Genomic DNA, 68170 nt, shown 5'->3' with positions numbered 1-68170 from the left:
AAAAAATGAAATTGTGGTTAATTAGCTAACCTATAAATGTGAAACGAAAAGACCTGTGGGAAACTTGAGTTATCCAGTTTGGTCTCTACACACATTAACTGGGTACTGACACATTTTCACTTCACTTTCCTTTTTTCAGCATTAGAATTAACTCCATCTGGTCCTTCTTACTTTAGCTTCCCCCTCTTTCTAAAGAAAAGGGATATTTGCGGCTTCCCTCCTCCCTAACTGCTGTTGGTTGTATTTATAGTGTAATTCAGGCACTTACTGATCAGTATCATGTGTCCTTAAACTCTTTGAAAGGAGTCCTGGTTTTCTCATTCTCGTTTTATGTGACATGGTTTTGACATTTCTGCTTGGGCCTGCTCTTCAGTCGTAATGCCTGGAGCTCTGCACAAGTTGGGTGCGACCAAGGTACCGTGTCTGAGACTCTGCATTTCTGTTAATGCAGCTGGGATCAAAATAAGATTTTTGGACTGCCCCATCACAGCAGTGACTCATTACGCTTTTGGTCTACTGAGACTTCAGGTCCTTTTCTTGAAGGCTGCTATTAATAACTACTCATAGATCGGAAGGGGTTGTTGCTTGATGTCACATACTTGCAAATACATTGATGAAATTACAATGCCCCATTAATTCCTGGCATAGTCAGTAATTGCCTTTTATCCTGTAGTGCTACCAAATTCATGCTTTAAATTATAAAGACAAATCCATTTACAAATAGTTCATTGGTGTGTGATAGGATTTCATGCCCTGGTGGATCAGATTATTATGAACTGTTCCCAAACATTAGTCTTTTATGGCCTAAAAGGAAAACAGATAAAATCAGGTAGGTAGAACATTGCATTTATGTTTTTGATATTTTAAGAATGGATTTTTATGGAAATGTGTTGGGGAGAAAAGAAACAACTGTTTGTAGTTAGTGTTACAAAGGTCAGACCTGGGTGTTCTCTTGAGCAGCAAAGAGCGGTGTGCGTATTGTATATGTTCAGAGAGCTAACCTTCATCTTCAGTGCTTTTTTCCCCAAAACCCTGCTATGTGAGGGCCAGGTGGACTTGTTCCCCAGGTGTTTGAATCCTATGAAGTATAAGAGCAGAAGCACAGAAAAAAGATTATTCTAAAAAAAAACAAACAAAAAACCCCCTCAATACTCATTCTGTATTTATTCATCAGACATATTTTGGGTTCCAAGCTAGCCTTTCTATGATCATTTTGATAAATAGCTTCTTGAAATATGGTTAGATTCATTTAGTAATCCTCATCTATATTTTCTGTCTTCTCCATCTGAGCCCAGCCACATAGGCATGTATGCCAGTGACATGTGCATGGGGCCACCCAAAGCTGCCATCCGTCCAGGCTTTCGTAGGTAGGATTTTGAATCACCGTGTTAGCCTCAGTTGTTCATCTGTTGTGGAGTGTTTCCAAAGGCACCGATTTTGGTCACCTTCAGTTCTAGCATCAAACTCTGAAAACGGGGGTCCCTGGAGGTGGGAATTTATTTAGGTCCACAGCAGATCCCCGTGTAACTGTTTGATCCCAGTGGTCAGCTCCAAAAGGTTTAAGGCTGTCCACAGACTGGGGTTAGAGGGTGGGTGGGATGGTCTTCAGTGCCTAGCCGCCCAGGTAGTGCCCTTGCCAAGTTTCTGTTGCCCCTTCCTTGCAGAGTTTCCCCAGTACTTCCTGTCCTAAGATTGTGCTGGGTCCTAGAAGGAAAAGAACAAGCGATGACTTGCCTTCTTGGAATCTAGTGGAGAAGACTGAAATCTAACCACCAGAGGCAGTAATAGGAATAAATGCTTAATAGAGGTAGATGGATACTGCAGCCAGAGCACAAAAAAAGGGAATGGTCAGTTCTGTAGAAGGACTCTAGAAGAGATGATGGTTGAGCCACGCCTTGAAAAATGAGGAATTCATAAACAAGGACTGACAAATGTTGCAGGAAGGGAAAATATGCACAGTGCCTCAGAGGCATGACGCTATCTGGCACAGTTGGGCAACAACAAGTCGTGTGGTTATGACCAGGACAGCAGGACATGAGACTGAAAGGCAGAGGTCATATCTAGATGACCTTGGTATCCTAGGCCAAATAATTTGGACTGAAACCATTTTTGTCTTCATTTTTTTTTTTTTTTTTTTTTTTTTTTTTTTTTTTTAGTTTTGCTTCTTATTTGTGGAAGTTCTCTATTTTTGATGGGTACTAATCCTTTGTTGTGTATTGTGTTTTCCCCCCAGCCTATTGCTTATTGTTTAGCTTTGCTTATAGTGTCTGTACATTTTTGCATATTCAGATCTGTTACTTTGCTTTATAAAGCCCTTTCTCCAAAATTATAAAAATTAGGTATTAGGTAGTTAACAAAGTTATTTAAAATTGAAGCAAAATATGCTTGTGATAAAAAATGGATGTAGGGCACCTGGGTGGCTCCGTGGGTTAAGTGGCTGACTTCGGCTCAGGTCATGATTTTGCAGTTCGTGAGTTCGAGCCCAGCTCAGAGCCTGGAGCCTGCTTTGGATTCTGTGTGTGCCTCTCTCTCTGGCCCTCCCCAGCTCGCACTCTGTCTCTGTCTTCTCTCAAAAATAAACAAACATTGAAAAAAATGCATTCAAGACAGAAAGGTAAACTGTAAAATTGTCTTTTTCTCATCTCAGACCCTTAATCTCTCAGTGTAAGGGGTAACCATTGTTATGCCTTATTTATTGGCCCAGGAATTCCCTGGATAGATTATTATTTCCTGCGTTATGTTATCATATAAACGTATCCTTTTTTGCTTATGGTTGACGTAAATCAGCGCACAGCAGAAATACTACACTCTTTGCTGCACTGGACTATGTTTAACAAAGCTTTTCCTATCTGGACATAGAGACCTACCTAGTTCACCTTTCCCCTACTGATAGAAAAGTACTTTGTTTAAAAAAGTCTTTTGCTGTTCATGCTGAGCCAAGGTACATTACCATCTAAATCACAGTGCACCATGCAAATGAATGTATATAGGTGACATCTCTAAAAGCTGAGTCCAAGCAGATGAGCATTTAAAGTTTTAATTGTCCTCAGAAGAGTTGGAACAACAATGGTTGTAAGATTTTGTTTCCCCATATTTGCTAATGTCATGTCTTGTGAGAATTTTAAGCTTTGGCAAGTTAAATTAGGAATCTGCAAATGGCCAGATAGTAAATATTTTAGGCTTTGTGGGCCATACTGTCTCTGCCCTAGCTACCCAGTTCTGCCATTGTAGAGTAAGACCCGCCAGAAACCGTATGTAAACGAACATGGCTGTTTATAGACCCTGAAATTTGGGTTTCATATGATTTTCATATATCATGAAATAGTAATCTTATTTTTTTCAGCCATGCTATTTTGATTGAAAACAAAAATATTGTTAGCATGCTGGCTGCATAAAAATGGGCACAACGGACCAAACTTGACTCACTAGCCATAGTTTGCCAACCCCTTGATCCAAGCCAAAAATATCTAATTGTTTAAATTATTAATAAGTTATTAAACATTTTTTCATGTTTATTGACCAGTGATAATGTATTTTTTCTGTGAGCTGCTCTTTCTGTTTTTTGTTCCTGTTTTTGTTTCTTTTTCTCTTGGCGTGTGACTCTATATATAAAAAAGCTTGTTCTTGTTTTGGGAGCACCCGGGTGGCTCAGTCGGTTAAGTGTCCGACTTTGGCTCAGGTTATGATCTCATGGTTCGTTGATTCAAGCCCCGCATCAGGCTCTGTATTGACAGCTTAGAGCCAGGAGTCTGCTTCAGATTCTCTCTCTTTCTCTCTCTCTCTCTCTCTCTGCCCCTCCCCTGCTGAAGCTCTCTTTCTCTCAAAAATGAATAAATGGTTAAAATTTTTTGAAAAAAAAGCTTGTTCTTATTTTCATTTGTTACTTCCATAGTTTTATTTCTTAGGTTTCTATTTTTGTTGCCCTTAGAATTTACTTTTTTGTGATGTTTCAAATTAGGGATCTTTCTGAATTCTGTTCTCCAAAAAAAACACATTACCCTCAATATTGTTTATTCAGGTGATATATCCTTCTCTCGTTGCTTTGAAATGCCACCTTTACCTTGTACTGAATTTCCATATTTGAGACTGATTCTGTTTCTAGTATCTTTCATAGATTTACTTATCTCTGTCTCAGTGCCAAATTATATTCATCACTATAGATTTACATATATTTTGATACTTGGTAGTGCACGTCTGTCTTTGTTCTTCTTCAGATTTTCTTTGACATATTAATATATAATTTTTCCAGATAAATCTGGAATTAGCTTTTTTTAAAAAAGATTTTAGTTTTGAGTAATCTCTACACCCAACATGGGGTTCGAGCTCATGGCCTCATAATCAAGAGTCACATGCTCTTCTGACTGAGCCAGCCAGGTGCCCCTAGAATTACCTCTTTATTTTTAAAATTTACTTGGGATTTTTGGTATGATTGTACTAAATTATTGGTAAATTTTGGAGGAATTGAAAACTTTAAAATATTTATTCTTCAACCCAAGAACATTGCTTGTCCATTTAATTTTTTCCTTGAAGTTTAATTAGTATATAATATTCTATTAATTTCAGGTGTATATCATAGTGATGTGATATTTTTATACATTATGAAATGATCCTTGTAAGTAGTTATCATCTATCACCATACAAAGTTATTACCGTATTATTGACTATATTCCCTAGCTGTACATTACATCCCATGGCTTATTTTGTAATTGGAAGTTTGTATCACTGAATCTCCTTCACTTATTTCACCTCCCCCCCCCCCACCAGGACCCCACCCCTTCAGTAACTTCCAGTTTGTTTCCTGTATCTCAGTCTGTTTTTATTTATTTTTTTAAGATTTTTTTTTTTTAAGTTTTTTATTTTGAGAAAGAGAGAATGAGTGGGAGGAGGGGCAGAGAGAGCGGGACAGAGGATTTGAAGTGGGCTCTGTACTGACAGCAAAGAGCCTGTTGGGGGGCTCAAACTCATGGACCATGAGATCATGACCTGAACTGAAGTTGGATGCTTAACTGACTGAGCCACTCAGGTGCCCCAGTCTGGTTTGTTTGTTTGTTTTCCGATTAATTAATGTTTTTGAGAGAGAGTGCATGTGAGTGGGGAAGGGCAGAGGGAGAGTCAGAGAATCCCAAGCAGGCTACACACCCAGTGCAGAGCCCAAAGTGGGGCTCCATCTCACAAACTGTGAGATGATGACCTGAGCTGAAATCAAGAGTCGGGCGCTTAACCAACTGAGCCACGCAGGTGTCCCTGGTCTGTCTGTGTTTTGTTCTTTGTGGTTTTTAGGTTTCGCATACAAGTGAAATAGTGCGGTATTTGTCCTTCTCTGACTTCTTTTACTTAGCATAATATTCTCGTGGTCCATCCATGTTGCCACAAATGTCAAGTATCTCGTTTTTTATGGCTTAGTCTATTGTGTATATACACACACATACACACACACACACACACATACACACATCCCACATCTTCTTTATTAATTTCTCAATAGACACTTAAGTTGCTCCCATTAGCTATTGTAAATAATGCTGCCATGAAAATATGGGTGCATGTATCTCTTTAGATTGGTGTTTTTGTGTCAGTGCCCAGAAGTAGAATTGCAGGATCGTATTGTAGTTCTATTTTTAATGTTTTGAGGAACCTCTGTATTCTTTTTCACAGTGGCTGCAACCAATTTACATTCCCACCAGCAGTGCTCAAGAGTTTCCTTTTTCCCACGTCTTTGCCAACACTTGTTATTTTTTTGTTTTTGATACTAGCCATGTGTGTGTGAGATGGTGTGGGATATTTCATTGTGATTTTGATTTGCATTTCCTTGATGATTATTGATGTGGAGCATCTTTTCATGTGTCTGGCAGACATGTATGTATAACTTTGGAAAAATGTCAATGCAAGTTGTGCTCTTTTTTAATCGGGTTATTTGTTGTTTTGATATTAAGCTATGTAAGTTTTTTATATACTTTAGATATTAACACCTTAATCAGATACATGATTTTCAGATATCTTCCATCGTTAGGTTGCCATTTCATTTTGTTGGTTTCCTTCACTGTGCAAAAGCTTTTAAGTTTGATGTAATCCCATTTATTTGTTAGCTTTTGTTGCCCTTGCATAGGAAACTGGTCCAAAAAATATTGCTAACATTGATGTCAAAGAGCTTACTGCCTAGGTTTTCTTCTAGGAGTTGTGTGGTTTCAAGTATTGTGTTTGTCTTTAATCTATCTTGAATTTGTTTTTGTATATGGTACAAGATAGTAGTCTAGCTTTATCTTTTGCATGTGGCCGTCCAGTTTCCCCAGCACAGTTTTTTGAAGAATATGTCCTTTACTCATTGCTTGTTCTTGCCTCCTTTGTCATAGATTGACCATATATGTGTGGGCTTATTTCTGGCTTTCTGTTCCGTTCCATTGATTTATGTGTTTGTTTTGTGCCAGTACCATACTGTTTAGTTTACTATAGCTTTGTAGAATAGTTTGAAATCAGGGAACATGATGCCTTCAGATTTGTTCTTCTCTCTCAAGATTGCTTTGGCTGTTGAGGGTCTTTTGTCGTTTCATATAAATATTAGGATTCTTTGTTCTAGTTCTGTGAAAATGCATTTAACATTTTGATGGGGATTGCACTGAATCTGTAAGATTGCTTTGGGTAGTAAGGACATTTTAACAATGTAATTCTTCCAACCCATGAGCCCAGTATATTTTTTCATTTATATGTGTCATTTTCAGTTTCTTTCATCAATATCATACAGTTTTCAGAGTACAGGTCTTTCATCTCTTGGGTTTTATTCCTAGGTGCTTTGTTCTTTTTGATGCAGTGGTAAAGAGGGTTGTGTTTTGTTGTTGTTTTTAAATTTTTTTTAACATTTATTTTGAGAGAGAGAGAAAGCACAAGTGGGGAAGGGCAGAGAGAGAGCAAGACACAGAATCTGAAGCAGGCTCCAGGCTCTGAGCTGTCAGCACAGACCCTGATGTGGGGCTCGAGCCCACGAACCATGAGAGCATGACCTGAGCCAAAGTTGGACACTTAACCACAGGTGCCCCAGGGGTGTTGTTTTTTAAAGCTTCTTTCTGATAACTCATTATTAGCATATAAAAGTACAGTTGATTTTTGTGTGTTAACTTTGGATTCTGCAACTTTACTGAATTCATTTATTTGAATAGTTTTTTCATGGAGTCTTTAGGGTTTTCTATATATGTTATCATGTCATCTGCAAATAGTGATAATTTTGCTTCTATTTTTCCAACTTGGATGCCTGTATTTCTTTTTCTTATCTAATGGCTGTGACTAGTACTTCAGTACTATGTTGAATAAAAGTGGCAAGAGTGGGCATTCTTGTCTTGTTCCTTATCTTAGAGGAAGCTTTCAGCTTTTTGCCGTTGAACATGGTGTTAGCTGTGGGTTGTCATATATGGACCTTATATGTTGAGATACATTCCTTTTGTACCCACTTTATTGAGAATTTTTATCATGAATGGATGTTGAATTTTGTCACATGGTTTTTCTGATACCTATTGAGATGATCATATGATTTTTATCCTTTGTTTTATTAATGTGGTGTATCATGTTGATTGATTTGAAGATGTTGAACCATCCTTGCATTCCTGGCAAAACTCCCACTTGATCATGATGTGTGATCCTTTGTATTACTGAATTTGGTTTGCTGATATTTTTTTTTTATTTTTTTTTTCCAACGTTTATTTATTTTTGGGACAGAGAGAGACAGAGCATGAACGGGGGAGGGGCAGAGAGAGAGGGAGGCACAGAATCGGAAACAGGCTCCAGGCTCTGAGCCATCAGCCCAGAGCCTGACGCGGGGCTCGAACTCATGGACCGCGAGATCGTGACCTGGCCGAAGTCGGACGCTTAACCGACTGCGCCACCCAGGCGCCCTGGTTTGCTATTTTTTGAGGACTTATTTATCTTTGTTCATATGGGCTATTAGCCTACAAATTTCTTTTTTTGTAATGTTTTTGTCTCATTTAGGTAGTAAGTAATGCTAGCTTCATAAAATGAGTTTGGAAGTGTTCCTTCCTCTTTAGTGTTTTGGGATAATTTGATAAGGATAGTTACTAACTCCTCTTTAAATGTTTGGCAGTATTCATCTGTGAAGCTGTCTGGTCCTGGATTTTTGTTTTGGGTGGCTTTTTTAATTGTTTTGATTTCATTATTTGTAATTGATATATTCATATTTTCTCTTTATTCATTATCAGTCTTGGAAGGTTATGTGTTTCTGGTAATTCATTTTTTTCTAGGCTTTCCAGTGTGTTGGTGTATAATTGTAGCAGTCTTTTATCATCTTTTGTATTTCTTTAGTGTCAGTTGTAATTTCTCTTCCATTTCTGATTTTATTTAGTTGGTCCCTCTCTCATATTTTCTTGATGAATCTGGCTACAGGTTTATCGATTTTATCTTTTCAGAGAACCAGCTTTTGGTTTCATTGAGCCTTTCTTTTTTGTCTCTATTTCATTTATTTCCATTCTGATCTTTATCATTTCCCTCCTTTTACTAACTCTGGGCTTTATTATTGCTGATTTTGTTGTTCTTTCTCTAGTTCCTTTAGATGTAAAGTTAGTTATTTGAAATGTTTATTGCTCATTGCTATAAACTTTTCTTCTAGAACTGCTTTTACTGTGTCCCATAGATTTTGGAAAGTCTTGTTTCTATTTTCATTTGTCTCAAGATATTTTTTGATTTTCTCTTCGAGTTTTTTGTTGATCTATTGGTTGTTTAGTAGCATATTATTTAGTCTCCATGTGTTGTGTGGGTTTTTTTTTTTTTCAGTTTTACTTTTGTAATTGATTTCTAGTTTCATACTGTTGTACTTGGAAAAAATGCTTGATATGATTTCAGTCTTCTTAAATTTATTGAGACTTATTTTGTGGCCTAATGTGATCCTGGAGAATGTTCACTGTGCACTTGAAAAGGTGTATTCTGCATTTTGGGGATGAAATGCTCTGTATGTATCTAACAAGTCTATCTGGTTTGCTGTGTTGTTTAAGGCCCGTGTTTCCTTACTGATATTTTTGTCTCAATAATTTGTCCATTAAGGTAAGTGGGGTATTAAAGTTTCCTGTTATTACTGTATTATTGTCAGTTTTCTTCTTTATGTCTGTTAATATTTGTTTTATAAATTTAGGTACTTCTGTGTTGGGTATGCAAATATTTGCAGTGTTTTATCTTCTTCTTGGATTGACCCTTTTATCATTTTGTAATTTCTTTCTTTGTCTTTTGTTTCAGTATTTCTTTTAGAAGTCAGGGGGTTTTTTTGTTGTTTTTTTTTAATGCTTATTTATTTTGAGAGAGAGAGTGCACATGCACACACAAGCAAGGAAGGGGCAGGGAGAGAGAGAATCCCAACCAGGCTCCAAGCCATGAGTGCAGAGCCCGACACGGGGCTCAATCAATCTCACAAACCATGAGATCATGACCTGAGCTGAAATCAAGAGTTGGACACTTAACCGACTGAGCCACCCAGGCACCCCTAGAAGTCAGTTTTGTCTGATGAATATTGCTACTCTAGCTTTTTGTTTCCATTTGCGTGGAAAATGTTTTCCATCTCTCCACTTTCAGTCTGTGTGTGTCTTTAGATCTGAAATGAGTCTCTTGTAGGCAGCATATAGGTGGGTCTTGTTTTTTATCCATTCAGCCACCCTGTGTCTTTTGATTGCAGCATTTAGGCCATTTAATTTAAATATATTAAAGAAATTATTGATAGATGTGGACTTACTGCCATTTTGTTCATTGTTTTCTGGTTGTTAATTTAGTTTTTTTAATGTCTTCATATATTCCTTTAGTTCCTTGTATTTCTCTTAAGATTATTGTTGGATACTGTAGAGTTTTGATGAATGGTAACTTTTTTAAATTAGGTAACAATCTGAACAAAATGAATTGACACTACTATAAATGCCTCTGCTGATCCACTCAAGCATTACCTGCGTTAGGTTTTATTAGCTACCATTTATCTAGTCCTATGGCTTTATGTTAAAGTTAGAAATACTATGGGACGCCTGGGTGGCTCAGTCGGTTAAGTGTCCCAACTTCGGCTCAGGTCATGATCTCACAGTTTGTGAGTTCGAGCCCCACATCGGGGTCTGTGCTGACAGCTCAGAGCCTGGAGCCTGCTTTGGATTCTGTGTCTCCCTCTGTCTCTCTGCCCCTCTGCTGCTTGTAGTCTCTCTCTCTCTCTCTCTCTCTCTCTTTCTCTCTCTCTTTCTCTCAGAAAAAATAAACATTAAATTTTTTTTTTTTTTAAGTTAGAAATAACATACTTGGAGTTACTGACAAGATCAACATTGTTCTGGAGACGTTAGATAAAGCAGTAAAACTATGAGAAATAAATGAGGTCTAAATTAATAGTGGAAAAAGAAATTAAACATTTTAAATGGTTAATATATGTCTATCTAGAAAATCCAAGAGAAACAATTCAAAACATAATAAATTAATGAGAAAGTTCTATAAAGCAGCAAGAAAGAAGATAAACACTAAAATCCAGCAACTTTCTGTTAACAGTCATACTCTGCTCTCTCCCATACAATTGCTAATACTGAAGTCTAAGCCTCACCATCTTCTAGTAGAACTCTTTGTTTTCATGATTTGGCCCAACGATTCTTTCTCTTCTGCCAGGAGGCAGAAGTATATTTCAAGTATATTTAGATTCCTAGACTTAAAACCATTCGGTTCTCTCTCAACATTTAGATTTCTTTAGTCTCACGAACGTCCTTTTCTTTTTCTTAACACCCATAATAATTTGCCAATATACAGTTTTATGCATGCTTATTTAATGTGATCAGGACAAATGACCCTTTTGTCACCATCGTATATGCTACACTTTAGTACGTAATGGGCACTTAGTAAATATTTGCTGAAAATATAGACTGATCCAATCTTCTTTTTAAAAATGGACTTGGGGAGCCTGGGTGGCGCAGTCGGTTAAGCGTCCGACTTCAGCCAGGTCATGATCTCGCGGTCCGTGAGTTAGAGCCCCGCGTCAGGCTCTGGGCCGATGGCTCGGAGCCTGGAGCCTGTTTCCGATTCTGTGTCTCCCTCTCTCTCTGCCCCTCCCCTGTTCATGCTCTGTCTCTCTCTGTCCCAAAAATAAATAAAAACGTTGAAAAAAAAATTTAAAAAAAAATGGACTTGATTTTTTAGGACCATTTTGAGAAGATAGTACAGAGTTCCCATATACCCCACCCCCCATCCAGTTTTCCTTGTTATGTTAGCATGATACATTTGTTACAACTAATGAGTCAATGTTGGTACATTAATTAAAGTTCGTATTTTGTTCAGATTTTCTAAGTTTTTAAACTAATATTGCTTGTCTATTACAGAATCTCACCTAGGACCGCATGCTACATTTAGTTATCATGTCTTCTTATGCTCCTATGGCCTATGATTGTTTCAGATTTGTCTTGTTTTTGATGACTGTGATAGTTTTTTTTTTTTTAATTTTTTTTTTTCAACGTTTATTTTTTTGGGACAGAGGGAGACAGAGCAAGAACGGGGGAGGGGCAGAGAGAGAGGGAGACACAGAATTGGAAACAGGCTCCAGGCTCTGAGCCATCAGCCCAGAGCCTGACGCGGGGCTCGAACTCACGGACCGCGAGATCGTGACCGGGCTGAAGTCGGACGCTTAACCGACTGCGCCACCCAGGCGCCCCGACTGTGATAGTTTTGATCAAGTGTTTTATAGAATGCTCTTTTGTTAGAATTTGTCTAGTGTCTTCCTTACGGTTAGACTGGAGTTCTAAAATTTTAGGAGGAAGGCCACAGAGGTCAAGTGCCATTTTCATCACATCCTATGAAGGTCACATATATGGATATAGTATCATTGTTGATTTTGACTTTGATCATCTGGCTTGAGGTAGTATTGTCAGGCTTCTCCACTGTGAAGTTACTCCTTTTTTCCCCCTCCCCCTACTGTACTCTTTGAAAGGAAGTCACTATACATACTCTGTACTTAAGGATTGGGAGTTGTACTCTACCTCCTTGAGGGCAGAGTATCTACATAAATGACTTTGAATTCTGCTGTTTGGGAGATTTGTCTCTTCTCCCCTACTTAATTATTCACTTGTTTATATCAGTATGGACTCAGAGATATGTATTTCCCACTTTGGGTTATAATACAGTATTTCTTTATTAATTTTCTTTCTCAAATTGTTGCAGTTTTGGCCGTCGGGAGCTCTTTCATTTGGCTCCTGTGTCCCTTTGACGTAGCGCGTCAACATAGGCTTCTTTTGCTTGCTTGCTTTTGCTTTTGTTTTTTTAGAACTTTGTTCCTTTCTAGCACTGTAAGATCCTCCAGTATCATCTTGTGTATTTCATGCTCAGCACTAGAATCAACCATTTCTCCAGACTGGACAATGGTATCAGAAATCAAGATCTGGAGCTAGATATGCTTGCTGCTACTGGGGTGAAATCTTTTATTTGATTATATCTTTAATCTTTTTAATTTTTCATTTGTTATTTTTTCTAATTTCTTAAGCTAAATGCTCAAATTCAGCATATTTTCAGTGTTCCTAGTTTTATTTTGTTTTTTGTTTTTTTTTCATAAATGGATCCATTGTATACTTTTTTTCTCTGAGATCTGTTTTGGCTGAATTTTGCAAGTTTTAGAGGCATGTTGTTCATTTCTAAAGAGTGTTTTTTACTTTTCCTTTTTGAATCATTGTTTAGAACGATATTTTTAATAAGTGGATAAAATTTGGAGACATATACCCTTTTATTATTATAGTCTAGTTTTATTAAAATGTGGGAAAAATGTGGCTTATGTATTTCTTTATTTGGGAGATTGTAATTTTCTTTGCGACCTAATATAAGGTCAACTTTTTGTGAATGCTATATATATTCGAGAAGTGCATGAATTTTTTCCTTATTGGTTGAAGTATCTCTATATGGTATGTATATCAGATAAACTTTGTTTACTGTATTATCCAAATACTTATTTACTTATTTTAGGCTTCTAGATCTGTTGAGAAATAAGCCTCTTACTCTGACTCGGTTGTTTTTGTTTTTGTTTTTGTTTTTGTTTTTGTTTTTGTTTTGAGAGTGCACACCTGCATGTGTGAGTGGGGGAGGGGCAGAGGGAGAGCGAGAGCTAGAAGTTTAAGCAGGCTCCATGCCCAGCACAAGCCCAATGCAGGACTGATCTCACAATCGTGAGATCATGACCTGAGCTCAAGTCAAGAGTCAGACACTAGACTGACTGAGCCACCCAGGCGTGCTACTCTGATTGTTTTTATATCCGTTTCTTCTTTTATTTATGATAAATCTTGCTTCATATATTTATCTTGTTTTAAGTTTTATTTGGAAAAATTTCAAATCTACAGAAAAGTTTCACTAATATTCATAATTACTCATATAACCTCTACCTAATTTTAATTCACTTGTTAACATTAGGTACATTCTCTCTCACTCTATCTGTATCTATACATGTGCCTATATTTTATATATATAAACCATTCAGTTGTCTCAGCATTGAGTTTATTTAGTCTCTATAGTGTCCTTTTATATATGTAATGTAAAATATAAGCATAGATACAGTAATCCTCAACCAGATATTAGCAAATTGAATCCAACTGTGTATAAAAGGAATTACATATTATGACCAAGTGGAATTTATTCCAGATATACAGAGCCGATTCAGCATTTGAAAAGCAATTAATGTAATCCATCACATCAACAAGCTACAGAGCAAAAATCATATATATAACCAATGATGATAGCAATAGATGCAGGAAAAGCATTTGACAAAGTCTAAAACTCATTCCTGATAAAACTCAGCAAACTAGGAGTAGAAGACTTCCTCAGTTTGATAAAGAACATCTGTTTGATAAAGTAACATCGTACTTAATGGGAAGAAACTACATGTTTTCCCACTAAGATCAGGAACAAGACAGGGATGTTCACTCTTGCCTCACCTATTCAACATTTTACTGGAAGTCCTTGTAGTACAATAAGACAAGAAAATAAAATAAAAGATAAACTGGGAAGAAAGAAAGAAAACTTTGTTTGCAGATCACATGATTGTCTATGTAGAAAATCTCAAAGAATTAACAAAGAAACTCTTGGACTTAATGAATTGTAATAAAAGGTATTAGGTACAAAGTTAATACACAGAGTCATTTGCCTTCTTATATATGAGCAATGAACAATTTAAATTTGAAATTAAAATACAATACCATTTATATTGATGCTAAAGAAGAAATGCTTAGGAATAAATCTAACAAATATTTATAAGATCTATATTAGGAAAACTACAAAACACTGATGAAAGATGTCAAGATGACAATAAATAGAGATGGTCCATGCACTACAAGAAGAGAATATTGTCAAGGTGCCAGTTCTTTCCAACTTGGTCTAGATCCAGTCCAACACAACCAAAATCCCAGTAAATTATTCTATGGGATGTTGGCACCTGACTCTGGTTTATATGGAGAGGTAAGAGACCCAAAGTAGCCAACATAAAATTGAAGGAGAAGAACAAAGTTGGAGGACTGATGTTAACCTGACTTAAAACTTCTGTAAAGCTAGGGGCGCCTGGGTGGTGCAGTCGGTTAAGCGTCCGACTTCAGCCAGGTCACGATCTCACGGTCCATGAGTTCGAGCCCCGCGTCAGGCTCTGGGCTGATGGCTCAGAGCCTGGAGCCTGTTTCCGATTCTGTGTCTCCCTCTCTCTCTGCCCCTCCCCCGTTCATGCTCTGTCTCTCTCTGTCCCAAAAATAAATAAACGTTGAAAAAAAAATTAAAAAAAAAAAAAAAAAAAAAAACTTCTGTAAAGCTATAGTAATCAAGACACTGTGGTATAGGTGGAAGAATAGATACAGATCAATCGGACAGAATAGAAAGCCCAGAAATAAAGTCAACTGATCTTTGATGAACTAGCAAAGGCAGTTCAGTGGCGAAAGGATAGTTTCTTCCAAGAAATGGTGCTGGAACAACTGGAGATAAACATGCAAAAAATGGAAAGAAAATTTAGACATAGACCTAACAAACGTGAAATAGGTCACAGATATAAATGTAAAATATAAAACTATAAAACTCCCAAAGCTAACGAGAAAATCATAGGTGACCTAGGGTTTGGTGATGATTTGTTACATACATACAACACCAGAATTATAATCCATGAAAGAAAAAAAATGACAAGTTGCATTTCATTAAAATTAAAAATTTCTGCAGTACACAAGACACTGTTAAGAGAATGAAAAGATAAGCCAATGACTGGGAGGAAATATTTGCAAAAGACATAACCTGATAAAAGTCTGTTATCCAAAATATACAAAGAACTCTTAAAACTCAACAGTAAGAAGGGGCACCTGTGTGGCTCAGTTGGTTAGGCACCCAGCTCTTGGTTTCAGCTCAGGTCATGATCTCGCGGTTTCGTGAGTTCAAGCCCCACATCAGGCTCTGCTGGCAGTGATGAGCCTGCTTGGGATTCTCTCTCTCCATCTCTCTCTGCCTGCCTCTCTCTCTCTCTCTCTCTCTCTCTCTCTCTTTCAATAACAAAACAAAGGGGGCGCCTGGGTGGCTCAGTCGGTTGGGTGGCCGACTTCGGCTCAGGTCATGATCTCACGGTCCGTGGGTTCGAGCCCCGCGTCGGGCTCTGTGCTGACAGCTCAGAGCCTGGAGCCTGTTTCAGATTCTGTGTCTCCCTCTCTCTGACCCTCCCCCGTTCATGCTCTGTCTCTCTCTCTCTGTCTCAAAAATAAATAAATGTTAAAAAAAAAAAACAAAATAAATAATCCAGTGTTTAAATGTGTAGAAGATCTGAATGATACTTCATAAAAGGAGATACACAGCTGGAAAATAAACATATGAAAAGGTAGCCCACATCCTGTGTTGTCAGGGAACTGCAAATTAAAATGACATACTGCTGCACACTTACAAGAATGGCCAAAATCTAGAACAGACAACCTGCCAACACCAAGTGGTGGTGAGTATGTGGAGCAGCAGGAACTCTCATTCACTGCTGCTGGGAATGCAAAATGGTGCAGCCACCTTGGAAGTAGCCTGCTGCTTTTTTACAAAACGAAATATATTCCTACCAGGTAATCCAGTAATTATGCCTCTTGAATTTACGCAGATGAGGCGAGAACTGATGCCCACACAAAAGTATGCAATGAATGTTTCTGGCAGCTTTATTTATAATTGCTCATCCTTGAAAACGAGATGATCTTCAGTGGGTGAATGGATAAACTGTGATGCATATATACAATGAAATATTAGCTAGCAGTAAACAGACATGAGATAAGCTAAGAACAGACATGGAGGAAACTTAAATTTTGAAAGAAGGCAGTCGGAAAAGGCCACATACTGTATGATCCCAACTACATGACAATTCTGGAAAAGGAGCACAATGGAGACCATAAAAAGATTTGTGTTTGCCAGAGGTTTGGCGGGGCGAAGGGGCAGTGGAGAAGAATGACTAGGTGGAACATGGGATTTTTTTATGGCAGTGAAACTAATCTCTATGATACTGTCACGGTCGATATATGCCATTATGTATTTTGTCAAAACCCAGAGAATAGACAACACAAAGTGTGAAACCCTAGTATAAATGAAGGACTTAATGTACTCATGCTGGCTCATCAGTTACAGCAAATGTCCCTCACTAATGCAAAGTGTTAATAGGGAAAATTGGGGAGGGGCCCTTAAGGAGAGGTATATGGAAACTCTGTACTACCCAGTGAATTTTTCCATAAATCTAAAACTGCTAGAAAAACAAAAGTCTATAATTAAAAGAACAAATAGGCCTCAGAGTAGAAGTATAAAGTTTAAAAGTGTAAAGAAAACACACCAGTTAACTATATTAATTTTAATATCTATCAAGTGTAAAATCTTCCAGCAACACAAAATAATTTTTTAGCTTTGAGACACTAATTAAAACTGTACAAATAGATATAGCCATTACCATCATCATAAATTACTCTTCAGATTTTAACAGTTTTCAACAAGGTGAGCTGAATCTTCTATACAAAAATACCGTATTACTATTATTTATGATGTCTTTGGATAATGTCCACAAGATGATGCCAATTACATTAGCATTTGTTACAAAGTCAAAAAACACATAAAAATTACAGTTGATAACAGCATTATTCTTTAAAAAGAATATACAGTATTAATGTTCAGTCCATAAAATGGCAAATTTAAATACAGTCCCAAGTTCAAGATGTCTCTTTTAAGTACCAGTTTAGAAACAGAACTAAGAAAAAAAAAATTGTACTAAGTGAATCACTGCTATAGCAACTGAACTGCATTTGCTCTTGAGAGTAAATATCAAGGTCGGAGCCAGGTCAGCGATCTGCAGCGCAGCAAGAGTTTGCTTTGGGCGAAAGCTGGCGCACCTCATCTTTGTGTCTGGTAGGAACATGGAAACAAGGTATTTTGAAAGTGTGATGAGCAAACATCACAGTTTCAAGAACTCTCTTAATGATGTAAAGATGAGAACCTTGGTTGATCTGGGAGTCATTAAGCCATTGAGGTTGATAGTCACCACGAATTCACAGGAGTTGTGTTGGTCAAAGTCAAACAATAGACTCTTTCTCCACTAACATCGGGTGTCATAATTTTGAAATCTTTATGTTAAAGATAAATTTATTCCGAAGAAAGATGCCCTGCTCAAGAATTACCACTGCTTCCATAATTTCAGAGTAGAAAACCAGATGATAAATCAGCATGCTCTGCCATTGCCAAACTGGTAAGATAGAGCCTTAGCCAAATACGAGCTCTGATTGACAGACCACTGAGGTTGCCATTAAAAAAAAACAACAACCCAAAACCAAGCAAAACAAAAACACCTCTGAGGCCAATCAAAATATTAATTAATTTAGGCAAATAACAGATGAAAACGAAAACATTCTAAACACTTTCTGGAGGTCTTTTTAGAAAAGTGTCTTATACTTAGTAACTATTTATTGGTAGATCAAACACTTGATACTTTGGCAAATAGTTTATTCAATACTTTGTAAAGTCCTACCCGTACGCGTGTCAGCGCTGTGGGCAATTGATGCTAAGAAATTGGATTTCATTTGTAGGAAAGAAAGAAAATAGTAGAAGATGATTTTTGCTCTGCAGAGTACCCACTACTTCATATTGCTTCCAGAACTCAGTAGAAATAGACATCTGTACACATTTCCCAGGGTCTGGGGACTTGCATGGACTCTATGGAGATTGCTGTGGGGCTTTGCACCAGACTCCTACCGGTGGCCGCCATATTTGGCCACCCAGTCTGTCCTTCCGTGCACTGAGGGAACCGGCTGCACACGGTTCACAATGTTAAGATTCTTGGCCGTAGGATTGTAAGTAGGTCCTGAAAACTGCCCTCGACCAGGTTTTGTGTTCCAGGTGTATTCTGGAAGAAATCAGAATTGGAAGTTAGAACTTTATTCATTGGATTGTCAAATTGAAACTAAGGCAGTTTAAATCTTTTCATTTCATGGGGGAGTTTTGAATTTATCTTTAAAAGATTAGTTCAGTGGTCTCTAAGGGTTTTTTTTTTTTTTTTAATAGTAAAATGAAAAACTCTAGTGTGGTGTGATGTTGATACAGAATTCTCAGTAGCTCACTGGTTTACAGTTCTGACTACTGCTGCTGCTTTTGTGGGTTCACTCAAATGCCTGTCACACTTAGGTTGGCAACATGAATTAGGATGACCAAGAAAATTCTTGGTTCAGGTTGAACAGGCAATAACCCACAGTGTTATTAGTGACTTTGTAAAATCACACAGTGGTTACATCTGAATAATACTCGAGCGTAATACCCACTATGGAAACTTTATTTGTAATTGTGAATCCTATAAAGCTTGGGCTTCATGGAGCTCCACAGATGGGATCCCATAGTAGATTTCTTTTAACCGTGAAAATGTGGTTTTTAGAAGCAAGAGACTTCCTTTTTTTAATTGGGAAAATGAAGGGCGATAACAGAATTCCTTTAAAAGGTGAGCCAGTCCTAAGATCCCAAACCGTTCATCGTAGGGTCTGCTTTATTCATAAATTTGGCTGATTAAATATTTGTGAAATTTTGATTTGTTAAATATTTGTTATCTGAACAGCTTACAAGCTAGAATTGCTTAAACATCTCAAATGACAGAGCAGTAAATCATTTTGCAGAGAACTTTAATGACTGGACTCTTCTCCAGTCCTTCCTTCGCCTGCCCTCACTTCATATTTACGGCTGAGTATCATAGATGTTCTATCTGAAGAGGGATGTTTGATCCTTCAATTTGGGATTTAAGTATCGTTTCACACTCTATGGTGGCTGACACTCTTGGATTAAACTAAGTGTCAATTTTGAGACGAGTCGGACCATTTTGCACACTGAACACTACCCATACTGTATTCACTTGCATGGTTTCCCTGTTTTGTTTTGTTTTTCTTAAACTTTCTCTGTAAAACTGGCAGTGGAGGGGAAATTATGGGAGCACGTGGGTCTGCTGCTGACCTCAGCTTAATGGGAATAAAGCATTAAGTGAGGAACTGCCCTGGGGATAGTCACCTGGTCCTATCATCCTGCCCTGACCAGGTTTAAAATTCTCCAGGTTCAAGCCGATAGAAAGCGACCTGACAAGGTGGGTTAATAGCCAGTTAACCCTGAACTGTGAAGGAAGAACTGGTTAAACAGTTAACCAGGTTTTCCAGGAACAGCCCTTTTGTTCTATCCCACGGGAGTGTGGACACACACCAGTCTGTTGAATTTGTGAAGGCTGCAGACCTAATGGGCCTGTGGGTGGAGGAGAGAGCAGGTGAGAGGGAGGGAGTGGAGCGAGGAGGAGAGAGAGGCAGAGAGTCCCCTGGTGAGTGATTTCAGAGACGGGAGAGGGGACAGGAGAGGGGACGCAGTCTTCAGCTAACAGTTGGGCGAGCCTCTGGTGTTGCAACATGAGGGATTTGGGGAGTAACAGAACTTTTTTTCCCAGCTCATGACCTAGCTAGGTCAGGTCCTGAATGCATTTGAGGGAAACCATGTCCAGGAAAACGTTTTTAAAACTGCTGAAGAGGGAATCATTTTGCCAAGATTTCCTTTCTGAGAAATAATAATTTCAGGACTCAAGCACCCTTGGTGAAGAACTCAGCAGCTGCCAGAGGAGCTGAGATCCGGGGGGCAAGGCAAGAAACACTTTTGTGTCAGCCGGACCTTGCCCCACACCTCCTTAGAGTGGGGCAGGCAGCCCTCTCACGCTTGCTGTGCCCTCTTTTTAAAAACAGCACGTGTCCTATCAAGGGCATTTAACTTCCTGCAGAAAATGTTTGCCAAAGGAAAGATGTTTGCCTGTGATCTGTGCCCTGATTATGTAACCTTTAGCAAGAAGTAAAACCCGTGTAAAATGAAGACCGTAATAATAGTACCTTCTGGAGTAGAGCTAATGAACATAGCTCACTTAGAACAGGGCCCTCCCTGCCCTTGCAAAGGGCGGCCAGCCGTGGAGGGAAGAAGTCACTCCTCATAGTCCTTGTTACCACAAGGCAGGGAGTCGGGGAGGAGGTGTTGGGAAGTTTGGGGTGAGAGATTACATGGGGAAGCTGGAAGAAATTAATTCGATTTTTCTTCTCATTTAATCCTGGGGGCGAGGCTGGGGAAGAGCAGAGAGGAAGGCTATGAGAGAAGGGGAAATAGTCGAGGAAATACGGTAATGACCTGGTTTTATTCTTTTGTGGGAAACTCTCACACCAGCGGGAGTACTGAAAGACAAATCTCTTACAGAACAGTGTTTTCCTAAGGATTGGCATTGACCACTTGAGGACGATTAATATTTACTTCTTTTTTTTACCTTTCCTCCTATCACCATCTGTAGGAACATCTGATGAGCAGAGGAAATGAAGAGATGAAAAGTTACGAGAAAGCATTTACTTAAAAAAAAAAAGAAAACAGGAACATGCATGCTAATCTGACAGAATGCTTAATATACAAAGGCCTTCAATATCTTGCAAAAATCGTTTTTTAGAACGCCCACTTTCACTTTCTAAGAGCAGACACTTAGGTAACAAACCAGTTTGAAACATTCTGATTTTCTCCTCTTCTTCTAAAAATTGCTACTAAGCCATGGCTGCTGACTCATTGTCAGGCTGGCTTAAAATACCTGAGGCTTCAAAAAAAAAAAAATCTATCACTTGCTGTGTATAATGTGTTTACTTACATATTTTGTTTCAGCAGAAAGATAAGCGATGCTTTTCCCAGATAAGGTAACTAAGTACTGTTTGAGCAGTGCTACTGTGGTACGAAATCATAAATGACAGAAGTCCCGTGCTTCTCACAGTTTTAGCTCCAACAGTGTGAACTTTAGAGGTTGGACTTCAGAGAACTTTAGGGTGTGAACTCTAACCAGGAGTTTGAAGCTGGGAGGGAATTTATACAACTCCCCATCTTCCCAAACTTCTGACTGTCTGCCTTAATGTTTAAGTGCCTTCCTGAGGACTTCTATTTTAGAGTCGTTTTGAGAGCCTTCATAGTCAGACCTGGTCAAGCTCAAGTACAGAATCACCACCACGCCACCGCAGGGCACACAGCCTACTTGGTGATAACCGGAGGGCGGGAGAATAAGCCAAGCCTCCACCATCTACTACCGGTGCAAAGCCAGAGCCAGGGTGGGAAAGTTCTGCCACGGCTCCCTTCACTCTGCACAGGAACTGCCTGTGGAGTGATACACGAACAGCATCTCCGTGTTTATGAAGCCCCCACCCTGTGCCAGGTACCGACCAGGCGGGCAGCTCTGAAAAATGCACCTTCTTTACATCCCGTTGGGTCACACAGCATGTTCTCGGATTTCACAAACCGGCTCCTCTCCCAGCTCCACCACTTAGGAGCTGGGTGACCCTCGGTCCATTACTTGATGTCACTTTCCTCCTCTGTAAAAGGTCTACCTCATCCAGTCTTGTGCAGGTTCAATGGCATAATCCGTATGCCTTGCCAGTCACCACTTTGTTAAAGGCAGCTCTTACAAGAGACTCGCAGACCGCACCTTCAGAAGAAGGGGCATTTTGCCAAAAATCATTAGAACTGTGTTAACAAGGTGAGTGAGACTAATTTAAAAGTCTCCGCTTGGGCAAAGTGTATAAACTTAGAAAAAGCTCCTTTCTGGTCAGAAATCTTAAAAACTCTAAAGTTCTTACCTGTAGTTGTTGCACCGAGAGGTGCTAAGTGTATCCTCTGGCCAGCTGACCCCACTTCTTTTTTGAGAAAGGAAGGAATGTATCCTGACTGATTGTAAGTAGCATAACTTCCAAGACTTCCTAGTGATGTATCACAAAGTTTCATAGTCAGAAGGTGAAAAGTTTACAGCACCCGAGAGTAACTTGAATACTACACGCCTACTAATTCTAGATTCTATTTTTTGAGGACTGACTCTATTCCAAGCACTGTACTATGGCTTTAGAGACCATCCTATTCAGTCCGTATAACAACCCTTTGGGATGTATATTTTACCCACACCTTGTGGCTCTCAGAACTTGCTTAAGTTATCACGGTAAGTGACCAGGTCAGAATGAGAACCCAAGGCTGTTTGCCCTGAACACACCAGGTTTTTTTTTTATTTTTATGACTCCACTCTTACCCTGAGAGTATGTCTCCTGCCAGGAAGCCCCCATCCCTGCTCTGTGCTTTGTCTTCGTTCTGTAAAATCACTGTCATGACCGCACCTACTCTCATAGGGTTGTTGTAGGGATTGAATGAGATGTAGGCAAAGCACTTAGCATAGAATCCGGTGTTCAGTAAACGTCAGCTGTCATCATCGTCATCCTCATCGCTATTAGTGAATGATCAACCTGGGGGCAGTAGAGTGAGGGGCTGAAGGAGGGAAATGTAGAGGCAGGAGACAGGAGGTCATTGCTATAGCTGAAATGAGTAAGTATGAGGACCTGAATTCAGGGAGTCACAGAGGCAATGGAGAAGAGAACGGAGTGGGTATATGGGGTAGGAGGGGGAGGGAAAGAGGAATATAAACCCCTAAGTTTGTATCTTAGGTGACTAACAACAGCAGTACAGGAGAATCAGGTTTGTTGGAAAGACATGATGGCCATGGGATATTTGAGTTGTAGTGTTGAGCAGGCCTGGAGATTTGGAATGATCAAGCTATGGCAATTATGGGCTATGGGCTTGGAGGAGCCAGCTCAGAGGGACTGTGGATGTGCAAAGATCCAGAATGGAACCCCAGGGAGCTCCAGCATTGAGGGAAAGGACAGAAAAGGACCCCGTGGAGAAGAGGGAGTAGGGAGGGTAGGTGATGGGAGGAGCAGGGTCTGAACAGCCAAGAGGATACAGTGTGCAGAGAGAGGAGGGAGGCCAGAGAGGCAGAGGTCTGATGGGATTTGCACCACCCTTGGGATCTGGCCACTAGGATAATGTCAGGACCTGGCAGGAGCTGTTTCAGTGGCCTGAAGCCATCTGAGGACAAAGGACAGTGAGCTGAAGGGCAAACTGGAAATGAGGGAAGAAATGGATGTAATTTCTCCTTCGAGAGCCTAGCCGTGCAGGAGAGGAGACAGGTGTGTCAGCAGGGAGGTGAAACGAGGCTCAGATCATGGTGGTGGTTTCAAGAACTGCTTGCTTGGCAGCTATGACTGAAGCATTTTTCACAGTGTTACTTGTTCGCAAGTCTGGACTCTGAACTTCTCGTCCCTGAGTCTGTCACAGCGCTGTGCATAGTAGGCTCCCAGTAAGTGTCTGCTCTTGAACCAACAAACGTCAAACAGCAGCGTTGTCGCAGAAATAGGATTTTACACAGTGAGCACGTTATCAGCTTATACAGTTTTAACACTACTGAATATAAGCATGATCGGCTCCCTCGAGTGCCCATTCAGAATCAGCAGTCAGCCCTCTACTTTGAAAGATTTTTGAAAGAAAGTTCAAGGCAGTGATCACGTTCAGCAGCAGCTTCAGAACATTGCTCTTGGTTTCCTCCTTCTCACCAGAGCAGACACTTACTAAATGCTTACTGTGACAAAAATCCTAGGTATGGTTATATAATAATACATTTCCTCCATTATTATTAATAAATATTATTTATAAATATTATTTATAAATAAATATTATTTATAAATAAATATTATTTATAAATAAATATTATTTCCTCCATTTTGTAGGTGGGGAAACCGACGTAGGGAGCCTAAGGAACTTGTCCACAGTCACAAGGCCTACTGAGTGATAGTATGGGGATATGTCTGATTCTAAAAGTCGTGTGCCGAATAGTTAATAGGCTGCATCTTACTATTACAAGAAGAAGTTGCTACGGAAAAATGCACAGAAAAGGAAATTTTCTTAAATTACTTTGGCTACGTAGTTTCGAAGTGCCTTGTGAGCTGCAGATCTTTAGGCTGGAGTCAATAGCACTGTTGACACCAGCGACCTTGAACCCCTAGGAAATCTACCGCCTCTATTAATCTGGTTAGCTTTTAATGTTAAATGATTGCTAACACTTCAAAAATGAGTTTCAGAACTTAAAAAGAAGTTTTGCAGGAATACCGATTACGAAATAAGGAAATCTTTTAATTCTTTTCAGCAGATTTGCTTCACTTATATAAATTGTCATAATTAGTTTAAGAAGATGAGCATAGAACTTCCTGAGAGCATGTTAGTCTTAGAATTCCAACTACTGAAGACTGGTGTTTCTGATGATGTGGAATGCTTCTCTTTATCCTAGTCCTCGTCTGACTTCTCAAAGAAGGTGACCTTGGCCTTCATAGTGGCCTTGTATGGCAGGATGCAGAGCAAATGTGGAAAAGAAAAGTGGACAAGGTATTCAAAGAACAAGTTGTACTCATCTAGAATGCCCAGAAATTACCTTGTGGGTCCTCTAATTTTTCAGGAAAACTTTCATTACATGATAGTTTTTCAATTGGTTTAATTATGCTTTCCTCTGAAGAGAAGGCAGGTAGAAAGAAAGAATGAATAATAAGAATGTTTTAGGAAAAGCAGAGAAAAAAATGGATTGATTAGATGATTAATGAAAAGATCAGGAAGAACCCTTAGCATGAGAAAGCATTCTCATGTGTGGTCACAGCTTTCATCTGATGCCAGCCAAGTATAGATTCCCCCGAGACTCAAAGTTGTATTTAACCATAACTCATTTGTATTGGTTCGGTGGATATTATTTTAAAATACTGGCAAAAATAAGTGAATTACAGTGCTGCAGTGTTTGACGCTTAAAATGTCCACAGTGTTAAGATTAACGTCACATCAGAATATCCCAGTAGATGGGGCGCCTGGGTGGCTCAGTTGGCTGAGTGTCCGACTTCAGCTCAGGCCGTGATCTCATGGTCCGTGAGTTCGAGCCCCGTGTCGGGCTCTGTGCTGACAGCTGGGAGCCTGGAGCCTGCTTCGGATTCTGTGTCTCCCTCTCTGCCCCTCCCCTGCTCACGCTCTGTCTCTCTCTGTCTCAAAAATAAATAAAAGCATGGGGTGCCTGGGTGGCTCAGTCGGTTGAGCGTCTGACTTCAGCTCAGGTCATGATCTCACAGCTCGTGAGTTCGAGCCCCGCGTCAGGCTCTGTGCCGACAGCTCAGAGCCTGGAGCCTGCTTCGGATTCTGTGTCTCCCTCTCTCTCTGCCCCTAACCCACTCACATTGTGTCTCTGTCTCTCTCAAAAATAAATAAACATTAAAAAATAATAATAAATAAATAAAAACATTAAAAAAAAAAAAAAGAATATCCCAGTAGATTACCATCATGATCCTCAGGTGGTTTTTGGGTCCAATACCAGAAAACTATCTATTTTTAAAAAGAATGCTTTACTTCTTTACACATTTTCAAATGATATGTAAGATCCTTCATCATAAGTTTTATAGTTCCAAAAGTTGTCCTTTGTGGCATATTATAATTATTGACATTTAAAAATAAAACTATTCCATCTCTCCTTTAACTGTAACCAATGGAATCTAAGTACCATGGTGATTTAAGGAAATTTTTTTTTAATGTCTGTTTATTTTTGAGAGAGAGCATGTGCAAGTGGGGGAGGGGCAGAGAGCGAGGAAGACACAGAATCTGAAGCAGGCTCCCGGCTCTGAGCTGTCAGCATAGAGCCCAGTGTAGGGCTTCAACTCATGGATGGTGAGATCATGACCTGAGCCCAAGTCAGATGCTTAACCAGCTGAACCTCCCAGGTGCCCCAATACCGTGGTGATTTTATGCCCACCAATACTGACTTACAAAATACATGAACATATTCCTTTTTAACAGCTGGAAATTTCACATTAATCTCATTTCTCTCTAAAATTTTATTTTCATTCATGTCGAAGCCCAGATTTTATCCAAATATAATTTTAGGTTAAGAAAAACAAATATAAGTTTAGGCTTAAAAGTCTTTAAATTGACCACTCAAAAGTATGTATAAATTGAAACGTTTAAAAATTTTTTTATAACCATAAGTATGTTAAAATACTTTTTTCCTGGATTAGGTTAGTTATAATTATGACAATTCACTGTATGTAGTTAATCAAAAAAGCTGAATAGTATAAATTTTGATTACTAAACATTAAAAGGCATTATTTTGGGGGGAAATTCATCTCACTGAGAAAGACGGCAGCTTATTCAAGCTGTCCGCGTGTCCACAAATGAATGTTGCTTATTGCTAAAATCAGGTTTCAGGACCAATTCCGTTCCTTTTTTCTTGTTCCTTTTTGGAAATGTAAGCACTGAGAAACCTTGTTGAACATAAACAGATAGCTGGGAATGAAAGGTGTTTTATTACAGCTTTGTCACCACGTTCTGTGAATTCTATTCAGAGTTCTAGACCAAAACTCATACAGTGATTTTAAAAACGAGTTTTGATTATCTGTCAGCTAATAATTCAATTAGGCTCTTCAGTTTTGTGAAGGTTACCACAAAATTTGGAAACCACTTGACTTCAACAGGACTTGTTCCCCAGTTATCACAATTACTCGCTCCCTCAACATTGTTCCCAACTTATGAAACTGTCTCTTGGATTGGCACCCCAGGTATAGGTGATATTTTTACACTTTGGGGAAAAAGGAAACAACCATAGTAAACAGGCAGTTTGTCTTTTGTAAAGTAGGAGCATAGAGACACAGCTCAGGGAGATCCATTTTAGGGAAGAATCCACATGGAAGTCGAGATCTGGCACATGACTGCCTTAAAACCACCTGTGCTCGGGGCGCCTGGGTGGCGCAGTCGGTTAAGCCTCCGACTTCAGCCAGGTCACGATCTCGCGGTCCGTGAGTTCGAGCCCCGCGTCAGGCTCTGGGCTGATGGCTCAGAGCCTGGAGCCTGTTTCCGATTCTGTGTCTCCCTCTCTCTCTGCCCCTCCCCCGTTCATGCTCTGTCTCTCTCTGTCCCAAAAATAAATAAACGTTGAAAAAAAAAAATTTAAAACCACCTGTGCTCAAGTACCAGTTCGAAAACTTTGGTGTGCCCCCCAAGGTTATCTCAGTTGGAAGAAGGCAGCTGCAATACAGTTAGAAGTCAAAATCTGCAGAAGGAAAGCAATGTAAATTTATACTTTAAGTGTGTTTTTACTTTACCTGCGTTGCTCCTTTTGAAAGCAAGTTCTGCCCCCATGGGTCCCAATGACTTAGGAAATAACTGATTACTCCAAGTATATGGGTTTATATCCTTTCCACTGGCTACCAAGGACACATTCTTGGGATTTACACCTTAGAAGAACAAAATCAAAGTAGTCATTTGAAAATTTAGGGTGTGATCATTAACTGGACAGATAAATACATAATGCATTCAAATGAAGACTAGAAATAAGTTGGAGGCGAATGGAAATAAATTTATGTTACAATGTAGCTGTTCCTTCAATAATGTGGAATCCTCACAGTGTGTTTTGCAAACACAAGGTATTTTCTATAATACAAGTAATAATCATTGAACATTGGACATCTCTGGCTCAATGTCTTATAAAAATTGAGGTGGTACAAAAATTTTCTTCAAACTGATTTGTTTTAAGTACGTACTTAAAAATACATGGATATGCACCAGACCCTTGAGGAACACTTCGTGTAGCCAGGAGAATTGAGAGCTTGCATGTGGTGTGTGTGTAAAGATCTCCGAAACTTATTGCATATTAGACAATAATAAAATCTAAACTCTTTATGATTTTCTGAAATCTGTGAAATGTGGAGGCAACTTTAGACTTTGGTACTAATGGTCAAAGGGTGGTGTTTTAACTTATTCTTAAGAGATTTGAAAACTTCCTGAACTTGACTTTTCACTGATAATAAATTGGATGCAACTTACGAGAAGGTAAAGACATCACACAGTCTACGTCTCTGGGTCGTACATGTGTTTTCTTTAGCAAATACAAGAGAAATCCTCACCAAGGACTACCATTAACGTAGGAAGTTAGCACCTCTTTCCGGACAGGATGAGCTCTGGCTCTTCAGAGAGTGAACTCCTCAGCAAGGTTTCACATTTATGAGACATATAATAATATCCCTTGTTTTGAAGCCATAAAAAGGCCAGGCTACTCTGTACTGAGCCTCAAAGTTACCAGTCATCAGTACTCTAATGAAACACTCCTCCATGTAAATAATTTGCCTTTCTTATCGCATAGAGCTCCTTATGGATTTCGGATTCTGATAAAAGACCTACCAGTAGAACTATATATCATAGGCACTTGCCTGACAGTAAAGAAGATGCACTTACTAAAAAGGTAGCAATAACTCGTACGAAGAAGTCAACACAAGAAAATCCTTTACCCCCAAAGACAAGGCAAGGTAGGGGGGAAAAACTAATCTCCTTAAATGAGCAGTTTTCATAAATGTAGTTCAACAAAGAATGGGCCCTGAGTAGTTAAATTATTTTGTTAATCCAGTTAGCCTTCAGATATCCCTAGTTTTTTTTTTTTTTTAAGTAAATATATCCATTAGCAAAGACAATTGCTTTAATTTTGTCTTTTTGAACATTCCAGATTTCTTGGAAATTGACACAATCTAGAAGGTGAAGTCATTTACATATTAGTTTACAAGCTTTTACTGGGCACCTTCTATATACCAAACACTGATAGACAGAGGTAGAAATGAATATACCATCACCCCTTGCCTCAGAGGAAAGTAAATCAGTGAACACATACCTACTGAGCACCTATCACATGCCAGGCATTGTGTATGGCATTGGACAAAAAGTGGTGAGCAAAATAGTGTCTACCCTTTTGGGTCTTAACAATCTAAAGGAAGGGAAACATTAACAGTTACAAATAGGTAATTAATGGTATATAAATTGTTTAAAGGAATCTGGTGCTGAGAGGGCAGGCAAATAACAGAAGAAACTTTCTTTAAAAGTCCCACCAGTCTTTCTTTAAAAAAAAGTAATTTTAAGCTGAAATGTGAATCTGATTAGGACTTGGGAGGGGGTGGGAGCTGTGCTCCTGGGAGAGGCCACGGTGTAGGCTGGGGACCCAAGATGGGAAGGAACCCCGAGACATTCCATGGATGGAGAAAGAAGTGGGACTGGCACAAAATAAAGCTGGAGAAGGGGGCAGGGGTCAAATCAAGTAGGGATTTGTGTGCCAGGTTAAGAAATTTAAAATGCAGTGGGAAAGGCAAGTGTAGAAATAACACAGCACGTTGAATACACGGGGTGGAAGGAAGGACAGAGGCGATAGACGGACTTGAGAAGGAGCAGGGTTTCAAAAGTGCTGTGGAAAGAGCGGCCCTCCCCGCCTGCGAGGTGGCATCGGTTTGTGCCAGAGAGCCCAGTTCTGGGAGCAGGGAGTGAGACCAGAGGGGACCCCCAGAGATGGTTTTCACTTCCATCGCACACTCTGCGACTCCCTTATGCGATAATTAAGTACCTAAGGCTTACAGGGTGAGTGGAGAGGTGAGTGCAGTCCCACTGTAAGTAACAGAAAACAGTCTCAAAGTCTTGCTCCAGTAAACAGCTGGTCAGTAGCAGGTCAATAACTAGGACTCTTGCGTCCCTCTCCCTGCAGGCCAATGTCACAGATCTGCCAAGTCTTGTAGAATAATGCCATGCTGCCCTGAAAGTATATGGTACATTTCTAGAGCTCCCATGATCCTAAAGATTGACGCTTAAGAATCAATTGATGCTTTTATGCTTGGCTTTATGGTATTAAAAAAAAAAAAGCCCCCAAACATATTTTTTTTTTTAATTCCTAAAGATACTTAATTATAAAAATAACTATGGATCGTAAATGTCAAGCATCATTTCTTATTTCGGTTTCTATCCTCTGCAGTCATCGCTGGCTCATGACAGGAGCTCAGTAAATGTTTGTCTGAGTGACTGAACTGAGCTCAATTCTAGTTTCAAATCTCATCCGGCTCTAGAGGGGCATCTTCAAGGCAAAAAAAATGCCAACAGGGGAACAGGAAGACTCAAGTTTAGATTTCAAGCAGTTCTAATTTCAAGTCTATTTAGGGTCTCAATTATAGCCATGCTTCTGACCCACAGTAATTTGCAGGATCGGATAGATCTTTCTAGTTAAAAAGGAAATGACCAGACCAGTTTCAGGTATCCTGAAATATGTCCCAGAAAACCACATTAGGGAGCAGAACTATGAAAACAGAGTGCTTTGGATCCATTTATCCTGATAAAAACTTACAGTTGCCTTTCCCACCGCCAGAGGGCTCCCTTGTACAGATAAGAAAATATTGATTTGCTATAGGATTGATTTATGTTTAAACAGGGGAAAATATCCTCCATGAATCTGTGTTCTGGGAATTTTGTTACATCCCTGCTTTTGCAGCAGGATCGGAACTCCTCATGGTATCAACACCAAAATGTGACAGCGAAGCATCTCCAGAGTTGTCTACCTGTTCGGTCACTAACTTCTCACCTCTCATCACTTTGCAGCCCACTCCAGCCTCGTTCTCCCTCACCATTCCAGACTGAAACTGCTCACCAAGTTTCAGGTCCTTCAGGGACCTCCCCACTGTTCAGTTTAATCAGGCATTTCTGTCCCTTCTCATAACCGCTAAGCAGCAAACTCTTTCAGGGAAATGGTTCCTTCTCAGCTTCTGCAAACCCCCTGTTCATGGTTTTTCCCCCTCAGCTGCCTGGCTCCTTCCTTTCCTCTCTCTCGAGTTGTCCTCCTCCTCCTCCTCTACCGCTACCATCGTTCCCACTCACAGTCTATCTTTAGGTGATCCTGTTCAATGCATGGACTTAAATACTGTCTGGGCGTCGCCGTTCTCTGTAGCCCAGGTCCCTCCTCAGTGTTCCTGGCTCTTCCCTCCCCCCTCCTGCATGGCCTCTCCACACTGGAATGTTTCACAAGCATCTCGACTCTAACAGCCCGCATGCAAGCCTGACCACCTCTTTCCCGCCCATTCCTGTTCCCCGTCGGTCTTCCCCATCTCAGAGCATAGCACCACCATCCACCTAGGATTCAAGCCACAAACTGGCTTTTGTCTTTTTCTTTTCTACAACATCTATCAGCAAGACCATTTCCAAAATCTATCAGGAGCCCTGCTCCCTCTCAGTCATCATCCTCGTTTCCCTGGGGGGCCACAGTGGCTTCCAGCTGGCCTCCCTGCTTCTGGTCTTGCCCTGTGTGATCCACCCTTTACACAATCTTTTTAACACATGTGTCACATGTCACCACTCACCTCCCAAGGCTCCCCCCAAAGGCCTCCTTCGGAGCTGGAATAAACCCAAAATTCCTTCCCCTGCCCTCACGGCACTGTCTTACCGGAATACTGCTGGCTCTCCCACCTCACCCCTCCTCACTCTCTCCTAAGCTCTTGTAAAATCTAAATGTGCGGCCTGTTGTTCTACTCAGAGAAGCCAGTGTCTTTCCCTCCACCTAAAACTTCTTTTCTCAGCTCTTCATCTTTCCCTCTTTTTGGACTAAAGATAAATCTGTATAGATATATGGTCACTTAAAAATTGATTCCCTTTTAGGCTAGGTTGAATTTAAACTTTTCTTTTTAAAGTGGACTTTGAGGAGAAAATGCTACCTGCAGGCGTGACATAAACTACCCACCATCTGTCTAGATCTTTCTCCTAAGCTCTGGATTCATATATTGAGTCGTCTCCTAGATAGATCAACTCAGATGTTCACTAGACATCCCGACCCCAACTCCCGAGATTCCCTAGTTACTCACATCCGTCCCCTCCTGATCTCCCCCTTTCTCGGGTAAAGTCACCCCCCCCCCCCCAGGGGACAACACTGATTCCTCCGTTCTTTACCACCACCCGTGCCCATCTGTCAGCAAGTCCTGTCTTTCCACTACTCAAATACATGGAGATTTTACCCATTTCTGTGTCCACGTTCACCATTCTGGAACAAGCCATCACCCTCTCATTCCAGACACGTGCAGTGGCCTCTTGAGCCCCTAGTATGCTCTGCCCACAATGATCTTTCAAAAACACAATCCCGATCATTTAGGAAACAGTGTAAAATGCTACATTTTATAAAACGGTGTCGCGGGGGTGCAGAATTGTTTTAATAAAACTTAGTGCTTGCTAAAGGCATAGCTTTGGCGGGAGAGGGAAGTTTTTTTTTTTTTTTTTTGAAGGCTATTCTCATCTTTTTGGTTGCCAGGCACTTCTTGAGCCGACTTCCCCGAGGCAGGGGACCCAGAAAGTACTTGGGAACAAGCACTGACCAGGCTGAGCCGGCAGAGAGCGCTGTTTCAGTGGTGCCCTTTCTGCAAATATTCCAGGACGCTTAAGCCTGACCCCTCCCCTAGTTAGCATGAACGTTGTATGTTCTCTGCTCACCTGGAAGGTATCTGGATTGCTTCAAGTAGTACTGCTTAGCGGTGGAAGCAGTCGACAGTTCAGAATCCGATTTCTGGGAAACGGCAGCGGGTAAGCTCTTGTTTTCCCCTGCTGACTGGTGCGAGGCTGAGGGCACCGACTCTGGAAGCCTTGAAAGTCCACAGAAGGTGGCATCACTACTTGAAACATGAGACGACGGCCGCTACGGCGTCCCCCACCCGCCCCCTGCGCGTCTCTTCAAACCGGGCAAGGCCACCCCACTCAACACGGTTGCCGTCAGAGTCCTTTTGCTGACTCTCCCGACTTCTCCCCCGAAGGGTATCAGGCAGCCTCTGGAATCATTTCTGATACCAGCCATGATGTGACAGAAAGCCTTATCGCCGAGCAGCAAACTGCCTGCGTCTAATGTTTCTGGCTCCCCAGCCCCGGCTGCGGTGGTGGGTTTATCCCGTGGGAGGACCGTCGTGGCCACCGTCCCTGCCTACTCACGTAACGTCTGATCAGTAAGGCCGTCTGGGTCCCCCTCGGAGGCTGACGCTGGCCTGGCTGGCCCTCTGAGCTGCTGGCTGCCCCCGCCCGCTCAGCGGTAGTTCTAGACACAGGCAGGGGGCCCCTTTCATTCGAAACGGCCCCACCCGTTCCTGCCTCCTTTCCCTTTGGCTCAGCCCATTGCAGTCATGCCAGCCGCTGAGATTCGCCCCGCTTTCAAGACGGCTCATTCCAGAAAGCCTCCTCTCCTCGAAGTGCTCTGCTGCCCGTAAACAGGACTTTTGAGCTCTTTGCAGGCTCGTTCGTTAGCAGCACTCCGTGCACGCTCTGCTCTGATGTCATGCTGACTCGAAGGTCTTATTTCTGCCGCTGTACGTTTGATGGGCTGCAGACAGACCACATCCTGTTCCTGCCGTGGCTTAATACATCTCTGTATTTAGTAAACGTCTACCGAGCGTGCGCGCAAGTATAAACATCTTGCTTTTGTTGACTTTAAAAGAGACAACCTCATCAGTAAAAGTTGCACACTTTAGCATTGGGTCTTTTGTATTCTTTATGAGGAAGCCTAGGCCGCCAGAGGAACTGAGCAGACAATAGCAGGGTCCATTCAGTGCGCCGAGTGTTTGAGCTCTTACTGCTTAAGAAATAGTGTGGTGCAAAAAAAGAGACAGAGGTCTAGTTTGGGACTAGGCCTCGTCCGACTTTAGGCAACCTGTTCCTTCAACCTGTCTGACTCTCAGTAGTCTACTCTGCAGATAGTTGTACTGGAGTATGAAGATTACAAATTAAAATTTAGGTAGGCGCTTAATAAATGGAAGTATCTTAATCATTATTGTTATTATGTCTAAATCGTATAAAGCCATTTGAAGATACCAAAAAATAAAAAATGGAAGAAATACATTAAAAATTGATTGTCATACAGTTTTTCGAACGAATTTCAAGAGAAAAGGAATAATTGATGCTGAAATTTATCAATCATTTCCTTGCCAGAATTAAGTATGTGGACTACAAACTCGATCTATAGGTTTGGATTCAAATCTCTTCTACCCCTAAAAGTACGTGATAAAATTCAGCTGGAATTAGAACGTCATGGGTTAAAAAAAAAAGTTTTCAAGTCATCTACAGACTAGGCCAACGCAGACGCGAAGAATTATTTTTAAAAAAAGGAATTATATAGCTCTCTACACGTCTTTAGGATGTTGACATCTTTAAGCTGACATCTATAATTTCCCATCGTAAATTAAATCATTTTATTTCTTGTTTCTTGTTAACAATAGGTGGAAAACAGTAAATAATTTATAAAGTGAAATATTATGAGGATTGACTGTAATTGGAGCATTTCATGGTACGACTTGATAAAGTAAGTCTTAACTTATTCCCTTATTCCATACCCTTATTCCATAAACACTCTGAATCTTCAACAAATTATGTACAATGTATATAGTACATTGTATATAGTACAATTGTATATAGTACAATGTATATGTGTACAATGTATAGGTTTTGAAAAATCAGTTTCACAGAACATTCTAGTACACTTAAAAGAATAAGCATCACTGGGTCCTGGCGCTTTAGTGGTTCTGAATCTCCGTGCTTTCCAACACGTGCTTTCCAAATAGGCTAAAATTCCCTATTTCTAAGGTGGGCTTTTCCCTTGAAGAGAAATACTATAGGACAACAAAGCCTTCCAAGTGGAAGGTGTTGGTCTTCTGACTTCTCCTTTTGCTTAGCATCTCAAAAGTTGTTTGGCCTTCCTGCCACTCACCTATGAAAATGCTAAGAGGTGTGACTTTCCACGGGGGGATTAGGCAGGTTTGTTCTCAAGTTCATGTATTTTAGGGAAGGGTCCCTATGGAATTTGAGAAACTAGAAACGTATTGACTGAGGATTATCCAAGCATAGGTCCCCCTCACAGAATCTCCATGTACCTTCAGAGATATGTGGACCCCAAGGGAATGCCAGATAGCTATTAGATAAAATTCCCTGCCTCCTGCCAATATGTTTTTCTCCCTATTCTTTTATTCCAGAGAGAGAGAGAGAGAGAGAGAGAGAAAGAGGGAGAGAGAAAGACAGTATTTCCCCACACATTGGTTCACAATGTTTAACCCACCCTCACCTCAAAGGTGAATAGTGCACTCATGAATACTGGGCTTAGAGAAAGACAGGGGGCTGCTGGAGATGTTAAACTTCCAGGAAAAGTTTAGGAAGTGATCCCAAAGGTTTAGAATAGCAAACAAACAAATAAGGGAACCTGAACGCCATGGGAAGAAATCATTGCCTCTGTAGGTTGTGCTTTGCTTTCTTCAAATAGGCATGCGGATTTCAGATGGGAATCGTGGGATCGTATTTCATCAGGGTACGCTCAAAACTTAACAAGAGCCCTTCCCTCCACGCGCCTGCAGCACTCAGCCATTAATACTGAGCATCTTTACCGTGAGAAGCCAAGATTCTTACCTTCCCAGAGGTATGTGTACAGATTTGGGGTTTATGGAAGAGAACAATAGTAAGCTACTTATTGCCTTTAATGTCTCCCTGCATTTGTATGTCCTGAGTGACATAAAGTTGACACATGATAAAAATAGATTTTCCTGAGGGATGTGAAATCTTACCGGAATGGGGTATCTTTTTTCCTCTTTTCTTTGAATACACCCATGCTCGGCCGCTTGGAATAGGAGGCTCCAAGATCGTAATCCTCATACTCTTCCCAGCTGTCTCCAGACTTGAACACCGTCTGACCCCAGCGCCTCCTAGCACTTTTGTGCCCCAGGGTACCATTTGGCTTCTGTGGTGGAAAATCAGTCATCATCATCTCTAATCATTTGCTGAATGCCTTTTGTGCACAAGCTACTCTACCTTATACTAAGAGTACCTGATCTCGAGGGGCCTTCCATATCGTTAAGATAACACGTACACGCGTTGAAAAGTGTTAACAAAAATAGGTAGCACGTGCTAAAAACAGGATAGGAGTTGCGAGGAAGGAGAGATCTCTGACATTGGGTTGGGGGAGGACTCGAATACTTAAGGATCAGAACTGCTCATCGCTGTATAATTTGGAAAACTGCCATGTGTGACTGTCTCTTTGGGCAAGTGACTGAACGTTTCAAAGGCTCGGTTTCCTCCTCCTTAAATGGTGATGTGCAATGTTTATCTAATTAGTGTTTCTGAATTGAATAGTAAAATACATCGGAAGTCCTTCGGTTAGGGCCTAACACGTGATGAGAGTCACTGAGTTAGCTGGTGCGATTGTTACTATTATTGTTGTCGTTCCAGAGTTTGGAAGAGGGAAAGAGGGTGACTTTCTGATAGAAAAGTGCCAGAGCTAAAAAGTGAGGAGATACAGGCAGCATTCCCGAAGGCCAGACTCTTCAGATAGGAGGCCTTTGCAGTTATACTGGCATGCGGTGGCAAGGGCAACAGATTCCTAGTCGTTGGAATGCTCCGGAAAGAACACGTGTGTCCTTAACAAGGAATTAAAGGCCTGCGCTTTGCATCTATGTGAACAGATGTGAGAGAAGAGTGTGGCAGCACTCTTCGCAGCAGTGTGCTTCAATACCTGAAGTCCCAGCTGCCTTTGCAGCTGTTTGTAGCCGTGTGACACAATCTAGCCAATGAGTCGTCAGTGGAAGTCTACTAGAGGGATTTCTGGGACAGCTAGCATGACACGCCAGTGTTTTGTTTTGTTGTTGTTGTTTTTTTTAATGTTTATTTATTTTTGAGAGAGAGAGAGAGAGAGAGAGCTCAAGCGGGGAAGGGACAGAAGGAGAGAGAGAGGGAGACACAGAATCCGAAGCAGGCTCCAGGCTCCGAGCTGCCAGCACAGAGCCCGACGCGGGGCTCGAACTCACAAACTGTGAGATTATGACCCGAGCGGAAGTCGGACGCTTAACGGCCTGAGCCACCCAGGGGCCCCATCACTCTTCCCTCTTCTAGAATGCAGATGCCATCCCAAAGGGACAGCAGCCATGTTGTGGCCATAGGAAGGAAAGCCGCTCCCTAAGCATGGTACAACAGGAAGGCAGAAGCGGTCTGGTTCCTTCTACAAGCTGCCGCAGCCCTGGTTTGGCCCACCCCTGGCTTCTTGTCATGTGGGAAAACAACCCATTACGGTTGGAGCCTCAGTGGTCGGGTTTCCGTCGTAAGTCACTGAGTGTAATCCTAATGGATGCAGAGAAGGAAAGGCAGGAATCATTTCAGGACGGGGGCCCTGGCAACAGAAATAAGGAACGAGGAGGAAGACTTGGCTTGGATCAGAGAGTGGTTTTATTCAAATTTATGTGGGGTGTTTTTGGGGTTTGTGAACCGAGGAGTCCAAAAGGCAATTGAAAATTAGGGAATTTGGAAGCAAGGTCAGCAAATACAGTTATCTCTGGAGCACGATGTTGAAAGAATGGATATACTATTGCTTGGAGCCCGTGGTGTCACAGTGATGGCCCATGACGAAAACGGTATTTGCCAACTTCTGTTATTGTTTTCTTTGCCAGGGAGAATGAGCTCTAGACTAAGGAGAATAAAAAGCTATCAGGTCCCAGATAAGCAGAGCTGATCAAAGGTTACACTTAGCTGAGTTTGAGGCTCTGGTTTTGGTGGAATGGTTTTTTAGGGTGCTGAGTCTGTGTGCTTCTGAACAGTGTCAGTAACGTCAAATCGTATGCCTGAGAAGACCGGAAAGGGGCAAATGTACGTAATTTTTGTAACGTAGAAGGTGGAGTTTTGCCAACTCCACTGTAATACGTTTGGTATAGGGTGAGGACAAAGATTCGAAAATCAGTTGCTAAAGGGAAAGTTTTTGAGCATCAAGGGAAAGGAGTGGCAGACCACGTAGGCAACCATTTTTTATAAGAAGCACACAACGTATGTAGTCTGTGTGGCCTTCGGCAAAATGGGTGACAGGGTCTTTCAGGCTATCAGTGAAGCGACAAAAGGACAACAAGGCAGGGTCAGTACTGCTGACCCCCCCCTCCCCCCCAATTTATAACCCACGTCTAATGTGATGGTATTTGGACAAGTGGCCTTTGGAAGGTAACTGGGGATTAGTGCCCTTATGAAAGAGACTCCAGAGAGCCTGCTTTCTCTCTCTGCCATGTGAGGACAAAGCAAGAAGGTGACACCCACAAACCAGGAAGAAGGCCCTCCCTAGGAATCAAATTGGCTAACGCTCTGATCTTGGACTTTCCAGCATCTAGAACTGTGATAAAATAAATTTCTGGCTTAGAGCCACCCAGTCTATGGCATTTTGTTATAGCAGACTAAGTACGTAGTTCGGTACTCTGACCAAGAGTGCTGCCAGTGGGTCAATGTCCATCTAGAAGAAAGTTCTAGTGGCCTGCCCAAGGGCTCGCTGCCATTCTGTTCATCATGAAGGTATAGGGCTAGGGTATTGGGTACTTTAACTTAGTGCATACCAGGGCGGGGCATAGTACATGGCACTTAGTAGATACTCAGTAAATTTTCTTTTCCTCTCAGTATGAGTCAACATTTGATGCGCCTTCCAAGAAAAAAACAAAAATGTAATCTTTGGTGGCATGAGTGGATGGACCTCTGGTTCTGGGATGTTGGAGGTGATTCACCATGGTTTATACTCCCTGCCTGCTGTTCACCTCTGGTTCTGGCAGCCTCATTCTAACGGGGAAGCAGGATGGTAAGGGGGACTCAACAGCTCCTTCCTACCCAGGAACCAAGGATTACTCAGTCATTGGTGAATGATGTCATGTGCGGAGCACATGGGGGAACCGGGGATGTTTCTCCTAGAGAAAAGGGCAGGCAGTATAAGGGCTATTTTCAAATATCTGAATGGCTGCCTTTCTCAAAGAGTGATGAACTTTTATTAAAAGCTAAAGAAGACCAGAGTTTAGCTCAGTATAAGGAAGAACTTTCTAATAGTCAGAAATGCCCCAAAGGTGATGTGGATTCCTCAGGACCCTGGGGGTGCTGAACAGAAATAATGTGGACAATTATTCACTCATTTGTTCAACAGATATTTGAGAATTTACCGTGTGCCAGGCACCATTCTGGGTTTGGGGCCTGTACTGATGAACAAAACAGACAACATCCCTGACCTCATGAAACTTACATTCCAGTAGGAAGAGCCAGATAATAAACAATACACATAAGATACACATAATTAATTGTATGTTAGAATACGTCAGGGCTTTGCGAGCAGGGCTTGCTTCTATAGGGGTGGCAGGAATGGATAAGGAACTAGGCAGTTTTCTTTGAGATCTCAGTCCTACAATGCCCATAACGCAATGCATTTGGGAGTATACATCTTGAGGAGCCAGTAATATGGCACATGACAAGCTCCCTGAACCGACCAAACAACCAAAGTCGGAAGAGGAAGTTTTTATACTATGCCTGACACTTAAAAAAAAAAAAATCTGTTCATGTTCAATAGTATTTAAAACCAGTATAAAATTACTGTTAAAATCCTTAAGATTTTAGGGTCAGCTCTCTTGAGTCCCATATTCTATTAAATGCTTTCAGTTCTTCTGTAAGTAACTGTTAAAGTCTGTAACATCAAAACTTTATTACATTAGTTTTGGTAGTTTTTCTTTTCATAAACCATATTAGAATTTTAAGTTATCTCATGCTAAGCCCCGGCCAGAGGAAGCAAGGACTTTAACATAGAATCATATTTTACATCTTAAAAAAAACTTTTTTTAGGGGGCGCCTGGGTGGCTCAGTCAGGTAAGCGTCCAACTTCAGCTCAGGTCATGATCTCATTGTTCCTGAGTTCGAGCCCCGCGTCAGGCTCTGTGCTGACAGCTCGGAGCCTGGAGCCTGCTTCGGACCCTGTGTCTCCCTCTCTCTCTCTCTCTGTCTTTGCCTTCCCCACTTGTGTGCGCGCTCTCTCTCTCTCTCTCTCTCAAAAAGAAACAAACATTTCTAGGCATTTTTAGGAATGCCTAGAAAACAAAAGCCTAACCGCACCAAACTACTGCATATAAAGGATCTTCACGGGCTACTTACGGCCGGCATGTTTTTGACGATGCTCGGAAATAGCGTCTGTGGCTGTTTCTGCTGCTTTGGCGCTTGCAGGACACTCGTGTTCTGTGGTGGCTGGATGGACCGCAGTGGCTGGTGGCTGTTCTTCGGCTGCGGCTGTCTGACAGTCTGCTCGTTGATGTCCGGCAGAGGCTCAGGTTCTAGATCAACTAAAGATGGCTTCGGCTCTGGTGGTTGCACCTGCTTACTGTTTAAAGATTGTTTTGATTCCAGATGATGTGAGGAAGGGCCTAATACTTGACCAACTTGAAAATACGGGTGTTTCAGTGCCTACAAAAAGCAGGGAAATAAGAAATGGAAAACGGTCTCACCTACATGTATTGCACATGAACCACTGACCGGCGGCGAGCTCAGCATATAGAACTAGACTAGATAAGCTTCAAAGACTCAGAAAGCATCCAGTTTTCCCTTACGTGGTACCTTCAAAAAGAGGACTGGGAAGTAACGATTTAGGAAAGAAATTTCTTTTAAAAAGCAAAGTACAACATAGTAGGAAGAATGTCAAACTCACATGTAATTTTAACATCCAGGCAACACAACCGTTGTATTTAAAGATTCTGTATGAAAAAAAAAATCTAGCTTATAAACACTGGCCAAATTTGACGCGATTCATTCAAACTAAAATGCTAGATACTGATCATGGTCCAAAGGCATTAGGAAATGAGTTAAGAAAACCTATGTAGTTCATTTTCAACGGTTAACTTTATCACATTATATAAAATTCAGGCCTACACTTAGCCTAAGGATAACTACATACCTACTAGCAATAAAAAAATTCTAAGAAAGGAGATGACAAGTGAATATGTTTTAGAGTGTATTATAGCACTATATCAGATATTTATGGAAAGAAAATATAAATAATAAAAAATGATCACTGAGGGTTTTTTTTTTTAATTTTTAAAAACGCTTTTATTTATTTCTGAGACAGAGAGAGACAGAGCGTGAGCAGGGGAGGGTCAGAGAGAGAGAGGGAGACACAGAATCTGAAGCAGGCACCAGGCTCTGAGCTGTTGGCACAGAGCCGGATGCGAGACTCGAACCCACGGACTGTGAGATCGTGACCTGAGCCGAAGTCGGACGCCCAACCGACTGAGCCACCCAGGTGCCCCTGATCACTGAGTTTCAACTAGTTCAGTCAGCCACTCGCTGCTGCTGCATGGAGGCGGCGGGTGGAGTGGAGGACCCCTCAGGACTATCTGGGGACATGAGCTACAGTAGAGGTTCTCAACTGGGGGCGATTTGTCCCCTCTGGAGACATTTATTTATTGTCACAATTTGGGGGTGGGAGGCGCTCCTGGCATCGAGTATAATAACAGGACAGCCCTACAACAGAGGTGATCTGATCCAAATGTCGGGAGCACCAAGGTGGATGAAAATTGACCTAGAGAACGTCCGAAGTCTTCTGTGCAGCTCAGCTGTGGAGGCTGAGCCCCTTACCAGTAAGCCTGTGCCTGGATTAAGGGGGAAGGCTCCCAGTTCCGCTGTTTGTGTCTGTGTGGGGGGCGGGGGGAGGGGAGGGGAGGTGGGAGGGGGTCCTTGAGGTCGCCCAGCCCTATTACCCTGCACATCCTGCCCTAAGCTGGTCCCCACCTGTGTGTGAGCACAGCCCTGACCCACAGTTGGCTGCTTCTCAGGCCTGCAAGGGCAGTTTTTGGGGGGACAGAAGTAGCTCTGTGCATGGCCCCTGTATCCTACAACTTCCATCTCTCCCTAACTAGGCCTCCCTGCTTCCACTAAAAAGCAAGGCTATGACATAGTGGACAAGAAAGAGGTTAAGGGCAGGGAGGTGGATTTCGGCGGAGGCAGAAAGAGTTTTTAATTCTGCGATGTCCCCTACCACAGCTGGTGTCCGTGTTAATTACACTGACGTTGCTAAGTGGAGCTCTACAAACACAGACAATTTAAATACAGCATTGCGTGACACACAGAAGGCACTCAAATTCTGCATTAAGTCATATTAATTAGTGCGTCAATACTCCTGAATTTGAAATGGGCTAGAGAGAGAGAGAGAGAGAGAGAGAGAGAATCCCAAGCAGGCTCCACGCTGCCAGCATAGAGCCTGATGTGGAGCTTGATCTATCAACCATGAGATCATGACCTGAGCTGAAACCAAGGGTAGGATGCTTAACTGACTGAGTCACCCAGGCACCCCTTTCTGTGACTTTTTAACATGTCTCATGCCCATTCTTCTTTTTTAGGTAAGAGTTAAAGAGTTTTATTGCATTTTTATTACAAAAGTAGCCAATATTTAGAAACATTAGAAAATACACTGCCACATTTGTTAAAAAGATTTGTTGCTATTTGCCTTCTAATCTTAAGATTTTTATAAGAGAAAATTTTAATTTTATGTGATCAAATCTGAGCTTTCCCTACACAGAACAAACTGTTGGTCACCCGGGGGGGGGGGGGGGAGGGAGGAAATAGGGGGAAATCAGTGAAGGGGATTAAGGAGTGCATTTATCATGATGGGAAAAAAAAAAATCTGAGTTTTCCCTTTGTGGCTTCTTCTATTACTTCTATTCTCCTCTATTTCTTAGCCTGAGATCAGATACTCACCTATAATTTCTCTAGTTCTTAATAGTTTCGTTTGTCCTTCTTATTATTTAAACCTTCTGTGATTTACTTGAAAAATTGAGAAGTATGGTGAGAAATAACCTAAATTTACTTTTTTCCAAAGAATTAACTAATTGTCCCAGTGATGGTACCCCTCGCCCCCCAATTTGTGATGCCATATGTACCCTCTGCTGACTTACAGCTTTTGCAACTCGGAGCTGTCTGCCCATTCGTATGCTAGTACCTTCACTGTTGTAATTACTATCACTTTACAGATTGTTTTAATATTTGATAGGGCAAGCTGTCTGCCCCACCACTGTCCTCCAATTACTTATTCAAACCTGTCTTGACTATTCTTTCCCATTTGTTCTTCCAGTTCACCTTTCGAGAACATTTCTCAACCTTATTTCTGAATAATGTTTTGGTAATTCAGTTTTTTTTTTTTTTCTTATTTTGGAGAGAGAGAGTGCGAGCCGCGAGAGGGGTAGAGAGAGAGAGAAGGAGAGATAGAGGATCTTAAGCAGGCTCCATGCTCATTGTGGAGCCCAAAGCGGGGCTCGATCCCACGACCCTGGGATCACGACCTGAGCCCAAATCCAGAGGTGGATGCTCAATCGACTGAGCCACCCAGGTGCCCCTGTTTTGGCAATTTTAATACTGAATTTATATTTAAATAACAATAAGTATACGCTAAAGCTTAGATTTTTTAAATCTAAGCCCTTTGCAAACACAACCATGGCGTTTTCAAGACTGCGACTCCAGAGAACACCTGTAGGATGTAGAAGGGCTAGTCACAGAGGAGCCAAGCGAGGGTACCACCTGCTGCCCTCTGGTGGGGGCTGCAGAGTGAACAATATTCTAGTCCTATGGAGGGATGACACTGTTGTGTGGCGTGAACAAGGACCCACCTCTAAACCACAGGAGAGCACAGAAAATCTGTTTCCTAGCTGAAGGGACGCCTCTCTACTACCAGTGATGAGTTTCTTCCTAATTCTCTGTCACATGCCTGAATTTTTTTTAAATATATTTTTTAATGTTTATTTATTTTTGAGAGAGAGAGAGAGAGAGAGAGACAGACAGACCACGAGTGGGGGAAGGGAAGAGAGAGAGAGAGACAGAATTCTAAGCAGGCTCCAGGCTCTGAGCTGTCAGCACAGAGCCCGACGCGGGGCTCAAACTCACAAACAGTGAGATCATGACCTGAGCCGAAGTCGGATGCTGAACTGATTGAGCCACCCAGGCGCCCCCTGAATTTTTATCATTAGAGAAATTGATCTCTTTCAGCCTCAACCTCATTTGAACCGCCAGACACAGAACATCATTGGTGTGGCTGTCTTCTCAATTCTCCCAGGCATCTTGTAGGCCTAGAAATTAATTCATGACATATTGGATGCCTTAGGGTTTTGGGCTTACTTCTCTTGGTAAAACCCTGGTTGAGAACAGACTTGTCTTTGTAAATGAAAATATTCCTGGTATTGTAAACCCTCAAAACAAAAAGGGAAGGGAAGGGGAGGGGAGGGGAGGGGAGGGGAGGGGAGGGGAGGGGAGGGAAGGGAAGGGAAGGGAAGGGAAGGGAAGGGAAGGGAAGAAACACTGTACCAGGGGGATTCATCTTACCTGGCTTGCTGTCGGTCGCTTCTTTGGATCCCAATTTAACATTTCAGTCATTAGCTGAATAGCTTCATTACTGGCGTTGGGAATAAGAGTTTTTAAGTTTATAGGAACACACTGGGGAAAGCGGAAATTCATAGAGGATGCAAGCTGGTACCCTTCTGGCCAGTCACTCTATTTAGGGAATATATAAGTGGGTGGGATGGGAGAGCAAAAAAAGAAAAGAAAAAGAAAAGAAAAATGGTTTTTAGTAATCAATTTAAAAACACAGAAATAATATAAAATCACCGGTTTATGAAAATGTTGGTGTTGACTACCATAAATAGATGAAAGAATGAAACACCAGACCACGTATACAATTCAGTGCTACGGAGAGTATAGAAGGAATATAGAACTGTTAGGAAAAAGTGAGAAGGCACTTCTGCACTTCTATGAATTGCAGAATATCCAACTCTTGTCTGGTGTTTGGACCTTGAGGATGATATCCAGGTGACTTTGAATAAACAAGGACAACTGATATACAAAGCGGCTGATCATCCCAAAGACCCTTGTTATATGTTATATACATCCCATCCAGTGTTAAAAACTGCACATAGCTGGGAAATGACAAATTGCAGTAAATCTCTAATAACTGTTTACTTGTCCGATGTTAACTACAAGGCACATGTGAATACAATTAGGATGTAATGATAATGATACATATTTATTAAGTACGTATCAGAAAGTAAGGTCTAGCTGAATGCAATAGTTAATTGAAAAGTAGTCGGTTCAAGACATCACATGTCCAGGGCAGAGGTACATAGAAAGAAACACGAAAAGCTTAAGCGAAAATGGTCCAGGACACCTGGGATTAATGAGGCGATGCCAATGAACATTCACAGAACAAGTAGGAGAGTCTAAGCAAGGATATCTATGCAGTCAGCAATGCTAAATATAGAGTATTCCCTTAAGTTCTTAAAGGCAAGAATCTTTTCTTCTTTAGTCTGGTGGGGACTCTGGCTTCTCATCCCACCCAATTAAAAAAAAAAAGCATTATAAGAACAAATAACCATTAAAACATAAGCCTATTTGAAAATGAAAGATATCAGATAGCCAAGGTAAAAGTTATAAATAACCAAAAGTTATAACAACTTTTTTGTTATAACGAGAGTACTCACTTTTTTGGGAGTCCCTAAAACTTGGCAAATCTTAAAGATTTCATCGACCTCGCTTGTCCCTGGGAAAAGTGGTCTTAATGTATACAGTTCGGCCATTATACTCCCTACAGCCCACACATCAATGGGAGAGCTATAAACTGAAGATCTTAATAAAACTTCAGGAGCACGATACCTATGAAAATGGAAAACAAAAGAAAACAGGCCAATTTGACTGTGGGTTCAAAGATGGCGTGGCAGTAAGGTTCTATTCTGTTTGGTCACGCATTTCAACCAAGGGATCGTCATGAAGTGCTTTCTGTGCATCTGGCATTTATACAATGTGTTGGGGTTATGTTGGACGTAACATATCTTCCCTAACCACAAACAGTTGGTGGAGCTGGAGACAAATTTAAATGAAGTGTCCAAGTGGCCTAAGATAGGAACTCAAATGAATAAATATGGAAATAAATGCTGTAAGACACCGTTGGGGGTGGCGGGGAGAAGGGCTCTGAAGGGAAGCAGATACATTCTGAATGAGAACAGTTGTATAATTTTACCAAGCATTGTATCCATGCTATATTTATATGAAGGATAGAAAACAAAAGATTAGCAAAGATTGTCCCTAAGTAGTGTGGGTTTTTTTTCCTTCTTTTTACTTATCAGTCTGAAAGTGCTGATTCCTTCAACTGATTCCATTCCCTTAACTAACATGTATTTTCATGGAGAAAAATACACTATTTACGAGAGCAAAGCTACCTGGTAGGAAATATTCTCACTTCTCACTTCTTTTTTTCCATATTGAAATGTGTAGATTTTTCAGCCCAAATGTGTCACAGTGTGTGGTTTTTGTTTTGTTTTGTTTTGTTTTGTTTTTTGCTTCTATCCCAAGTACCTTTCTTTGACAGGTTTATTGAGATATAACTCACATAATGTCATAACAATAACATACAACTCTCCATTTAAAAGCATATGACTCAGGGGCTTTAAGTATATTCGTGGAGTGTGTAATCCATCATCACAATCAACTTTGACCATTTTCATTGCCCCCCAAAGAAACCCCATACCTCCCCCAAAACCCTGTATTCCCAGCGCTCTAGCTTTACCAGTGGAACCACACGCTTTCTGGTCCTTGGTGACTGGCCTCTTTCACTTAGCATGTTGTCAAGGTTCGTCCATGCTGTGGCACGTATCAGTATTTCATTCTTCTTCCTGCCGAATCGTATTCCATGATATGGCCCTAGTATACCTTATTTATCCACTCACCAGTGGACGGGTACTTGGGTTGTTTCCAAGTTTGGGGCTATTATAAGTAGTGCCGTTGTGAACATGCATGTGTAAGTTTCTGCGTGGATGTGTGTTTCCATTTCCCTGGGCTACATACCGGAGAAATGTGTGTGGAGTTGCTGGATCACGTAGTAACTGGATGTTTAACCCCTGAGGAACCACTGACTCTTGCACCATTTCACGCTCACACCAGTGATGTGTGAGGGATCCGGTCTCTCCGCGTCCTTGCCAATGCTTGTTACTATGCCTTGAGCTTTTTGTGAGATAAAATTCATTGTTTTGAATGTTTTGCCAAGTTTGGATGCTGAAAACAAGTCTCAATTTCATTCCGTTTCAGTATGGAACCTAAATTTACCCAGATGAAAACAGATACTCAACCTAAAACAGAACTGAGGTTCCCCATATCAATTAGTGCTGACTCCAGTCTTCCAGTTGTTCAAGAAAAAAAGAAAAAAACAACCTGAAAGTCTCTGACTCCTTTATCTGACACCCCACATCTGATTCACCAGGAAGTCACGGTTGCGCTGCTTTAAAAATACCACCTCCGTGGCCACCAGATCCAAGCCACTGTCACTTCCTGCCAGAATTACTGTAACAACCTCCTGCCTGGTCTCCCTGCTTCTTCCCTAGCTCCTCAGAAACCTGTTTTTAATACAGCAGTGAGAGGCATGTCAGATCATATCACACCTCTTCTCAATACCCTCCAGGGGCTCCCCAGTTCGCCCGCCCGGATTAACAAGCCACCACAGTCCTTACAATGACCTGTAAGGACCCATGAGATCTGGCCACTCCATACCCTCTCTCGCCTCATTTCCTCCTACAGTCGTCCCTATTCATTCTGCTCTTGGCAGAATTCACGCATGGCGCTCCCGTCTCAAGGCCTTTGTGCTCAACATTTTCTCTGCGTGAAAGCTCCTTCTTGCCCTGGCCTCTCCTTCTCAGCGAGAGCCTCTCTTTACAATAGCAACGTGCCCTGTCCTTCCCCTACCCACCCAACTCCCTGTCCCTCTCCATATTTTATTTTTCTCCATAATAATGTATCACCACCTGATTTACCAATATGCTTGTTTTTCCTGGAATGTAACACACACACACACACACACACACACACACACACACACACAGAGAGAGAAAAGTGCACGTATTGTAAGAGGGCAGCTTGATGGATTTCCACAAATAGAACACATCCACTGACGCAGCACCAAGTTCAAGAAAAACTGAGTGTTGTCAGCATCCCAGGAGGTCCCTCTCCCGCACTCACTGTCACTATTCACGTAACTGCTACCCTGACTGCTGACAGCATACATTAGGTTTCACTTTATATAAGTGGAATCCTACCATATGTACTTTTTTCCTGTTTGGCCTCTTGCTCTCCACATTATATCTGTGAGACTCAGTCATACTGTTGTGTGTGGCTGTAGGCTTTTCATTCTCGTTGCTGTAAAGCATTCTACTGGGTGAATATATTCCACTGCTCCTGATGGACGTTTGGGTAGCTTGCAGTTTGGGACCATTACATGTCTTCTGATGAGGATGTGCATGTCTTTCTGTTGGTAATGCATGACGTTTCTTGGTTTTTGGGTTTTTCTTTTTTTACATTTATTTATTTTTGAGACAGAGAGACACAGTGTGAGCGGGGGAGGAGCAGAGAGAGAGGGAGACATAGAATCCAAAGCGGGCTCCAGGCTCTGAGCTGTCAGCACAGAGCCCGACGCGGGGCTCGAACTCATGAACCGTGAGATCATGACCTGAGCTGAACTTGGATGGTTAACCAACTGAGCCACCCAGGCGCCCTGCCCCCCCCCCCCCATGATGTTTTTATTTGTTTATTGGATGTCATGTAAGCAGCATGAGACAGAGATTTTTTTTCTGTGACGTTCACTTCCGTGTTCCCTGTGCCTGAGATAGAATCTAGCACATAGTACGTGCTCAACAAATGTTTGTCGAATGAATGAAGCAATTAATGAAATCCTTTTTCCTTCAGAATAGTCATGACCCAATCCTTCTTTCTCCACAGAATGCAAAAGTCAGTTTTATATTTTGTTTTAAATACTCTATATGGAACCTCCAGAAAGCGATGTAACGATCTTTTGTGGTAAAATTTCAACACAGACATAAACCTCTACAGAATTGCATGAAACTACTCACCATCGGGTAGATACATAATCAGTATATGGTGGCTGTGATCTTAATTCCCTTGCAAGTCCAAAATCAGCAATTTTCACAAGTTCTGGGCCCATACAAAGCAAGTTTTCTGGTTTCATATCCCTATGAAAAAAACCTTGGGAACAGAGAGGGAAAACAATAATTGATCATCACGTTTAAACATACTTGAAACCTAAACAAAATATAAGTGAACTTCTCTGTTGTAATTAGGAATGTGAACTTAGGAAAAAAATAAACCCTAACTATTCTCTAAAAGGTGATGATGGCAGGCACCCTGCGTTCAAAATATATTGGCAAGAAAGTTCCCACTGTACCTAAGGTCATTAAAAATTCCCACTTAACACATATTTCTATTTGTGAATCCGGTAAGTTCAAGCACTGAGCTAGACACTGGCCACATTATGATTATCTCCATTAATTTGCACAACCACCTTAAGGACGTATTATGGTCACTGCTGTGCCGCAGATGAGGAGGGGGAGGGCAGAAGAGAAGGAGCCTAATCAAAGCCCGAGGAAAGCTGCATATTCAGGCTGACGTCACTTATTTGAAAAGTCCATTAAACGAAAACGCAACTGCACCCACTTTAGCCAATTCTTTCATTTGCAGTTGTGTTATTTACCAGCTCAGTTCTCCCCTGGTAGCTGCTTTATTGAAAAGCCCAATAATTATAATGGTTATTTACCAGTTCAGTATGTAAAATAAACGGTGACTGAAGCTGAAAGGCAGGTCAGTGAACGCGAGGCAGAAAACCCAGGAAGAAGGACATGAAAACCCTCTTCGTACATTTCTAAGGGCCATCTAAAGCACGCCGGTGACACACGGGTGGCCTGTATTCCAATGACCTTGGGAGGCGGGAGAGTCAAGAGGGGGCCTGGTCCCTTGTAGGATCCGCTGTAGGTGATCATTGTGGGAGCGGGTTTCACGTAGCTTCAGCCTGAACTTTTTAAGCCGAGTTTTAAGCCTAAACTTTTCTAATTCCTTCTAAGCCAGTGCGGGCTCGACATTGGTGACATCACAGCAGTTTTGTACCCAGTGTCATCTGGTACTTCTTACTCAAAATAGCTGTCGAGATCCATTTCACAAACTTCCAAGGGAAATACACTGCACTTTTTTTTTTTTTTTTTACCGCGGAGACAAGAACAGGCACACAGGTGGTGGTGAGTCGACTGACATAATCCGTAAAATCGTAGAGAATCAAACCAATTACATATTTGTACAGTAGAGGTTTTCCCCATTCTCACTAATATAAGGATATTGGTAACATGGTCCTATTTTAACTAAAATATTAGTGTTATGTTGGGACAGCCGCTGTGTTAAAAATGTTTGCTCAAAGTAGTACATCTGAGATGCTTGTCCGCTGTAGCAAGAATAATGTAGCTTCTGTAAAAATATCTATTGTTCTTGGAGTCTGGCGTCCCCAGTCACTGTCATCAGTTGTGGAGCCAACTGCACATCATTCGTGTTCTTTACTTTTAATTTGTCAACCCCCAGGCCAACTTCTTCCTGCAATCTCTTATGCTCTGACGTGGCTGGGAGTTCCTCCTATAGACCCAAGGAATCTAAACCAATTTTATTCCTAACCTAAAAAATATCAGTAAATCACAAAAGTCTTTCCAAAAATCAAATAACTCATAATGCTTTTGATTTTTCCGCACATTGGTTTCTACTGGCATAAATTAACTCAGGCAAATATCACGAGTTTCCATGCTGGTCAGTATTACAAAATGGGCTGAAGATGGAAAATCCATTATGAACAGTTAAAATAGCATATGTCCTCTATTTCCATGTAATTAATAAATGACTGGCTTTTACCAGTGGGTTGTAGTATGTTACCGTAGGTTTTAGACGTTTAAAGGACCAAAAGGTGGGATTCAGGAATGTTCTGACAATGCTTATGTGGAATACATAAATAGCATTTTTATCTATTTATTTAAATGCTTATTTATTTTGAGAGACAGAGAGAGAATGTGTGCTCACGTGAGTGGGAGAGGGGAAGAGAGACAGGGAGAGAGGAAATCCCAAGCAGGCTCTGCTCTATCAGCACAGACCCTGATGCGAGGCTTGATCCCACGAACCGTGAATCCATGACCCGCACCGAAATCAAGAGTCAGCTGACTCAGCGACTGAGCCACCCAGGTGCCCTTAAATAGCATTTTTAGATATTAAATTATCTCGTGTAACAGTTAAAGGGGAAAGTTTCTCCTTTCATATCTTCTCATATAAACTATGGGATGAAACGTGAAAGGAGACTGATGCTGGTGATTTCCAAACGCCTCCGTTCAGAACGCAGCGGTGGTCTAGCACAAACCCTTCCAATTTAATATCGGAACATCTAGTGATTCTACACAAATGTTCGCTAAAAACTTTCATACTAATTATGTTAACTTTTTGGACTAATTATTTTGGTTTGATAGGTATATAAAAGACTATAAATGAAGATCACATAAATGAGACATTCATAAAAATAAGACCAAACACTTTCCTTAATTTCACTCAAAGAACAGAACCGGCAACAATATGAAACACAAAGAACAGAAACAACCAAATGTAAATACTAAGGAAAACTATAAAACACCATAGCATGGGCGCTTTAAACTATTTAAACGGTAATAAGGAGTCATGTGATCAAAGCATTCCGATCTTTTCCAAAAGAAGAGCATTTTGTTTGCTTTGTTTTCATTTCCAAGGTAAAATCAGGGCAGGCGATTATAGGATGGGTTTATTGTAACTGGGACTAACAGCTGATGATCAAAGTGTTAACAAATTCTGCTCTGGAGGAAGATAGTTAGAGATTACAGAAATACCATTGTATATAGTAGGCACATACTCCGAAGTTGTAGTTACTCAATAGAACGTTATTTAACAGTTTATGTACAATTCCTGTACGTGACCTCGTGACCTTGACAGTCATCTAAAGAGGCAGGGAAATGAAATTTAAACCTACCATGTTTGTGGATGAATGCCAGTCCTTGTAATATTTGATACATAATATTTCTGATGACTGACTCAGGGAACAGCTTGTCTCTGTGAAGACACGAACAAATAAACAGTCAAACAGTCGTGTAACTCTGTTAACCAACCAACCAAAACAAACAAGAAAGGAGATGTTCTTCCTCCCTCAGAGCCCCTGTTAGCCTCATGATACTGGTTAAAGGTAGCTCTATAGCTGTTGAAAGGTTGTAAATTTGAAATGTGACCATTAGAATTTTTGTTTGTTTTGATGTTCGGTAAAAACTCAAACCCAGTAATGAATGTATCTGCACGAATATTCAATAGCTAAATTTTAAACTGTCCCAAGAGAAGCAAAATAAATTGGAAAACTCCTAATAGTCAAGTAAGCCAGGTGTGCAAATCTGTGTGATAGAGGCTTTAAGAGTTTTAGGGGCATAACTGCTTCAGTTCTGTATTGCCTACTGGTACTGTCCAATGGAAAAATATATTAAGAGCCACAAATGAGAAACACTTATGTGTTTACTTTTTTTCTAGTAGCCACATTAAAACAAATGACACAGGTGAAATTAATTTTTAACAATATTTCATTTAGTATCTATACCAGGTATCATTTCAACATGTAGTCAATATAAAAATTATTAATGAATTTACTTTTTTTTTTGGACCAAGTTTTCAAAGTCTGGTGTGTATTTTTATTTTACCTTTAAAGAACATCTCAGTCCAGACGAGCCACGTTTCAGGAGTTCGAGAGCCACATGTGACTACTAGCTACAGTATTGGACGATGCAGCTTTATATGGTATTTACATAAAGACCCTAATAAAGCCTAAATTAAGACTGAAACATATGAGTTGTTAACATGAATTAATTCTCTTTGACCCTGAAACCAAGCAGTGTTTTAGAAGTAATCATTTTAAGCTTTTAAAGCTCATCATAATTTCAACATTTTCTAACATCTTTATCACAGCATGATTGGGTTAGAGTGGGTTTTTTTTTAATGTTTATTTATTTTTGAGAGAGAGAGAGAGAGAGAGAGAGAGAGAGACGGAGAGTGAGCGGGGGATGGGCTGAGAGAGAGGGAAACACAGAAGCTGAAGCAGGCTCCAGGTTCTGAGCTGTCAGCACAGAGCCCGACGTGGGGCTCAAACTCATAAACCGTGAGATCATGACCTGGGCCCAAGTCTGATGCTTAACGTTTGACTGAGCCACCCAGGCACCCCTGGATTTGAATGTTTATTCAAAATGCTCTCAACATATGGAAAATGGCCTATTTCTGAATATTGCATTGTTAACTATATTATATGCTCATGTAATGTTCTAAAATATCTCACCAAATGGGCTGAAAACACACAATAGAGAAAGATACACACTGATCTTATATAAAGCTTGAAAATACTATTGATCATATATTATTGAAATATTTTTTTAAGTAATTTATTTATTTATTTACTTATTTATTTATTTATGTTAGTAATCTGTACACCCAACATGGGGCTTGAACTCACGACCCTAGGATTAAGAGTCACATGTCTTTCCAACTGAGCCAGCCCCATATTATTGAAATATTTTTAAAATACATTTTAAAAGAAACAAAATATTTTTATCCTTGCCAGCAATTTAAATTATATAATGAATGCTACAAATTAAAGGTACAGTTATAGCATCAGAGCAAAGGTTTATATATATTGGCCTTCAGTTAAAATAGAAAAAAAGATTACGTGAATAAAAAAGGCTTTTAAATAAACTTGATCCTCAAAATAATGCTTCAGGAAGTTAAGCTACCAAAAACAAAGTGTAAGAAAGCCACTTAGCCTCAAATAGCTCTTTGCCATGTACAACTGTTGTTAAATTTATCCCTTTTACATTGAATAATCATCAAACAGTATCATTTTTATTTCCACTTAATTTAGAAATCATGAACTAAATCAGAACTAAATCATGAAATTCCAAACTTGACTATTTTTATTGTTCCTTTGCTATCGTATTATCCACTCAGCACAGATTTATATATTTTTAAAATCAGATGAAAGTATAACATTTTAAATATTTATATTTACTTAATATCTTTTTTTAAAAATATCTTTTTCGGGCGCCTGGGTGGCTCAGTAGGTTGAGTGTCCGACTTCGGCTCAGGTCATGATCGGGTGGTCTGTGAGTTTGAGCCTCCTGTGGGACTCTGTGCTGACAGCTTAAGAGCCTGGAGCCTGCTTCGGATTCTTTGTCTCCCTCTCTCTCTGCCCCTCCCCCACTCATGCTCTCTCTCCGTCTCAGAAATAAATAAACATTTAAAAAATTCTTTTTAGGGGCGCCTGGGTGGCTCAGTCGGTTAAGCGTCCGACTTCTGCTCAGGTCATGATCTCACGGTCCGTGAGTTCGAGCTCCGCATCAGGCTCTGTGCTGACAGCTCAGAGCCTGGAGCCTGTTTCAGATTCTGTGTCCCCCCTCTCTCTCTGACCCTCCCCTGTTCATGCTCTGTCTCTCTCTGTCTCAAAAATAAATAAACATTAAAAAAAATTAAAAAAAAAATTTTTTTTAAATATATCTTTTTCTTCCACAACTATATCTCAATATATCATTTCATACATTTTAAAGAGTATGGTTATTAGAAGCCAAACATTTAGGACTATCCATCATCACCTGATTAAAAAACGATTTTGATTTTTCAGTATTCTGGTCCAATACGAATCCATTTACATGTATAACTTTTATATTACGTTTCAATGTTACATAATTATAATTTTTATTTGTTTTTTTATCCATTCATAGGCATTTTCATATTCATTATAATTATCACTTTTAATGACTACAAAATAATCTCATCAGTATGATACAGTATAATTAACGTATTCTCCCCGATAGTTATTTCTTTTAAATAAAAGAGAGGAGGGGCGCCTGGGTGGCGCAGTCGGTTAAGCGTCCGACTTCAGCCAGGTCACGATCTCGCGGCCCGTGAGTTCGAATCCCGCGTCAGGCTCTGGGCTGATGGCTCAGAGCCTGGAGCCTGTTTCCGATTCTGTGTCTCCCTCTCTCTCTGCCCCTCCCCTGTTCATGCTCTGTCTCTCTCTGTCCCAAAAATAAATAAACGTTGAAAAAAAAAATTTTAAATAAAAGAGAGGAGTGAAGCATGGTATAGCCATTTAACAGAACATACTAACAATAGTAACTGAAGATTATGTATCAGCAAAACAAAACACTTGTAAGTGAATCAATCAAATAAAAAAGTTATCACCACTAAAACTGAAACTAAGTAAAAAAAACCATGCAGGCCTGTTTCCATGGGCCAGAAAGAACTGGAGAAAAATAAACACTGATTTGAGGGGTTGAAATTTTCTTTACCATTATTTTAACTGCTATTAATGATAGGACATTAGCCTGTGGAGCATAGCAGGCATTCAATAAGTATGTTTTGAAAGAAGGAAAAATGTGATTAAAGAAAAATCCACTCACCATCCTTAAGGATTACTTTGAGTGGGTATGTATGTGTGTATGAAAGAGATACAGAGATAGCAATCAGCATTCCACTGGGAAGTGTGTTTATAAAGTATTATAGGATCTTTTGTTGAACACCTCTGCCTTTAAAAGCGGGTCCAATGGGGGCGCCTGGCTGGCTCGGTTGGTTAAGCATCTGACTCTTGATTTCCGCTCAGGTCGTGATCTCATGGTTGGTGAGATTGAGCCCCGTGTGGGCTCTCCACTGTCAGCGCAGCAAATAAATAAACTTAAAAAAAAAAAATCAAGATAAATATTTCATATAAACACACACACTATCTATACTTTTTGAAACAAAACCTGGGGCGCCTGGGTGGCGCAGTCGGTTAAGCGTCCGACTTCAGCCAGGTCACGATCTCGCGGTCCGTGAGTTCGAGCCCCACGTTGGGCTCTGGGCTGATGGCTCGGAGCCTGGAGCCTGTTTCCGATTCTGTGTCTCCCTCTCTCTCTGCCCCTCCCCCGTTCATGCTCTGTCTCTCTCTGTCCCAAAAATAAATAAACGTTGAAAAAAAAAAATTGAAACAAAACCTGTCTACAGTTGAATGCTCAGTAATAAAACTGGCCTTGGGCAAAATTGAGAAAATTTTCATTGCTTCATTACTCTCTCCGGCACTTTGTGAAAGGTTCATGAAAGAAGGGAGGAAGGAAGCAGGTTTCATGAAGGGATCTAGTAAGTTCATTTATTAGAACATTTAAGTGAATGCTAAGACTTGATTTCCAAAGAAATCCTCATTTTAATTTCTAAACGTGTGAAGAGAGAGAGCTTCAGTCATGTGCCACAAGCTCGGGGAGGTAAATATTTTGCTGGTAGCTACTGGTCTCATGTGGGAGATTAATGTCCATTTTACCTGCTTTAAAAAAAATGTTTACTTATTTTACAGAGAAAGAGAGAGAGAGAGCATATGAGTCGGGGAGAGGCAGAGAGAGAAGGAGAGACAGAATCCCAAGCAGGCTCTATGCTGTCAGCACAGAGTCTGACACGCGGCTCGATCTCATGAACCATGAGATCCGGACCTGAGCTGAAGTCAAGAGTCAGACGCTTCACTGACTGAGTCGCCCAGGTGTCCCTACCTTGACTTTTATGAGATGACACCAGAAAAATGGTGGCTGTGTCATAGCTGGTTCTTCTTCGAGTTATGAGAATATCAGCTAATTAGTTTAGATTCACTCTCGGGGTGACCAACCCTTCGTGCTGTAAAGTGTGACGTGTTGAAGGGATCCAAGGAACTCAGAGAGGAGGTAACAGGGAAAAAAATCATGGTTTTTGTAAAATAAAGACATACCTGTCTTTCATTAATTGATAGAGGTTTTCTTTCATATATTCAAATATAAAATAGAGATGATCATTTTCTCTGATAACTTCTTTTAGTTTGATCACGTTGGCGTGGTTAAGCTTCTTCAGAGACTGCAGCACAGCAAATACGCAATAAAATTCTTAAAGCCAAGTTATAGAAGTTGGCAAAACCTCATCAGTGCTACCTATGATAATTACCTTAAGTGATCTTCTGAACTCATTAATGAATTAAGTTTCAGTGTCTACAATATTTTACATGACTAAGTTAAAGTAAGCAGTGATTGTTTCCAGTAATGAATGGAAGGGCAAACATAAACAGTTGATGTTACCCACCAAACGTTTCAATCTGTCACTTTTGTCTCTCCCGTCTATTCAACAGGTTTAACTTTTTTCTGACTTAACTGTGTGACATTCCACACAAATGTCTCCACAAATGTATCCAGGTCATACAGCATAACGTAGAAAGAAATGGTTTGTAGTTGTTAAAAGTTGTCTTTCCTTTGATAGCATGAAGGAAAGTGCTCTTTTAAAAGTGAGAGTGTATACTTTCAAATATGAGGGTAGAGTTATTTTCTGTTCTCCACTGACATTTGGATGGGGAATGAGAAATTACTTTACGTAGGAAGATAAAAAAAAAAACATAAGAAATACAGTTATCTTTGGACTGCTTCCTACAAAGAACAGAACAACCCCTTCAGCAGCCATCTTCAGAAATGGGACAGGGTGAGGCAGAGTTAAGGCCTCCTTGGGTTCTTTCCATCCGTAGGCTTTTTACCTTAACTTCTCTCAAGTTCATACATTCGTCCCAAGAATAGAACTTTCTCTTCATCCTGAAATAAAATAAGACAAGTTTAGTGTACAGGGACAGGATTTCCAACACCAAAAACACTGTTGGCTTTCTTACTCTAGTTTCCATTTTGGGCAAGCTATGATCTCTCTCTTCCTCCTCCTTTAAAGGGAGTCACCTCCCTTCTGTATATCTCAAGGCTGTTTGGTACAGGTTCACACTTAACGTCATACCTGAAATTCTGCTTTAAACACAATGGTGAAAGTATTACCATTAATCTTCCTTTCTGGGTGAATTCTCGCATGTCTCTAATCAGTTGATTGTGTTTTTCTAACAGAGCCTCTTCCAAATCTCTTTCTAGAACTTAACAGATAAATATGAAACACTGAGGTGGAGAGGGGAAGGAAGTCATAAATTTTGGGAGCAAATGTAGTAAAATAATTTGATCTGACAAATTCTGTATCATTACCCCAGCTTTAAACAGGAAGCCCATAAAGTTAAGTGATTCAAGTCAATAAAAATCCAAAAGTAACCAAACCTTAGAAATAGCTTTCTTTTCAAAAAGATTTTGTTCTTAATTTTTATTCTTGAAGTATAGTTGACATACAATGTGGTATTGGTTTCAGGTATGTAACATAGTGATTCGAAAATTATGTACATTATGAAATGCTCACCATAAGTGTAGTCCCCATCTGTCACCATACAATGTAACTACAGTATTATTGACTATTCCCTTTGCTGTACTTTAAAAAATTTCCACATATGCGTGAAATCATATGGCATTTGTCTTTCTCTGACTTATTTCGCTTAGCATAGTACTCTCTAGCTCCATCCACATCGTTGCAAATCACAAGATTTCATTCTTTTTTAATGGCTGAGTAATATTCCTGTGTGTGTGTGTGTGTGTGTGTGTGTATAATTATCACTTTATATATATAATTTATATAAATTTATGTAAGTGTAAGTATATGTATATAAGTATATAAGTATATTTGTGTATACTTATATATAAGTTATTATACAAAATATATAAATTATATATAAAATACATAAATATAATAATATATACTTATATAAAATATAATATATATTATATAAAATACAATAACATATAAAATTATATCTAATATATAATATTTATACATATATATAAAATATATATTATATACTATATACAAATTATATATATAAATTATATACTATATATAAATTATATATATAAGTTATATATATATATATATAATTATCACACACCCACACATACATATATACCACATCTTCTTTATCCATTCATCTATCAAGGGATACGGGTTGCTTTCATATCTTGATTATTATAAATGATCCTGTGGTAAACACAGGGGTGCACGTATCTTTTTGAATTAGTGTTTTTCATTTTTGTGGGGTAAATACCCTGTAATAGAATTCCTAAATCGTATGGTATTTCTATTTTTAATTTTTTGAGGAACCTCCCTACTGCTTTCCACAGTGCCTGCACCAGTTTACATTCCCACCAACAGTGCACAAGGGTTCCATTTTCTCCACATCCTCACCAACACTTATTACTTCTTGTCATTTTCATTTGAACCATTCTGACAAATGTGAGGTGGTATCTCATTGTGGATTTGATTTGTATTTCCCCGATGATTAGTGACGTTGAGCATCTTTCCGTGTGTCTGTTGGCCATCTGTATTTCTTCTTTGGAAAAACGTCTATTCAGGCCCCCTGTCCATTTTTTATTTGGATTGGTTTTTTTGGTGTTGAGTTGTATAAGTTCTTTATATATTTTGGGTATTAATTCCTCATCAGATATACTATTTGCAAATATCTTCTCCCATTCAGTAGGTTGCCCAGAAATAGCTTTCTTGAATTTTGTTCTTCACTTTCCCTCTTCCATCCCAGTGTTACCATTAGGGATAAATATACCAGAAGTAATAAAGTAATAAAGGCAACAAAATAATTCCACTATATACACCGCAGGTAGAAGTTGTATTTTTACATGAACAGATTTTTAGTCACCGTGCAAAATGGGACACGAGAAAAAAGAGGATTCACGTTCTAAAAAAAAGTTTCCTCGTGTATAGAAATTACAAGGCTGGATTATGAAAATAAAGACCCTGTATGCCTTGCTGCTTTCATTTAGTAGTATAATCTCCTACTGATATGTTCTAGAAGATTCTCAGGAAGCTTAAGTCGTCTTTATTGATTAAACTAATTCCTGTAGGAATTATTCAGAGCCCTTACAAGAGTGTCGTACACAAGGGTAAGGAAGTGAGTAAATGAATGCAGCACGCCACGGTAGCTAAGAATGTGGCCTATGGGGTATCTGGGTGGCTAGGTCGGTTGAGCGTCAGACTCTTGATTCTGACTCAGGTCATGATCCCAGGGTTGTAGGACTGAGCCCACATCAGGCTCTGCGCTGAATGTACACCCTGCTTAAGATTCTCTCTCCCTCTCTCTCTGCCCCTCCCCCTTGCTCGTGCACTCTCTCTCTGTCTCTGTCTCTGTCTCTCTCTCTCTAAAGTAAATAAAATGAAAAAAAAAATTTTTTTAAGAACGTGGGCTGTGGCATTGCCCTGCTGGATTCAGATCCTTGCTCAGTGGCTTACGGATTGTGTGACCTTGTACAGATGGCCCATTGACGATTCTGTGCCTCAAATTCTGTAGCTGCAAAGTAGAAACCACTGCCTATGAAAAGGTTATTGTAAACTGCTTCGTTCAGCACTCAGTAAATACTGGATGGTCTTGTTTTTGCCAATATCTGTGATCAGCGACAATAAGACATGAATGGCATCACTGCTATTATTTCTAAAATATCCTTAGTGGATCAGAATTTCATTTATACTCATTAAGGTGCTATGCCCATCTAATCATCTATTCCCAACTAGTCATCTTTTTTTTAAAGTTTATTTATTTTGAGAGAGAGAGAGCACATGCAAGCAGGGGAGAGGCTGAGAGAGGGAGAGAGAAGAGAATCCCAAGCAGGCTCTGCACTGTCAGCACAGAGCCTGATGCGGGGCTTGAACTCACAAACCGTGAGATCATGACCTGAGCCAAAACCAAGAGTTGGATGCTAAACCGACTGAGCCACCTTGAGTCCTCCCCTCTCCTCAAATGTAAGCTCCTTGGGGACACCCCCACACGCCTAGAGCAGTTTTTGGCATACAGTAAGTGCTCAATAAATATTTACTACATGAATGGATGAATTTCTGTGCTCACAGATGGGCTCATGAGGAACTATCCCACAAACAGGAGACCCTCAGAAATAGAATTGCCTTTCAAGTCCTTAAAAAGTAGAGAGTTTAATAAATAGTTTACATTGAATGAGATAAGAGGATCTTACTGCTAACCACGAGAATGATTGGTGTTGCAGCTTTTTTTTTTCTTAAATGGCAGCAGATAATACAAGGTGATCCATAATACATGTGATCCATTTCTAGCCACTAAGATGTAAAATTTTTTCTTAACGTTTATTTATTTTTGAGAAAGCATGAACGGGGGAGGGTCAGAGAGAGAGGGAGACACAGAATCTGAAGCAGGATACAGGCTCTGAGCTGTCAGCACAAAGCCTGACACAGGGCTTGAACTCCCGGACCATGAGATCATGATGTGAGCTGAAGTCAGACGCTCAACTGACTGAGCCATCCAGGTGCCCCTAGCCCAGACCTGTTTTGAATGCAAATATTCAGTTACCTATAGGCGCCTTAAAGCTACTATGTCCACAAGTGAACCCAGCTTTACCGCTAAGCCTGTGATTTCCCCTGTCATGGAGAATGGCACCACCACTAGGCATTTCAGCAAGAAGCCCAGGAGTGAGCCCGGACTCTTCCACGTGCTTTCCTCCTTTCCGCCATGCCCAGTCACCAGTTTCTACAGAGCTTGGCTCCTAAATGTCTCTTGAGTGCTTCCACTTCTGTCCATACCCAATGCTATCTTCCTAGATCCGGTCACCACCACCTCTAAACACGAGGACTACACCAGCCTCCTGACTGGCCACCTCATGTCCAGCCTTGACCTCTTTGATCAAGTATCCGCTCTTTTGCCAAAGGGACCATTCTACAGCAGTATTGGATCGTATCGACTCTCCTGCTTAAAATCCTTCATCGCCTTCTAGTCAAGCTACACGAACTCATTGCCCTGGCTTTGTGACTTCACCCTTTAGCCTCATGACCCTCCTCTGCCGCACTCAGAACCTACACTCGGGCCACCTACCCTTCTTTCAGCTATGCAGCCCACGCAAGCGTTCCTATTCTCTTGCCTCCCGGCCATCATACATATTATCCTTGCTGCTTAGAGCATTCTTCTCCCTCCTCTTTTTCTTGGTATTTTTTCTCCCTCACTCTTGAGATCTCATTTTCTACGGGAAGCTTCCAGCATATTTCTCCAGCATCACTTCTCTGTGCTCCCCTGGGACCCATTATTCCCCCATGAGAAGACTTACCATATTTTATGTCATAATTTGGCCAATCTGTTGGTTTTCCTCACTTACATTGTAACTCATCTATCTCATTCCCATTTCGGCCTGAGCACCAGTGTGGTGGGAGCTTAACAATTAATGTGCTGAATGGACATTTAACTTTTTCTCAAGCCTTCCACATGACTCCTCCTCCTTCTCATTCATTTTTGCTGTGTCCTTACTTAAGTTAGGAACATGGTCTAGCACATGGTTTGACTATCGAAAAGCCGCTCTTTCTTTCCTCTTTACTAACACAGCTCAGGGTACAAAATGCTCAGCGAAGTAGTCAGCTTCCCAGCCTCCCTCCCAAATAGCCGGGTGCTCTATGTGACACGCTTCCGGCCAATGAGAAGTAACCAGAGGTCTTCTGGATGGAGGTGAGGCGCCTATTTTCTGAAGACAACAGAACTTAGGTCTGTGAAAACAGCATGCACAAGCTACTAGCCCTGGGCTGCCTACCTCCAGACTTTTTATTATGTGAGAGAAATAAATCTCTAAGTTACTTGTTAAGTTAAATGCCTGTTTAAGTTATTTGGTTAGGGTTTGTTTTTTTTTTTAATTTCAAACCCCAAAGCATTCCTAAATTATATGCATATGGCCTCTTCTCAGCCCTCAAATGAATTTGACTTCTTACAGTTTTAGATGCCTCAGTGCTTTCAAGGCTCTACTCAGATCTACGCAGGTGAGGCCTCGTTCCCCATTTTACGAACTGGGACCGTGAGACACACACGTGATTTTGCCACCCGCAAGACACGATGAGCATTTTGTAAAATAAAAACACCGGTAATAATATTGCATGATTCCACCGAGCCTCATCTCCGTCCTCATGTTTTACCCACTTCCCGGAGGCCACAGCTTTCGTGAGTTGTATGTGTTGCTTTCCAGGTCTTTCAAACCATTTTATATATAAATTTACATATAATGAAGTATTTGTGTGAGTGCATACAATTATTTAATTTACAAATAGGGATGATTTCATCTCATTTTGGCTAATACTTATCCCCCCCTTTTTTTTCTCATTGCATTAATTAGGTCATCAATGCAATCTTAATTAGTAGAAATATGGCAAGCAGTCTGGCCTTAAAACCAACTCTACTGGCAATACTTCTGATATTTTGACATAAAGATGATGCGGCGTATAAGTCTTATCAAGTTAGGGAAGTTTCTTTTTATTCCTATTTGCTAAGAGGTTTTTTTTTTTTTTTTTTTTTTTCCCCAGTCATGAATGGGTATTGAATTTTACTAAACCCACTCGGTAAATATTTCATTTCAGTTATGGTACATTGTACATTTATTTGATAATAATGGCTACTGTCAATATTTTATAAAACTATTTCCTTAAACATGTAATGTTTTAGATCATGACATTTTAGAGTTTTTAACGCTTGATGAGCATTTGTTAAAGCATTTAAATTTCAAATTGCCATCACTTGGCTGATTTGGCAATTGGTCTCCAAGACTCGTTCTGAAGGAAGGTAACAGCCACGTCATGAGAATATTCAAGCGACCCTCTGTGGAGGCCCATGTGAAGAGGCCACTTCTCAGCCAGTGAGTGAGTGTTCTGGGCTAAACTGTGCCCACCCCTGCACACAAACCCATATGCTGAAGTCCTAACCCCCAGCACCTCAGACTGTGACTTGATTTGGAAACGGACCTTTACAGTGGCAGTGAGGGTAAAATGAAGTTATTAGGGTGGAACTTATTCCAGTGTGACTGGTGTTCTTACAAAAGGGGGAAATTTGCACACAGAGATATGCACGGAAGGAAGATCATGTGGAAGACAGACAGGGAGAAAATGCCATCTAGAAGCCAACGAGAGGGACCTCGAACAGATCCTTCCTGCATGGCCCTCAGAAGGAGCCAAGCCTTCTGACACCTTGATTTTAGACTTCCAGCCTCCAGAACTGAAAATCTGTACATTTCTCTCGTTTCAGCCGCACAGTCTGTAGCTTCCGCTTTGTTACAGCAGCCTATTTATTGGCTACATTTCCCCCCACCAAATCCACGTTGAAGTTCTAACTCCCAGGAACTGAGTGTGATTGTATTTAAAAGACAGACTTGAACGAATTAATTAAGGTTACGTGAGGTCTTTAGGGTGGGTCCTAATCTGATATTACTAGTGTCCTTATAAGGAGATCAGGACACCTTGAGAGGACACAGGGAGAACACGGCCATCTGGGAGCCGAGAAGAGAGGCGACGGAAGAAACCAACTCGGCTGACGCCTTCATCTCTGACTTCCAGCCTCCAGAGCTGTGAAGAAGGCAACCTCCTGTTTCAGACACTTGGTCTGTGCTCCTTCTTTATAGCAGCCCTAGGAATCTCATCTAGTGAGCCACCTTCGAAGTGGACGCTCCGTCCCAGTCCAGCCTTCGGATGACTGTGACTCGTGAGACACCTGGAGCCAGAACCGTCCAGCTAAGCTCCCCCGAAACTCCTGACCCACACAAAGTGTGAATTAATAAAGGTTTGTTCTTGTTTTAAATCACTAAGCTTTGGAGTAACTTTTTTACGTATAATAGATACGAAATACGATAGCTTAAGAAGGTAAGTAAGTTGGGGCGCCTCGGTGGCTCAGTCGGTTGAGCGTCCAACTCTTGACTTCAGTTCAGATCATGATCTCACGGTTCATGGGTTCGAGCCCTGCATCCAGCTCTGTGCTGACAGCCTAAGAGTCTGCTGGGGATCCTCTCTCTCTCTCTGACCCTGCCCCCACCCCACCAAATCAATAAATAAACTTTAAAAAAAAACATGATTAAGTTAATAATAGTTAATTCTATCTCATTGGTAAGCTTAGGAAAGTACCATACGCCATTCAGAACTCGACTGGTCCTATGAATACCATCTTTCAAGGCCTATTAATTTAAAGCAATCATATGCTCTACTCTGTACTCAACTTTAAATTCTAAACACTTTCCAAACATTGCCTTCAGTTTCAGTTCATATTTCTCATGCATAAAAAGCAGAGCACTTATATTTTTCGATCATTAATGTAGCCGGACAAACCAGAAAACTGAAACAATGTGCGTGGGGAATCTCGTTTGGCAGTGTTTCTCCAGAACGGCAGTCCGCATTAGCCAAACAAGCATGGGGTCCGAGCTAGACCTCTCTCTAAAGAAAAGGCAAAGAAAGATCAGACGTTCAAAGTCGGCCGCGTCGCGCACGGTACCTTTTGATGGCCACCAGCTCCCCAGATTCGTTACTCTTGCCCATCAGAACGCTTCCATACGTGCCGTCCCCCAGCTGCCTCATGGTTGTATATCGGTTCATCTCGGAAAAATAATGCAACAGAAGTTGTTGACTGAGACGACTCCCTTGTTGAATATAAACGTAAGTGCTTCCTTATTCGTCTTTTTCCCTTGGACTGTTGTTGCTACACTGGTGACAGCTGTGTCATCGTTAAACACAGGCTCTTGCCCAAGATTACGTAGGTTCATGAAATACAGGAATAAGGAATCTGGCAAGGAAACAGTGCTTTCATTCTTACGAACACCCTATAGAAGAAAGAAAACAACAAGATGAATAAAAGGAATTTTCATTAAAGAATCTCTTCAAACATCTCCTGGTAACCTAAGCACGGGGAAGAATTATAATATGTATGCCAGTATGCTAACCATTTGTCAGTCAGTCCTTTGTGCTACGTGGAATGGAGTTCGCGGAAGCAGACTGGTAATACTCATTTATGAAATCTTCATTTCCATGGCACTGTGTTATTTATCCCATGAATATTCAGTAAATACTGGCTGAATTTGTATGATTCCTTTTATACTGAATATAACCTACATTATTCCAAATCAGGCACTGGAAAATCACCATCTATTCTATATCCATTCTTTGAATCAGTTTTTGCATCACATTTACTTGGCCCATGATCCCTTATGTGAAACTCCTGGGCCAGCTGTACTCGGAATCCAGGAATCTGCACATTTTAGAAAAGTCATATGGTTGGGGCGCCTGGGTGGCTCAGTCGGTTGAGCGTCTGACTTCGGCTCTGGCCACGATCTCCCAGCTCGTGGGTCCGAGCCTGGCATCGGGCTCTGTGCTGGGGTCAGCTCGGAGCCTGCTTCGGATTCTGTGTCTCCCTCTCTCTCTGCCCCTAACCCGCTTGCATTCTATCTCTGTCTCTCTCAAAAATAAAGAAACATTAAAAAAATTTTTTTTAAGTCGTATGGTGAATATACCATATGTTATGTAACACTTCCCAAACAGCATTTTAATCTAGCTGTAGAAAAATATCTGAAAAGTTCACCCACTAAAATAAATGAAGGCTATAATGGCATGACATTGTTACAAATTTGTTTTAAAAGTTTTCATTTTGGGGACACCTGAGTGGCTCAGTTGGTTAAGCATCTGACTTTTGATTTCAGCTCAAGTCCTAATCTCATGGGTTGTGGGTTCGAGCCCTGTGTAAGGCTCCTTGCTGAGAGCACAGAGCCTGCTGGGGATTCTCTGTGACCCTTTGGCCTTCCCCTACTTGTGCTCTTTCTCTCTCTCTCTCTCTCTCTCTCAAAATAAATAAACATTTAAAAAAAATCTGTCATTCTGTTATACAGCTTGTATAACAGAATGTTATATGCTTAGTTGCAGACGATCATAAAATGCTGGGCACCATTAAAATAGTTGGTGTTAAAATGCCTGTTACAATTTGGTGCTTCATTCAAAGATTCCTTTTCTTTCACTGTAACACTGTTTCATTTCCACCAAATAAAATCATAGGAATCATTTCTCTATTATGTGCAGAAGTTTAGGACCCACAGAGACATGTCGTAGTTGGCAAAGCACCCAAAGCTTCCAAAAGAAGACTTTCGGGAAAAACAAACAAACATGTGCAGGGAAGGACAATAAAATGGTGTTGTTTCCCAAGACAGGAATGTATTTGTCCACAGGAAATGTGGGAAGAACCCTGGGGGGGCTTTTAAATGACAGGGAGTGTGTATTTGTTTACCATTTATTTTACTTCATGTAGATCATAACCCCTTCAAAGTCACGTGTGATGTAGATCATAACCCCTTCAAAGTCACGTGTGAATTAATGTAGGTCGTGCTAACTCTGAAGCCAGGATCTTAAAAAAGAGATCACGGCAGTAGTGGTAGATTCCATATCTACTTAGAGGTCCTTCCTCAGCTTAAGTCTGAGCTACTGGGCTTAATGGATGCCAACAAATGACTCCCCATTTGCCTAAAAATGAAGTTTTTTGTAAGTGGTCTTTACATTATACTATACATGGATTCGAAATACTAAGGCATTAGGGGAGCCTGGGTGGTTCAGTCGGTTGGGTATCTGACTCTTGATTTCAGCTCTGGACATGATTCCAGGGTTATGGAATTGAGCCCCAGGTCAGGCTCCATGCTGAGCCTAGAGCCTGCTTGAGATTCTCTCTCTCTCTCTCTCTCTCTCTCTCTCTCTCTCTCTCTCTCTCTCCCCCTCTCCCTCACTCCCACTCTTTCTCTCAAAAAAAAAAAAAAATTACGGCATTAATATAGAGTGAACACTCCTGCACAATTCCTGACACAAACATGTATTTGCTTTTCTTGACTTTTCCTTTATCTGTGTAAGGAAATTTATATTTGAAAGATCTTTTTTTTTTTTAAGATTTTATTTTTAAGCAAGCTCTATTCCCAACATGGGGCTCGAACTCACAATGCCGAGATCAAGAGTCACATGCTCTTCTGACTGAGCCAGCTGGGAGCTCCTAGGTTGTTTGTTTTGTACCATGTGCTATGATTGAACAAAACATGGACTAAAATGTATTTATTCTTATCATTTAGAATGTTATTAAATCAGCATTTTGCAGTTCATTATCAACTGAACATTAGCAGTTGCAACACATCATTAGCAACATATCATTATGTTATGTTGCTTGACGCCTTTTCTAGTTACCTCATTTAAGAAGACATACACTTCTCTCTATTTTAAGGAAAAGTGTTCTCTGTAAGTTGATCGCTTCTGGTTGAGTAACAATGTAGAGAATATATTCATTGTATCAGTAGGATTGTAATCTATAAAATAATGTGTCTATAATCAGAGAATCCAAGATGGAGTCAGTCTAGTAACTGCATTAGGCTTGAGGCTGTTTGTTCTTTGCAGGGTGGTCCCCAACTTCTAAACAACCCATTCTTACTGGCTTTTACAATCACTGTTGCAGCTCAAGGAACCACCCCTGCCCCTCTTTGCCTCAAAACCATGCAGACTCTGCCCCACAATGAAAGCTGCCCACCCCCACCTCCATCTGAAGATTCCTAACCCAGTTCCTTACCCTAAAACATCCAGATGCTACTGAATGGAAATTGCTAGTGGTGCTCTCTACCCTACTAGACCCCAAGCCTGCATCTGG

At 40.8% G+C, this 68170-nt stretch overlaps 1 protein-coding gene and 1 long non-coding RNA gene across 5 annotated transcripts; one reads left to right on the top strand and one right to left on the bottom strand.

Annotated features, from left to right (window-relative positions):
• Positions 1-17923: 17923 nt before the first annotated feature.
• MAK (male germ cell associated kinase) lies at positions 17924-65121 on the bottom strand. Of its 4 annotated transcripts, none has more exons than XM_047858032.1 (14): positions 65006-65121; positions 57374-57428; positions 56588-56709; positions 51809-51888; positions 48846-48978; positions 45435-45606; positions 44284-44451; positions 40078-40383; positions 35721-35893; positions 32623-32771; positions 27456-27587; positions 24761-24835; positions 22095-22214; positions 17924-18340 (listed from the first exon to the last, which is right to left on the bottom strand). In XM_047858032.1, exons 1-14 carry the CDS (start codon positions 65104-65106, stop codon positions 18186-18188), a joined length of 1941 nt encoding a protein of 646 aa, XP_047713988.1. In that variant the 5' UTR covers positions 65107-65121; the 3' UTR covers positions 17924-18185. The 4 variants fall into 4 exon arrangements, 3 of the variants coding, with proteins under 3 accessions (XP_047713988.1, XP_047713987.1, XP_047713989.1); XR_007152059.1 differs by lacking the exon at positions 24761-24835 and adding an exon at positions 20623-20785 and having other exon boundaries at positions 18207-18340; XM_047858033.1 differs by lacking the exon at positions 17924-18340 and adding an exon at positions 19685-20557.
• Positions 32602-64297, top strand: LOC125165314 (uncharacterized). The gene is made up of 4 exons (XR_007152060.1): positions 32602-33577; positions 34389-34471; positions 35423-35575; positions 62475-64297. It is a non-coding gene; the product is annotated as an uncharacterized LOC125165314 (long non-coding RNA).
• Positions 65122-68170: the final 3049 nt, after the last annotated feature.

Source organism: Prionailurus viverrinus, chromosome B2 (genome assembly GCF_022837055.1).
Source record: "Prionailurus viverrinus isolate Anna chromosome B2, UM_Priviv_1.0, whole genome shotgun sequence".
Classification (NCBI taxonomy): Eukaryota; Metazoa; Chordata; class Mammalia; order Carnivora; family Felidae; genus Prionailurus; species Prionailurus viverrinus.
This window is presented reverse-complemented; position numbering and strand designations above follow the sequence as displayed.

Coding starts and splice junctions, on each gene's coding strand:
- MAK (XM_047858033.1), bottom strand. CDS start 65,106: ATGAACCGATATACAACCATGAGGCAGCTGGGGGACGGCACGTATGGA. Junction 51,889..56,587: donor TATCAATTAATGAAAGACAG/GTATGTCTTTAT, acceptor GTGTCTTCACAG/AGACAAGCTGTTCCCTGAGT. Junction 35,894..40,077: donor TCGTCAAAAACATGCCGGCC/GTAAGTAGCCCG, acceptor TTTCCACCACAG/AAGCCAAATGGTACCCTGGG.